Source organism: Benincasa hispida, chromosome 1 (genome assembly GCF_027475165.1).
Source record: "Benincasa hispida cultivar pf3 chromosome 1, pf3_genome.v1.1, whole genome shotgun sequence".
In the NCBI taxonomy this organism is placed as follows: Eukaryota; Viridiplantae; Streptophyta; class Magnoliopsida; order Cucurbitales; family Cucurbitaceae; genus Benincasa; species Benincasa hispida.
In genome coordinates this window covers 18,032,580-18,104,668 of record NC_143478.1, presented here as the reverse complement: position 1 = coordinate 18,104,668, position 72,089 = coordinate 18,032,580, and the positions used below count along the sequence as shown (strand labels likewise).

The following is a 72,089-nucleotide window of genomic DNA, read 5'->3' as shown; positions in this document are numbered from 1 at the left end:
GCAAGTGGTTAGGAGTATAGCCAACGCATGTGGAGGGCTTAGGCACCTTGAACGCAAGGCCAAAGAGTATGAAAAAGGTTGGCTTCATGTTGTACTAAACTTTGGAAGCAAGAAGGCTTGGGCAATGGCCGTGGACTTGCATGCAACTAACGCAAGGGCATGCACAAGGCATACGAACGTGGGCAAGGCATGCATTGGAAGCATGCGTCGAGCAGGCCAAGCGCTGCCAAACTGCCCAGCCTTGCGTCGATGGAAGCGCCCAGCCTATGCGTCGAACACTGCCGAGTAGCCATGCATCGATGCCTTGCACCAAGCGCACAACCCATGCGTCGAGTGGCCGAGCCTATGAGTCGAAGCGCCCTGTCACCGAGCAAGCCTTGTGACCGATGGCCAGTGCTTATGCCAAGCGCCATGCGTCCATGCCAAGCAAGTCGTGCGATCATACCTAGTGAGCCATGCATCAAAAGTGAGCGGTCACCTTATGCGTTGGTGATGGCTGGCTCATGCGATGGCTAAGTTGGATTGCGATGGTAGTGAGTTGGTTTGCTATGCGTTATGAACAAAAGGAAGGCTAATTGATGGGGAAAAGAAACCCCAAGGGGAGATGCCAATATTTATGAAATGCGTCCACAACCCTAACAAATTTGATAGATGAACATGTTTAAGTATTTAAGTGATTGAGGTGGCAAAAGGAGGATCACACAAAGCAATCCTATCACTCTAAGCAGGAGGTGGACAAAGGAGATTATATGCAAAAGTGGTCCTATCACCCTAAATAGGAGGTGAATGAAGGAGGTTGCATGCAAAATGGGAATTTTGGCTGGCAAATTAAGGTGAGAACAACTCAAGGCTGTGCTGGAATAGGCTAAGTGTTGGCAACTTTAAAAAGGGACAAATGGGAGTTGAGTTGTCGAGTTGTCGCAAGGGAGTGAGCTTGGGGTGGCTATAAATAGAGAGGTTGGGCGAGAAGAATTCATTCATGCCATCACCAAAATCTCTGTGTTGAGAGCTTATTTAGAGTGTTAAGTTTGAGTAATTAGGCTGCCAAATTAATTGGGGTCTGATGGAGCTAAGGTTGCGTTGGTAAAACATTGAAGCCAGTCCGGACGCATACACCCAGCCAACCAACGCATCCAGCACACAGCGTGCACGCCTTGCGCCTTGTAGCGATACATCTGTCCATCGCAAGTAGTGCGCCTCACACCAATGCATCACGCACACTAGCTTAAATACAGCAGCCCACCATGCGATGTATCACGCACACCTTGCACATGGTTGAACGCCCAGCTGCCTGCCAGACTCCATTGCACACACACAGTCCAAATAACCTCTAAAGGGGCTGATTTTAGGATTTTAGAGTGGGGTAAGCTGGTACTTTTATTATATAATGGTATTTTGGCTATGTTAGCATTATTTATTGATATAACAAGTGTTAATTGAGGAATTTTCATTGATATGGAGGAAATCTCAGGAAAATATTCTCAAAGTGATTTAGTAGGAAATCTTGCTTAAGGTGAGTGGTTATTTAGTTTTATGCATTGTTATATGAATAAATGCATAGGTAAGTACAAATGCATGCTTGTAATGTTATGTTACTTGCCATGATATTGTCTATGTGATTTCTATGGAAACTAAGATTATACCCGAAATACATAAGTTAGCATGCTTAACAATGGTACTTGGCGGGAAAATATAGTCGGCCTTGGTCGGCGAGAAATGATAGTTGGTGACGACCGCGGGAAATATAGTCAAGATACCTAAGCATGACTAGCGGGAAATAGAGGTCGATGTGTACATTGGCGGGGAAAGCGGGTTATAGAAAAGTTGCCATAAAAAGTCGTGATTATTAATATATGCATGATGTGAACATGCCAAGTATAGCATGTAATGGAGGATAATGATTGAATTACATGTGATCGTGCATAAATTATAATGAAATTGTGATTATGTATTTGACTTCCCAAAAATATGTTTTGTTAAGCTATTGTTATTTTAAAAGGCACCACTCACTGGGCTTATTAGCTCACATTTTTCCAAATGTTTTCTGATATCCCCCCCCCCCTCCAGGTTGCAAAGTGGAGCGTTCAGAAAGGAGTTTACAACCACCCAAAACACCAGGACTTGGTAATTTCTCAGGGGATGGCTCGGATCATGTAATAGAAGAGTATAGGAAAAATTTAGCTACATGTATGAAATGTTAGATGGTTATTGTAAACATGTTAAAGCTTTTAATAGATAAAGGGGGAAATGTTAAATCAAAATATTATTATAGGATGGTACTAGTATATTTCCATGCTCTCTTCCAAGTCTTGGGCTAAGACTAGGGAGGGGGTGTGACAAGATTACTCTCAACTGCTTGGGTCAAGGAGCTTACCCTGACCATTGGAACTTCTCGCAATTGTTGGGCACATGTAGCCGTCATGTGCTTAGAACTGCCTTCAGCTCATGCGACTGATTGCCCTTCTACCTTGGGGTCAATACTGGGTTTCGGCGCATCGTCTACACTTCAATATTGTTTGCAACCTTGTTGCACAAGCTGCAATACTCCCAAGATAAAAAGGTTGGCTGAAAAGACACAAAACTCAACAAACAATTAGCTGCGAAGTCCCCGGCAACGGCGCCAAAAACTTGATGACGGGAAATTAGATGTCAATTACTCAACAACTAAAATTTCGTAGATGCAATATGTGATGCATGTTCTTAAGGTATGCGTTGATTTTCATGCGTTGATGGTCATGCGTTGGAATGACTATGCGCTAACGAATGTATGCGTGACCATACGTCCTGTCACAAGTTTTCTTGCGCTCACGCCAAGTATAACGCAAACACAAGTTTCTCGGGTAATCCGAGGTCGAACTCAAGGACTTGTAGTTGGATGAATATGGTAATGTGCATGCGGCGATTGAATAAAAGAATGGATGTGGAGGTTTCTAAGCTAACACTACTCCTACTTCTAGCTAACAGACAACGCAATGAGAATAAGAAAAAGAGGTAGATACAAGACAACTCATGACATGAAATAAATGAATGGGAAAATAGATAAAATGTGGAGATTATTTCATTGCAACCCTTAAGAGTGACCGCAAGGGCAATCTTAGTCAACGCAAGCCATGCGATCATGCTACACACACTAAAAGCCTAAATCTAGGACGTATGCGGTGGTTATGCATTAGTGTTGAGATGACCGCATACAACCACCATATCCTACTTCCTGGACGCATGCAATATCCTATCCGTAGGGTGCATATGCTATGTGAAAGAAAACAGAGCTTATCTCTAAGTTCCCCATTCTTGCCTATGTGTTCCAATTCGCTCTCTCGAGTCTTAGATTTGGATTTTAGACTACTCTCTCAAGTAAGCCTAAATGATGAATGATGCGCTCATAAGACAAGGTAACCGCATGAACTTGGCTGACATAAGATTATTCCTATCTCTAGTGGACAATAGCTTACATTGCTTAATGCGACCAACCACTTACCCTCTCGGGCAGTTAGTTGTTGCTGACTTTACTCATAGACAAGCGTTGCGTCCGCCTATAGACAGGCGTTGCTACAGCTTCTCACTATGTAAATAAGGTTTTCTCACACACTCACGCAACGCACACCTCTCGATGGTTTTCTACATGCTTCATATCTCTAATCCACATGACTAAGTATGTGATACTCTAACAATCTCACTAAGTGATGCAATGAAAGTTAAGAATGCTAAGCAAAGAAGATAGAGACGGAATCGAAGGACACATAGAAATGTATTGAACACAAAATGTATTAATTTCTTAATCACAAAATTTAATACAATACAATATAAGAAAAGAAGAGAAAATGATATGACCGGCTGGAAGCAATGACTTACTTCCAGCGGATGTGCGTCAAGGCTGCCGGTGGTGCCATGGATGGGCGGAAGAGCTGACTCTTTTGAGATCTAGCTCTGGTCGAAGGCTCTGGTCGTCACTCGGAATGGAGGAAGGAGGTGAAGAACTCTCAAACTCTTCTCACGCATTTATCTGGATCGCAGGGATGAACCTGGGTTGCAGGGATAATCCCCGAACAAGTTGAAATTCTGTTCATCAACTTCTTTATATAGAGCCTGAATCGTCGACAATATTAATGGACTACTCTAAATCTGACATTCGCGGTGCGTTTAGTCCTTTCCAAATCTCTGCTGCTAACGGCGTGGTAAATGAAATGTCAACATCATATTTTGCTTTTCCCAAGGTAGATGCATTGATGCGTTCAGTCTACCAACCTTGCGTTGATCCCTTTATCATGCGTTATCATATAGCCTTAATCATTCAGTGACCGCATTCGCTTAATACCGCAACTTCTACACGATGACCGCAATTACTTGACGAGCACAACTCCCATGCAATGGAGGCATGCGGCTGATTACCTCAATACCCATGCGTTGATCGAATGTGTTCGCCTTTGCGATGGAGAGTTTCTCCATATGCGGTAGTCTGAATTCTGCGTTTGCGTCCACTTCCTGTGTTAGCAAAAATAAACAATTGAACGCATAATAACACATAATAATGGGTTAGCTGAGATTCTTAATGTTGAACGCCGCAAGCTCAATTTCTTATGAATTCCTAACATAATTGCCGCATATTCTGTTTAACAGCCCTCATAATTCTAAGTGAAAGGCCTAAGATGACATGTATTTCCACATGTCATCAACGACCTTACATAAAGGCGGTGGCCTAATGTAATAAAATGTGATGGGACGTAAAGCCGATAATGGTCAAATCAGAAATTCAGTTGACGGTCGTTGAAGACCATACCATTGCAAATACATTGAACTTCCAATGACTATCAGACGGCGCAACAGGGTATGGAAATTAATGCTGTCCATCCACGCAATCATTAGTGAGAAAAACTGTTTTGTTTGGAAGTCTATAAATACCCAATTCTACCAAACCATGAGAACGTCGAAGAGAGATTAAGCTAAGGGAAGGGAATTCTTGAGAAGAAATTAATTTTCGGAGAGGTCAAGAGACTGCCATAAACAACATGATGGAGAGACACCAAAACCTTGCGAGAGCAAGAGTTTACAACATGGGAAAGAATTGAAGTGATAAGAGTAGTGTAAACGCCAGAGGAAGCAAGACATTCCTTACCTGGCTTGATACTTACACCATTTATCATTTTGTACTTAGACACTTTATTTGCAAGAATGGGAACTTCATTTCAATTTATGTTCAGTCTCTTCACACCATACATGAGTAGTTAAATTTGTGAATGGGTTGAGAAGTACTTAGCTAGCATGACTTAAGCTATGCACTTTATGCGATCATCTTGTCTTATGTATGCTTCACTCATCATTTGGAGTACTTGAGAGAGTAGTTTAAAGACAGAATCTAGGCTTGAGAGAGTCAGATTAGATTGCATAATTAAGAATAGAGACTTAGAAATAAGTTCTATCTGCTGCATTCCATACACATCGCATACATCCTAGACATAGAAAATGTGTCATTATGCATTGAGAAATGTAGTGCTTAATATTTGTGTATAGCATGATCGCATGACTTGTATAATATCTTAAGAAATGCTAGCAAAACCTCTTCTCAACCCCTTTATCACATATTTGTTACAACACCACTCTTTCATCGTTGTGCATTTAATTCCATCACATTAGAAAATCAAAGTTAAATCACCATCGCAATAAGATCAAAGAGTCTATTGCATATCTGTTTGAGTAATCCCGCGTTTGACCCTGGACTTACCAGGACCCTAAGAAGGCTTATACTTGGGCTTTATTATGAAAACTTGCATGATCATCGCATCCACACATTCTTTCATCGCATGATAAATCAACGCATCAGCTATCATAGATGAGAAAAGTCAGGTTAGTTTTATTCAAGAATCTATTCTGAAGAGCTTCTTACAGTTCTGCATAAATGTGATGATGAACCAGATAGAATATAACTTGAACACTCTTCTTAATGAGCTACATCCCTCTTGAAAACTAAGGGACAGGAAGCAGAGGTAAATGTTACCACTGTAGATAAAAGAGGACCGACCTCTAAGATAAAGTCTGGCTCTTCTTCTTCTTCCAAGAACAAAAATGTTCAGATGAAAAATAATAGGGGAAAAAAGTTAAAGTTGTAGACAAAAGAAAGTGTTTCAACTACAATGAAGACGAACACTAGAAGAGAAACTGCCCGAAGTACCTTGCAGAAAAGAAAGCGAAAAAAGCAAAACAAAGAAATTAGTTTCTGAAGAATGCTTGCAGAAGAAGAGATAACTCTCAGGGTTGTGAACAGGGGAGGCTATCTTAGAAAAATTAGTGGGAGTTCCTAAAGTTGTTTTCAAAAGATAGATCCATTATATTAGATAATGTACTTCTTAATGTAATAAAAAATCTTGAATCTATCTTTTGTGAGAACATTTGTATAAAAGTATCATTTTGACATAAATGAAGTGTTCATTAGCAAAAGAAGTACTTTTATATGTTCTACTATAAAACAACTTCTATGTTAAAACCGACCAAAGCAAAGGTCATTTCAAATATTTAAATATTTAAAACGGCTGAAAAATAAAAGGCAAAGGTTTCTTCAAGCATTTATCTGCAAAGGTTTCTTCAAGTATTTATCTTTGGCAATTAAAGAGTTGATCACATAAATCTTAATAGGATTAAGAATGGTTAAAAGTAGTCATCTAAATTAGTTAGAAGACAACTTTTTAACATTATGTGAGTCTTGTCTTGAAGATAAAACGATCTTCTATAAGAAAATGTCTTAAGAACCAAAAAACCCTTAGAGCTCGCACATTCATACTTCTACAGTCCGCTGAATGTCAAGGCAAGAAGAGTGTATAAATATTTCATCGATTTATTGATGATTATTCAAAGTACAGTTATATTTACCTAACTTGAACATAAGTCTAAGACACTTGAAAAGTTCAAGGTGTATGAAAACTTGTTAGGTAAAACAATTAAGACACTTCAATTAGATCGAGGTGGAGAGTACAAAAATCTGAGATTTTTCGAACTATTTGATAGAACATGGAGTCCAATCACAACTCTCTACACTTAGCGCCTCAACAGAACGGTGTATCGGGAAGAAAAACAGAACCCTGTTGGACATGGTTCGGTTGAAAGATGAGTTATGCTCAATTGCCTAAATTGTTTTGGGAATATACAGTAGTGATTGTTATATACTTTTTTAACATCATTCCATTAAAAGGTTTTCTAAAACTCCATATGAGATGTGGAGAGGTCATAAAAGATGTTTATGACAAGTAAAGCATGTTTACATATTTCAAAATTTTGGTAAAGTTGGCACATGTGTTGGTGCTGAACCTTAAGAAATTGGAACATCATTCAAAACAGTATTACACTTCTTCAATCCAGAAGAAAATCAAGTATTTGTATAAAAAAAAAAAGGTTACTTTACTTGAAGAAGTATACATGAGAGATCATAAATTATTGTATCAAGTTTCCATAGTAGTTATAGAAAATCAACAAGAGTTATTGGTTAAACTGACTCTGAAACAAGAGTTGTTAAGACTGGTCAGATGCATCTTTCTCAAAGAGTTGAGTGTCTTAATGTAATGGAAGGGTTGTGTGATAGCCTAGCCATTGTTGGGGATGATGCTCTAAACTCTCATTGGGTTCTGTAGTTTGTAAATACAGTTTTGAGCAAATGCTTGTGATGTAATAATATATAATATTTTTCTTCACTATTGTCTATGGAAAATTGGATGTTTTATTTGCTTTACCACAAACCAATAAACTAAGATCCCTGGTTGTCATTTGTAACTTAAGCATGTATGTGGAGACATACAGGTGGATCATGCCTTAAGTGATAACCAAAATGGTCTATAGTATATGGGTATAGGAGGGAAACCTTATCCTGGCAATGCTAGGATGCGACCCGCTTTGTAGAATAGTTATAAGTGTTGTGACTTGCTACAGATGGTCTGATCCTGATCATTCATATGGAGACATGCGAGCGAGGGCATCCTATACAAAAGAGTTTGTATAAGACCGTACCACGAAGTGTTATAGTCTTGGTATATAACGTCGTTCATAACAGAGACTTCACTTTACTAGGATGACCATAAATAATATGACCTCAATCCTGAGTGAGTTGGGAACTCCTACTTTTGAGGGTGGTCCTTTGATTTGCATGGGTGTGAGTGGCCAGATCACCGACTCAAACCTACCATTTTGGGGATTCGTTTGATTTGGGAGCTGGGAACTCAGCTACATAAGATGGAATTCACTCTTTCCCCGAAGTAGAGGTAAGTAGGTAGATTGCTCCCTTAAGAGCTGATTCCAGGGCTTGAACGATGTGATGTCACACACCTTCTCATGGCTCGAGAGGTGTCCACACATAGTAGGACTATGTTGTATTGTTCGCTAAAGGGATCACTGGTACTTAAGAATTTAGATGTAACTACATGGGAAAACAGTAAATTGACCTAGCTGTACTTATGAGCATCTGCGAAGGGTTATCATACTATTGATTGGTTATATCCAATGGTCACAGAAATATATCTGTGGTGAGAAGAGTGCAGCTGTCAGTCTTTAATGGAATGTCTGGCAGTTAATGAATGGTGGATCTCATAGCTAAAGAGTTTAGTCAGCTATTCACGTACTGTTGGAGCTTCGAGCTATAGGTCTATAAGATTCCCTTGGTAGCTCAATGGATTCAAGTTGAGAATCAGTTTTTAGGTCAGTTTGAAGTATTCAAATTGACAAGAGGAAATTCGATTATATATGATATGATTGAACTGGTCAATTATATATGATATAGTTGACATGATGTATGAGATACATTAATTGGAGGAAAATTATATAAATATGATTTATATCTAGTGGAGGAGAAAAGAACTATGGTTCATATGTTGCATTTGATGTGATATTAAACCATAGGTTATAAATATAATATGATTATATTTATTTTTTAATTTAACAATTATGGGATAATTGTGGCAGTTTTTTTTCTTCGTAATCGAATGAGATAGTGGAAGGTTGCATTCAGTTTTCGTAACTGAAGGATAAAATGAAAATGGTTTTCATTTTGCAAAGAGATCAGATATTCGCTCACCGATTGAGTACACTGCCTATCGCATAGCAAACCGAGAACATACACGACAACTCAAAGTTTACTAAATGATTGTGTACACGCGCGCATTTCCTTAACGATCGCTTAGAATTACCTGATGATCTTACTTAAACGATCGTCTAGCTCTTTCTAAGCGATCGCGCGCCCGAGCGTTTTACTAAACGATCGTTTATAAGATCAAGCCCCTTTTATTACACGATCGTTTACCTCTACCTAAATGATCAAGCATCTGTCTATACAATAGACTCCCGATTTCTCCCACTTACTTGGTCGTGGTAAAAGATCGTTCCTTCCTCCTTCCCTCTACCAAATCCAATAGAGCCCACACCTCCTAGACTCTCACTTCGAGAATACCGAAGGTTCCGAGTGGTGGTGTCTTCTCCACTGATTTGTTCGTGAGGAGTTCTTTGTGAGTAGACGAGAGCGAGATTTGGTGGACGATTGGTTTGGCTTGCATAGTAAGAGCGAGAAATGCAGTCCATTAATGAGAGCAAGATTGTAAAGCGAAGAAGAGTTCTTCAACTGGTAAGTCTCTCATCCCTTTATTGTTTAAAAGTCAAAGCATGTCGTAATTTGTTGTGCATAACTAGTATGTTTGATTGTGAATGCAGTATTTCTGACAAAATGAGTTTGGAACGATCTTGCTTCTGCTCAGAGGTTTTCTTTGACAAGAGTTTTTTTAGCCATAACATGGGTTCAATAGAAATTCCAATCACCAATACTTGGTAATGGCATCGAGAATCAAGAAGTTGAGGGTATAAGATGCATTCCCTGTTTGTTAATAATTAGAAGTATATTGTATACTGATGTGTTTACAAGGGTTCTCTCAGCTAAAGTGTATGAGGTTCACCTAGTGAGTCTTGGACTATGGGTTTTATATTCTAGGGCAAGTGAAAGAAAACCCCGTAGGTATATGATACCCAAGGTATATGATACCTAGTAAAGACAAACTATAGGTATATGATGCCCTAGTTTATTGTATTTCTCTTTAAAAACTCAAAAACTCAACATTATGTGTACAAATATGTATAACCACTGGAGTTTTAGTCCAAGTGGGAGTTTGTTGGGTTTTATATCCTAAAACTCGTGGTTTGTAAACAATGAACTTATTTTGTTGATCAATATAGATGTTATTGAAGTTTGATTCAACAAAGTTGTTTTTGAATGTTTGAATTGCTTATTTCGTTTTAGAAATAACCTAAATCCAATAAACTAAGATCCATGACTATTACATGAGTACTTGAATTTTATGCACAAACATGAGAGTGGATCAAGTTCAAGTAAATAACCAAAATGGTCTATAAGATACGGATAAGGTTGGGTACCTTATTATGGGGACACTATTAGATGTGATCCACTTTATAGATGTTACAATTGTTGTAAAGTGCTACAAACGAAGTGATCCTGATTTGTTCATGTGGAGACATGCGAGTGAGGCACCCTAAGTAAAGAGTTTGTATAAGATCGGACCAAGAAATAAGTCAATCTTAATTTATAACGTTGTTTACTATTATTTCAAAGCGATGATCTAGGTAACTTGACCTTAATCTTGAGCTACTATGAACTATTGTTTATTTGGAATCATCCTTAGATTTGCATGGGTGATGGTTGGCTCAACAACAATTGCACAATAAGCCTTCCATTTCAGAGGTAAGATTGGGTAGATAACTAGAGAAAATAGGATGCAAGATAGAATTCCCTCCTACCCGCTTTTAAAAATAGTAGAGAGGTTGTTCCCTTAAGTGCTGACTCAGGGTCTTGAACAAAGAGTCTCACCCTCTCATTGGTTTGAAAGGGACTCGATTTATTGATTGGATCACAAACCAATTATTCATTAGAGGATCAGTAGGACTTAAGGAACAATATGTAATCTCGGGGAGTAAAACAGCTTTTGACCTAGCCGTTATTATGAACAACCTGTGAAGGGTAGACTCACTGATCATGGTTATATCGAATGGACACAATATATCTATAGTGAGGGGAGTGCAACTACTGGGCTTTAGTGGAATGACCCGGTAGTTAACGAATGTTGGTTAATTCGGGTTAAAGAGTTTAGTCGGTTAATCTCGAATTGTTGGAGCTGATGATTTATAGGTCCATTAGGTTCCCTACTAGCTCACAAACAGATTAAACCTTAGATTGAGTTATGAGTAAATTTGAAGTGTTCAAATTTGATTTAAGGGGATTAGTAATTATATACGATATAATTACATGTTTAATTATCGAATTAAACGAAATTGGAGAATTGGATAATATTTAAATTTGATTTAGATATTAAATACATGAACAGGGATTCATGATAGTGGAATTAGTCTTTTATTAATAAATTATTTTAATTAAATAAATAAATTTTATTTAAATTTAGAAATTTGAATTTTGTGAAAATAGATTTTTCAAATTCAATTTTTCTTTAATTTGATTTTTTTAAAATCAAGATTAAAGGAAATTGAATTTTAAAAGAATTTTTTAAAAGTCCAATTTTAGTAGGTTTTTTTTCCACTTTCAAACTCACAATTCCACCCAAATTCACTAAAATGTTCAAGTAGGAGTTGTCCATTTCTTATGCAATCTGATTGCATAGAAGAGGTGAACAATACTAGTGTAGTTGAGCTGAGATTCTATCCATGCAAATAGAATTTTTCTAGTTTTTCATTGTTGAAGAAGTGTTCTTCAACATTGAAGAAGAACCAACCCTTCTCTTAAAATTCTCTTCAATTAATCAACTCATTTTGAATCCCACAATTCAATCTAAGGTTCAAGAGAATAGTAGGGAAGATCAACTGGTGGTCCACACCTTGTTGCTAACGAGATTGAAGCTGAATTTCGAAGTTGAAAAAGGTTTTCAAAGGTAACTTCTCAAAACCCTCTTTTTATCTTGTAAACATGTTTTCTTAATTTCTAAAATTGATGGATTAGAGTATTCAATGATTCTATTTGCTTCCACTTAACTCCAACACAACTCTCTATTCTTGAAAAAAAAATTGATTGTTTCTACTCTTTTTTTTTCTAGTGCTATCTATGGAAGCTGGTGCTATAAGTTTGTCGCTATTGGTGGTTTTAGGAGTTTGCATTTCGAATGATTCCATTGGTCAATTTCATTCCAATCTATGGAGGAATGACTTGAACCAATTGGAAAAAAAATCTCTAAGAAGTTAAGATTTAGGTCAAAGTAAGTTAAGATTTCAAAAATTAAATCTTGGAATTGGAATCTAATCGGTTAATATATGTGTGTATGTTTAGTATAATATATGCCGGTAATGCCTCTCTTTTTCCATTCCTTAAAGTCGAACATATTCATCCTATAAGTCCACCCACATGCATTGGGATCAAATTTTCTTGCAAGATGAGGATTGGAGAAGTTAAGATATTTGTCAAAACGGTGAAAGTTCTCACCACACGTTTCTACTGCATAAATAACTTTGCCATGATCCCCATAATCCAGTCAAGTCTTTCTGGACAACAATGTCATTGTCCAAAAGAAGAATCTTTTCCAACTTGGGATATACCTGAGGAAGATAGAACCTTAAGTGATTATGCATAGAAAGATACATTACAAGAATTTGGTTGAATCCCGACGGTCGAGGACGTCGGGAGAAGTAACAATTACCGTCGGGCGAACCTCTCCCGACGACAAAGAAGTTGTCATGTGTCAACAACACCATAAGGGTACCATCGTCAGAGAAACTTTTCCTGACGGTTGGGAAGCCCTGCCATAGGGAAAAGGAATTATCTCGACAGATAAGAATCATGCGTTTTCCCGACCCTAAAAGAAGATGTCAGGAAATAGGAACAAAGCCCGATGGTTGGTCGTCGAAATTGGTAGGTTAACCCGATGCCCATCCATCGGGATTTAAGCTTTCGCTCGACGGTCGAGTGTTGGCTTTTATGATCAGCCTGACGGTCTTCTAAACCGTCGGGGTTAGATTTTATCTCGATGGGTTTTGTTGCCGTCGGGATTTTAAAACTATCCCGACGGTGATGTAGACCACCGAGAGAGCTATAAAGCCTGACAGTTAGGGACCATCAGGTGATATCTTTATCTCAACAATCTCTATTCACCGTCGGGATAGTTTTAAATCCAGACGGTATGTATGTAGTCACCGTCAGAAGTTCGTTGCCCGACTTCTTGCTGTCGAGAGTTCTTGAAATAAATAAATAAATAGATTTAAATGCCTCTTTAAATCTGTTTTTTTATTTTTCCAAATGTCATACCTGTTTGAATCTTATAAATATCAATCAACTAAATTAAGATTGCCAAAATGAAGTACATATCCATAATAGATTAATAATATATTGAAAACTTTAATCCACAAGTTCTATAACATCCACAATTACATCAACAATTACATCCACAATGAAAATATAAAACCTAACTACGCTTCTTGCCTAGAGATGTATCTTCAACAAAAATCTCCAGACACCTACAAAATACAAATTTAAACAAGTTTAATGCTCAATAATATATCAATCTCAACTAAAAAAACCAAGTTACCTCAATCATAAAGAAACCTACAAACCAAGAACCTATATGTTATTGAGCTTAATTTAAACAAGTTTAATGCTCAAAATACCTTCAATCATAACTTAAACTTAATATACTTGTACTTAAATATAGATATGCAATCAACTGAAACAAACTAACTTACACAATCTAACTAAAACCCTCTCCCCACCCCCAAAATTATTCTCAATGGTGATAAACAAACTAACTTGCACAATCAATTGAAACAAACTAACTAAAACAAATTAACTAACACAATCAAACTAACTTACACAATCAACTGAAACACCCACTCCCACTCCCCCTCCCCCTCCCCCTCCCCCTCCTCCCACCCCCTAACTTATTCTCAATTGTAATATGCAAACCATCTGAAACACCTATATGTTTATGTTGTTACCATAACTGCAGGATAACAACATACACAATCTTACAATTGAGTTTACTACGAAAGTCAAAGAGCTCATTCCTAGTTCGATCTATCTTTCATGAGCTGTAAGAGGATAGCTTTCATATCCTCCATCTCGGCTTGTCTTTTGGCATCCTGTTCATCCAATCTAGCCAATCTAGCCTTAAGGAGTCTATCTCTTGTTGTTGCTCCTATATAATTCTTGATGAAGATGTACTGGACGATGATCCCCTAGATTTTTTCACTTTCTTACCCTTCGGTGTCCTATCCCGATGGTTCCTGTCACACCGTCGGCCAATGGTTCCGCAATTCCCATAAAAAAATTTAAATATTTATTTTAGAACTTAGAATCTCGACGGTTGCATTGTGTCATCGGGCTTTATAAAGAACAGCCGACGCTTTCGTGCTTACCGTCGGAGAGCTTAAAAATCACAATAGATTCTCCACACCACGCCCAACGGTCAAGTAGTAACCGTCGGGTTTGCTTAGAATGCCCAACGGTGATTTGCTTACCGTCGGGAGAGATCACAAAGCCCGACGGTCTTCTCGTGGACCGTCGGGCAAATTCAAAATCCCGACGGTTTTTTCGCGAAACGTCGGGAGTGAATTTTTATCCTGACACCTTGTCTGGACTGTCGGGATTGGTAGAAACCACCAATGGTTTTTTGGTGGTCGGGATTAATGTCGTCGGGAATTACATAAATTCTTGTAGTGATACTTTGGTTTTGTGTACGCCAAATGAAAGAGTGGTAGGATGTCCAGCCTTGAAATAGTATTCTTTCATTGTAGCAGATTCAAGTTGACGTAATACTGGAAAAAGTAAGACGAATCTAACGACTTAAATATTCATCAACGTTTTCAACATGGATTGTGGCTTTTCCAGGAGGATTTGACAGGAACCACATGTTCATGGCACCAAAATTAAGCTTATCTGTAACAAGATGGAATATATGTTTCGAAGGATCCTCAGCATTCACAATGGTTGAGTTGACAACGACTGAGGCAGCCTAGACAATATCTGAAAAGAGGGCATAATGATAAAGATTTGGATTTTCTAAATTTTCACTTCCAGGAAATTTTCTTTTCTCTAGAGGAAGAAGATGGTAGTCTATAGTTAGACGCAAGGATAAGCAGTGAATTCCATTAGGTATGGTCTTGGCAGCCAACTGACTGAGAAATGTGCTTTGCTTTTTCAAGTCAAAGTAAGTAAAGATTTCAAAAATTAAAACATGGCATTGGAATCTAATCGGTTAAAAAAATTTATATCTATTTGGTCATTTTTTTTCTTAAACTAACAAACTTTTGGGATAAAATATTGGCGAAAAAAAAAAGTCTTTTCCGATTGATTTTCATATTGAAATTTACGAATTAGTAAATAGATATATATACATATTTAGTTGGGACTTAATCTTCAAATAAAAAAAAGAGTTTAAATTTGAAGATTTTGGATTCAATTAAATAGAATGTTCTGGGGTGTTAGTCCGGCGAAAGAAAAATATTTTATTTGTTTTTAAAGTCAAAATTCGTTACTTAGTTGGAAATTGATGGTTCCATTTTGGACCAAATTGAAAGTATAGTCTAAAATTAACTTTTAAATATTAATTGGTTGAATGAATTTCAATTTCCATCAAATTTTGAAACTCAACGCAAAACCAAATTATGAACCAAATTCATGTTTTGATAAAACAAACTGAATTCATTGCTCAAAATATGAAATGTTTTCAAAATTCATCAATCACAAAATATCACGTGTCTTCCATCTGACCATTTGATCGCAATATTGGTCTTATCAACTTCAAAGGCTGGAGGACTGATTGGGTTTTGAATCATAAATTGAATCGGGTTGAGTCCAAAATCCGACTCAATTCAAGCAATTCAAGGCCACCGTAGAAAATTTGGGAAGAAAAGAGATTGGATCTAAGCCTCTATTTATAGAAGTCTTGTCCTTTCATTTGGGGAGGTTGGAAAATTTGCAAGAAAGTGTTAAAGCTCTAGATATCAAGAATGAGATTTTGAAGTTTTGATTAATCTCGAGATTGTTGCTTGTTGATGATTGAAGACTTGGAAGATTAAAACTTCATTGAATTCTATAAGATTGAAATTCAGAGCAACTCCATGAAGATTGAAGATTTAGAAATTTTAAACTTTATCCCTTGTGTTAGATCAAACATTGGAGGTTGTATCCATCTAAACATTTAAAATAAATGGCTGACCTGCCCAAATATCTTACTATTAACATTATATAAGAATGAATTACGGTGTAATTCTTCAAGAATCTCTAGAGATTTTGAAGTTTTGATTAATCTCGAGATTGTTGCTTGTTGATGATTGAAGACTTGGAAGATTAAAACTTCATTGAATTCTATTAGATTGAAATTCAGAGCAACTCCATGAAAATTGAAGATTTAGAAATTTTAAACTTTATCCCTTGTGTTAGATCAAACATTGGAGGTTGTATCCATCTAAACATTTAAAATAAATGGCTGACATGCCCAAATATCTTACTATTAACATTATATATGAATGAATTACGGAGTAATTCTTCAAGATTAAAACACAAAAATCCAATTCGAACTTTAAAATTGAAGAAATTATCCATTGCAAATTGAGTTTGATTAGCACAAAAATAAAATAAAATTCTCCATGGCAAATTAAGATCGAATGGCAGAAAAAAAAATTACAGTACAAATTTTAGGGATCTTGTTTTTTCTCTGCAATGTTTGAGATTGAGCTCCGCACACAACAAAAGTTGATGAAAAGGAAGGTGAGATCTGCTACAGCACAACAAAAGTTGGAGGATGGGATGGTTTCGTGAGAAAAACAAGAGGGGAAAAGAAACTAAAAAATAAGAGGGAAAAGAAACTCACTAAAAGAAGTTCGACCTTGGCGTGAAAGTGGAGCTAGAGAGAGATCGGAAGAAATGGATTTTAAAACCGATATGAGATTAAAATAAAGAAAAAAAATGAAACAAGAAGAGGTGAGATTTGATTTTTACATGAAATATGTGATTTTAAAAGTTTTTTTAATAAGATTTAAAAAAAAAAATTAGATTCCAAACATTGAGGGCCGCTTCAAATTTTTTAATATCAATATTTATGACATCAAGATTAAATATAATGTTGAAGCCATTTTATGTTAAAAGAAAGTCATCATCACGTGCAAATGAGTTTTTGGGTTCTTTTACCACAATTCTGAAGTTCTTTTTACTAAATTCACAAATGGAACATAAAAAGATGTTATGGAGTCCAATTTAATTTTTCTTTTCTAAAATAAACATCTATTAGATGGTATTACACTGTAATTGATGATGGTTTGAAGTTTGAAAATTATGTGATGTTCATTAGTTAATTACATTATAATTTTAATATGTTGTATTTTTTGAAAATTGAAAATTGTGTGATGTAGTTAATTATATTGTAATTTTAAAATGTTGTTGAAGAAAAATTAGTGAACAACAAAATAAAGAAGTAGATAGTGACTACTTGGATACTTGATAATTTTGTAAAATAAAGGATCGAAATTTCTATAAAAAAAATTATTCGTTAATTATTTCTCTTTTTCATCATCTTTTGATTTTGAATTCACAATCTCTAATTTGCCTCGTCAAACCCCCATTGCGTTATGTCCTGCCGATGAGCTTGTCTAGAAAGGCCTATTACTTCCTCTAAATCTCTCAATGGTCAAGTCGACGAGTTCAATATGTAATACGGTACCCATACAACTGAAGAATCACAACAACTCCAATCCTAATTTACAGAAGTCGATTAAGAAACGCAAATACTTCTCACTATGGAGATTTTCTGTTTAAAAAGAAAAAGAATTGGTAAAGAATAATTCGAAATCTGAAAATATATCACGACTGCACTACAAGAATCCAAGAAAATCGGCTCCTTCACAAAGAATTCAAGAAGCATTTAGGCAATAACTTGGGAAAGAAACCAGATTATGAGTATTATTGCATTAATGTTTCAGTAATTTGAGATATCTAAGAAGAAGAAAAAAATAAATGTATAAAAGAGGGGATAAAATGAAATAATATCAATGATATAAGATTTGAAATTAAAAAAATAAATAAATAAAGAAGAAAAATCAGAACAATATGGATAATATGAGATTTGGAGAAAAAAATACAAAAGAAAAAGAAAAGATAACACAAGTTTGAGATAAAAATTGAGATTTAAAAAAGAAAGAAAGATTTGATCCTGTCTCAAAATTAAACAAATAGGGGAGATTTTGTAAACTACAATATATGAAGACCAAAATATAATTGCCATTTAATACGATTTTGTAAGCTATAATAGAAGAAGACCAAAATATAATTATCATTTAATACAAGATATCGTTCAAGGTGGGAGACATTTTGCTATAATTCAAAACAATTTCATATTTTGCTATTTTTCCAAATGAGAGTGTAATTAGTGCTAGGTTTGAATCTCGAAAATAAACCCTAGTGAACATTGTCCCCAACCCCACAAATTGTACCTCCTTCACTATTTACAACCTCTCCCCTTTTTTCTCCCTCGTCTCTTCCATCTCTTTTCTTCTCCGATCGAAAGAAATGTTCATATCCAAGATGTTCTTCCTTCTCTCTTTACTTTTTCGTCCATTCCACTCCTATTATAACTTTTTTGTTCTATCTTCTATGTCGATTCCACTCCTCATATGTGATTTTCGCCTTTTTTAGGGTTGTTGGTGTTGTCTTCAGATATGGTTTCACGTTTCTTCATCTCCATTAATTCCATCGTTGTCGGAACCAGATATGGATCCTTAGCCCATAACTTTATTTCGTCTAACCCTTCAGATCTATAGATCTACGTTTATGGTGGTACTTTTCTTGCATGTTTTTCTCTGGACCCTTCATAGATTTATAAATATATAGATTTTGATCGCGTCTCTTCATCTCCGTCGATTGGGGTTTTGTCTGACTTCCTCCTTCTCATTGCCGTTCTAAACGTGTCTGCTCATTTTTTCCCTCGCCGCTCCAAACGAATACTATCCCTTTCTGGTCCAAGCCTTTGATTCTCTTTGCTGCATCATTCGATTTTCTTACTCTGTCGTTTCAGCCTAATTCAATTTTCTAACATGCACTCCAAATACAGACTAAAATACTCTGCACCCTAAATACAGACTAAAATATTTTGCATCCTAAACATAGACTATTATAAATCAGACTATAATAGTCTTGCACCCCAAACACAAAGTATAATAACACATCGTTTATTATAACTCAACTAGAAAACGTTCTCTCTCGTGCAACTCATGCAATTAGTCTTTTCATTTTTCTTTTATTTTTTAAATAAATTTTTTATCACAATCTTTTCAATTTAGTAATAGATTAGATTTAGTATTTTATGTTTTCAAAATCTTGTGAATAGATTATATTCACATGTTTTATTTTAATATTTCGTGTTTTTATTTGAATTTCGTGTATAATTGACAAATACTAACACATGAAAAATCATGTTATAATATAAGATTTAGAACTTAGATTAGATTTACCATTTAAAATTATTTTTTTTATTTTTAAGTATGAATTATAGAATATCTAATTTCAAAAATAGTTTTAATTTCATATAAAAAATATGATATGATGTTGAGTTGTATGTTCTAAAACTCATAGTTTGTAAAGTTAAACCTATTCTATTATCAAAGATGTTATTCGACATTACTTCAATAAAGTTGTTATTGAAATCTATAATTTGTACTTATAAAGTCTAAATCTAATAAACTAAGATCCATGACTATTATATGAATACTTGAACTTTATGTCAAGACATAAAAGTGTATCAGATTCGAGTAAATAGTTAAATTGATCTATAGTATAAAAACAAGGTTAGGTGCCATATTTTGGTAACACTATTGGATGCGACTCACTTTATAGTTGTTACAATTTGTGGTAAAGTGCTACAAACGAAGTGATCCTGATTCAAACTAAGAAATAAGTCACTCCTACTTTATAACGTTGTTTACTGTTTAAGACTGACTATTTCGCCTAGATTAGGTAACTCAGTCTTAATCCTAAGCTAACTATGAACTCCTGTTTATTCAAGATTATCCTTAGATTTGCATAGATGAGAGTTGGCTTAACAGCGCTAGCTTAATAAGCTTCCCATTTCAGGAATAAAACCGGGTAGATAGTTGGGGGACATAGGGTGCAATAAGAAATTCATGCCTATCCGATTTAGAGATAGGAGAAAGTTGTTCTCTCTGAATCCAAGTTTTGAACAAAGGGCCTTACCCTCTCATTGGCCCGAGAGGGATCCGGTTTAGTGATTAGATCACAAACCAATTGATCGATCAGTGGAACTTAAGGAACAAGATGTAATATCAGAGGTAAAACAACATATTGACCCAGCCGTTATTACGAATAACCTGTGAAGGGTCAACTTACTGTAAATCAATTGGATACAAATATATCTACAGTGAGGTGAGTGCAACTATTGAGCTATAGTGGTGCGACTTGATAGTTAACGAATACTGCGAGTTAATCTTAAATCGTTGAAGTTCATGATTTGTAGGTCCATAAGGTACATCTACTAGCTTGTAAAACATGAACACCTTGAATTAATAAATTAAGTGAATTTGGAATGATATCAGTTTGAAATGTTCAATTAAAATTAAAGTTTGAATTTGAATAGTTCAAATTCAAATTAGGGTTTGTACACTTATATTCAATATAATTAATCAACGTTTAATTTATCAAAATTAAACGAAATTGAAGAGTTTATAATATTTAAATATTGATTTCAATATTAATTACATGAATAGGATTCATGTTTTGAATTAGGTGTGTGATTAATTTAATATTTGATATAATTATTTAATTAGTTAAATTTGTTTAATTAATTAAAATCCAAAATTGATTTTCATTTTGATTTCAAATTGAGAATTTGAAATGATTATTTAATTTTAGTTAATTGATAATTAGTTAAAATTAATTAAAGAATAAAATGAAAATTATTTGAAAGTGGGAATTTCCCACTTCTTGGTTGAAGTATAGGTGCTCCTACCTATTATCTGGATATACCAAGAAAGATGTACGGTTTAATGAGGCTACTACGAAATATTTACTCATGGATGAGGCAAGTTCTTCTATTCTGGTTTATGGTTTCTCTTGGCTATATGGTTCAAGTGTCAAGGTTGCTGAACTTGAGTACCTGCATGTGGGTAATGAATAAATACTCTCAGATTTTGAAGGAGAGCAAAAATGACAAAAATAAGTTTTGGATTGTTGTTCATTTTCACTCCAATCTCTCAAATTCAAGGCTAAAAATAGTAGAGGTGATTCATTGTTGAATTGGAGCTGAATCACACTAAGAACTGCTAGGAATTGGGAGAATTCATTAAATGTATATTGTTAAGAAACCATCTTCTTAAATTTCTGTTTAAGCATACTTTTAGAACTCAAATTAAATGTAATTAGAGTGTTTATTGATTCTGTTTGCTTCCGTTGCATAGTAGTTGATCCTGCACAGGAATTATGAAAAATTGAAAATCCAAAAATTAAAAAATAGTTATTGAAGTTAAAACATTTAATCGATGACTGATACTCGATGGTAGGTAAGAAGTCCCTTGAATTTAATAAAGTGAGAATGATAGGAAAGTAATTAATGACGTTAAGTTTTATTCAGTTACATCACTTCCATCGTCAAGGGGTAAAAGAACAAGATTTTTCAGAAGTGTTTAATTGTCCAAAAATTAAGTTGAAGGTGGGTAAAAAATGTCAATTTCCCAAAATCATGCACATAGCAGAGATCAATTCACGGATTGCAGCCATGGGAGACTTGGAGGCCACACCAAGCAAATCAATTTTGACTCCTCCAAAATGATAATTCCTCGCACCTTCTTCTTCCATTTCTCCTCTCTATAAAATCCCCCACTGAAATTTCCACCAACATAACAGCCAAAACACATCACGGCCATGGAACTCACTCTCCGCCCACTAGATCTCACCGACGTCGACGATTTCATGGGCTGGGCAGCGGACGAGAAAGCCGCTCGATTCTGCTCCTGGGAGCCCTACCAGGACAAATCGGAAGCCATTAAGTTCATCAACGACCAAGTCCTGTCGCACCCCTGGTACCGGGCCATCTGCGTCGACGGTAGGCCGGTCGGCGCGATTTCGGTGATGGCGAATACGGCGGTGAGGGATCGGTGCAGGGGAGAGCTAGGGTACGTTTTGGGGTCCAAGTTTTGGGGGAAAGGGATCGGGACGGCGGCTGTGAAATTGGTGGCGGAGAGGATTTTTGTGGAGTGGCCGGAATTGGAGAGGCTGGAGGCGCTGGTTGATGTGGAGAATTTGGCGTCTCAGAGAGTGCTGGAGAAGGCGGGATTTCAGAGAGAAGGCGTTCTAAGGAAATATGGAGTGACGAAAGGGAAAACTAGGGATTTTGTTATGTTTAGTTTTCTTTCTACTGATCTTCAATCGTAAAATTTATGAATTGCAGATGAATTTAGATTTCAAATTCGGTTGGTTTTGTAGATTTTGTATCTTTGGTTCTTTGTGCAGCCTTTGCAAGAGCTGCCATTGGTGTGTAATGTGTATTTCTCCTCTAAATTTAAACTGGATTGTGATTTTTTTTAAAAATATTATAGAAAACAGTATTTTTAATAATTTTACTAATATTCTAAGTAAACAAATACCTTAATGGTTAGTTTTTGAAAGAAACCCCGAGTACTTTTAAAAATATTTTTCAACCCTTGCAATTTATTATCTAGAGGTATTGAATTGTAATAAAGATGAAAGAAAACTCACATCGAAGTAAAACACACTCTACAAGACGAGACAAAAAGGACAACAAAACATAATAAGGAAAAATCAAACAACACAATTTAAGAAAATAAGTCCCAATAAAAAAAGTTGTGAATTATTTCAATAGAAGGCACTCAAAAGAACAAAAGAAAAGAGTTGACCACACAACCTCACTAATCAAGTGGAATAGTGAGGAATAGGGAGTTATGAAGTTCAGGAGTTGTGAACTCCAAAGACCTATATGAGTTAATAAGATATAAAATTGATGTCTTTTAGTAGTGAGACTCATAAACTTCTTGGATTAAAGAGTCGAGTTCACAAATCCCTACTTACTTGCTCCTACTTCCCAACTCTTCGGGCTAAACACACCCTCGAGTTTTATTAATATCTTTAACTTAAAAAAAATATAAAAATCAGTAAAAAAAAATTTAATTTAGGTTAAAAATCATTTTGGTCTATAAATTTTTAAGTAAGTAACATTTTAGTTTTATTCATACTTTTAAAATTATAATAATTTAGTCCATAAACTTCAATAAGTAACAATTTAGTACCTATATTTTGAAAACTGTAACAATTTTGCCTCAATTATGAAAAACCTCTCTAAAATTAAATGTTAAATTTTATTACGTAACAACTAGTCTTTACCATTTATTAAAAAAAACCCTTTCAATTAATTTAACAATTTACATGGACAAGAAATTTCATTAAATCTTAAGAATATTATTCATAATAAGGACTAATTCATTACTACATGGATCAAATTGTTAATTATTAAAGTTCAAGGACTAAATCGTTACTAATTTGAAAATATATGCATTAAATCATTACTAATAAAAGTTTAGGCACTAGATTATTACTCTAATGAAAGTTGAAGGACAAAAAGTGAATTTTAACCTTTAGTTTAATTATTTCAAAAAATTGAATAAGTCTATGTTGAAAATGAGCTTAGTTTGGTAATTGGTATTAGAGGTGATAGTCGGTTCGGTTTTGTCGGTTTTGAGGCCAACCAAGAACCAAACCAAACCAATCGATTTTACAAAAAAAGAGATCGAAACCAATGTCCAACAAAGAACAAAACCATCATATCAATTTTAATTGATACAGTTTATTATCGATTTGGTTCTCGATTTTTGACATTTTCCTTTTTTCCCCCATTTTTATCTGTATTACCACTTTGTTTTGAATTGGTCATTTTTGCCAAATTAAAATTAAAATTAGGTCTATTTCTTTTTTCATAAATTGAAATTTGACAATTTTTTCTTGACACTTTTCTATATAAAAAACATTCAGGCTCCATAATAATTAATCTTTTTTTAACAACAAATATACATATACCATAATAATAAAAGTACTAAAATATGGTTTATTTTCAAGGGTATATATATACACCATTGGATTGGTTTGGTTCTGATTAGTTTTTTTTTAATAAAAATTCGATCTGAACCAATACTTTTTTATTTTCTCCAAATACAAACCAAGATGTCCAATTTTACGGTAAAAAATCAAACCAAACCATTGAATTGGTTTGGATTGGTTTAGTTTTTTGATTTTTTGGTTTTTTGTTGTACTAGCTCCTTTGAGATTGGAGGTTCGACAATCTATTATTGTACAAAAAAAAATTAATTAAAATATTAATAGAAAATGATAAAATGAACAATAAAAGTTTATACTAAATAGTTAAATGTAATATAAAATATCAATTGTAAACGTATTAATATATGTATTAATTCTAAATAATATAATGACATTTAATTCCAGAAAATAGTTTCTCACGTGTCCTTTCGGTTTTTACTGGGCCGAGACCAAAGGCCCAATAGCAATTATCTCTACTCTTTATCACGATGCAATTTCTCCGTTGAAACCCTATTAAAAATCCAAATTTACGAAACTAGCCTTGAAGTTGAACAAGAACAACAACTCCTTTTCTTCCCCAATTCACTCTGACCAAAAAACTAAATACTACTCCACTGGAAATGGATCCTCTCTCAGCTCTCAGAGACTTCACCATTCGAGGCGAGCTCGACAAAATCGTCCGAGTCAACGACGAGTTCCGTTTTGCCTCCGATTATTCCTTCCCCTGCTCCGTCGAAACCGCTTACCGCTCCAAACAAGGCAATCTCTACACACTCGAAACCCTCGTCTATTACATAAAAAATCACCATGTCAAGCACACTGAGTACCTTCAGAATGCTCGCACTCAGGGAATTACTTCGGTCACTTTCCCTGACCGGAAGCCTCTGCTTGATTATCTTACCGGCAAGGTCTCCTCCTCCGACGCCATCGAGTTTCTTGTCCCTCAAAACCCCAAGTTCCCCGAATTGCCTTCTGTGGATGAGTATCGCCCTGAAGATCCGGTGATTGTTGGAGCAGCCATGGATGCGGTTGATGAGGACGACGGTTTTAAGGATTCTACTAACGTTGATTATATGACAATGATTAGGGCTATTGAGAGACCGTTGAAGGACAGAGAATCGTTGTTGGAATGTAAGAATAAGAATTTCTATAACGTGCTTGTGACGTCGACGAAGCGTGAGGAGGAGAGGCAGCGTCTTGAATCGCAACAGAGGAAGGACGGTTTGGTTGCTAAGAGTAGGTTAATGGGTTCTGATGACAGGGGTTTGGTGGGATATGGTGATGATTTGGGTTATGATGCGAATCCGAAACCGAAAATGCATTTGAAGGGAGGAAAGATTGGAGAAGGTGTGCCTATAATTCTGGTTCCGAGTGCTTTTCAGACTCTGATCACAATATATAATGTGAAAGAGTTTTTGGAAGATGGTATTTTTATACCCACGGACGTGAAGGTTAAGCAGATGAAAGGGGCGAGGCCTGATTGTGTTACCGTGCAGAAGAAGTTCAGTAGGGATAGAGATAGAGTGGTGACCGCGTATGAGGTTAGGGACAAGCCCTCGGCTCTGAAATCAGAGGACTGGGACCGTGTTGTAGCTGTTTTCGTGCTGGGAAAGGAATGGCAGTTTAAAGATTGGCCTTTCAAGGATCATGTTGAGATTTTCAATAAAAGTAAGTGAACTATTGTTCTCAATTGGGTTGATTTTGTTCCTTGATATTCTAATTTTGATTGGATAATAAGTTAGTGTGTGATGTTACTAGAGAACTGTTTTTGCTCATCTAGTCGTACAGAATTTGCTTCTAAGAAAAGGATTTTGCCCATCAGAACTATTCTTAGTATGTCGTGTTAAATACGGTTTGGATCTGAAAAGGATTAATATGGGTATTGAATATCTTGCAGTTATTGGATTTTATATGCGTTTTGAAGACGACAGTTTGGAATCAGCTAAGAATGTGAAGCAGTGGAATGTTAAAATTATTTCGGTAATCTTCTATTTCCCTATTCCCTTCTTCTCTAACCTGTTGCATTGTCCTAAATCTTGATCTGGCTGTTCTTTTAATTTTGAATATTGAAATCCCCCTTACCTCGCTGTGCCTATTTCTGTTTGCTTAGCCACCCCTTGTTAAATCTTCCCTATTGTTCGTTTGCGTTGTTGTATAGTTATTCAAAAGTTTCCCTTTGCAGATTAGCAAGAACAAGCGGCACCAAGACAGAGCTGCAGCATTGGAGGTGTGGGATAGGCTAGAAGAATTTGTAAGGTCACGGTCTCATTCTTGATGTGAATTCCATGGTGCGCCATTTTTTCCCATTTTCCCTGTTACTTATTGGGGAAGGCCTTTGCTTGATGTCCTGATACTCTTACTGAGTCTCGCTCCAGTTGTAAAATAACACTTCTAGGAATTTTTAATGAGAATTACTGAATTAGTTTATGATCACACAAGTTGAATTCTTATCTGTTTCTGGACCTTTTTGGTTCTGTATACTGCTGTAACTCTTTTTTATTGGAAAATACACTAACATACATTTCCTATCAGAAATTAAGTATATAGTATTACTAAATAAACAGTATTAGCACTATGACAATTGACCTATCCATTAACTATCATTCTAAAGAATTCACTTTTTTCTTTTTTCTTTTTTTGGTTGAAGTAAGGTAGCCACTTCTTTTGTGTGGCATTCATTTTAAAGATTGATGATGGCAATAAAAAAAAAAAAAAAAAACTCCGTATGGTGGTAAAACTCATGTATTTTCCTTCTTCTTCTTCTTCTTCTTTTTCCCATCTTCCTGTTTTGTTCTTTTTTTTTTTAGCTAATGTTAATTCCAATATTGTTCTTTATTCTGCTCATTGAAAATTTATTATTTAATGAACATTTGGTTCACGATTTTAATAAATGTTGGGTTGGGTAGAACTTGAGGTCATGTTGTTTGTGTAAGTTTGAGGATTGTGATTTGCATAAGTATGAGTGGCCTAAGAGGTGACCAATTAGATTCTATGGAAGAATGAGTTAGAAACTTAGGGAAGTCTGAGTTTATAAATCACATGTTGGTGGTGGGACTGTATTTGTAGAAGTAAATGTATATCTTGAGAATTGAGTTTTACAACTCAGAAGTTTATATGTAGGCCGAAGCTTCTGCAATTTGGAAATTCATAGGTGTAAACCCAAATATCATCCGGCTTGACTTCACAACATTAAACTATACAAACGACTGTTTTCAAGGCGCACTTCTTGACCGCGGTGACTGTTGATCCCTTCAGGGCCATTAAGAGATAGTAGCTTCGCTAAGGTTTTTCCTTTCCCCTCCATTTTCATTTTTTCCTCTACGGTGACACAAGCAATGACTGCAGGAAGGTATGCGTATTAGGCTGACCATTTCCATCTTACTTCTTGGGTCTTTGCTTCTGCTTCAACCATCGATTTCATCCTAGCAATTTGTTTCTTCTTCCTTTTCCGGCTTCAGCCTTATATTTTAACCCAACTGCCATGGGATTGACGGCGAGGGTCACGAAGGCATGATGAGTTGGCTCCATCAAGTATCAATTGATTGGAAGTAGTTGTGTTACATGAGCTGGCTTATTATATCAATGATTATTGGAAAATGAAGATAATTTGTAACTGCATTCAATTTCATTTGTAGATCTCTTTTCTTTTCTTAATGTTTTATATACCTTGTGTTTGTAATCAATGGTGGAAGTGAGTTTATTCATATTTTAGACATTCATTTTATTTATTCATATTACTTAAGGAGCGGCCAGTATAGCATTCACAAGCACACAATCATGTATTTTATTCAAAAGAATCTTTGATGCAATACAAAGTTCTTGGAAACAAATGCCAGATGAGAAGATTATGAAGATAAAAAAAAAAACAACCTAAACAAAAGGGATGCTTAAAATAATGCACTCTAAAAAATATCTAAATGCAATAAATGACCAACAATAAACCAGACTTGTAGAAAATAGGCTACTGCAGAGGATCAGTACAACTTGAAAGCTGAAGCATATGTAGAAGCCAACAAGATGGAGAATAGTAGAGGTTTTGATAACTGGATGGAGCTTCCATCTGATGCGTCATTGTCTGTTGATGGAACAGTCTTAGATCCAGTTCCTGTACAAGCAGTTAAGTACGTTAATTGGCCGTGTGAACGAACTGACAGACCATGCAGTTAAAAGCATTTCTTATGTTTATACCTGAAGGAACATTGTTTGACGAGTCTGGTGCTCCTGCTGGAGAGCTGGTGGGAGAATCAACTGACAATTTTCAGGTATTACAAGTTAGCAATTTAGATAGAGATTGATATTACTTCATATCCTCATTATCTATTAATAAATAACATGATGCTCATCATTTCTGTGCAGTGGTGTCCAGGAATTTTGCATGTGTATGCGTAGTTGCTTACCATTGCAGCTGCTGATAGAAGGAGTCTGAACATTGCAAGCTCGGGGCAGAGCCAGGGCCTGTGTTTGGTTGATATTTACCCCAAGCGACGAGCCACCACCATTCAGGACCTGGCACAAGCACTGTGGTTGTGAGCGGACAACACTAGCAAGCTGTGTGCAGCATGTTTGCGATGGGGTAGAGGAATTCCCAGTAATGTAATTCAGGCATGGCGACAAGCTGATCAGCACATTTGTGCAGTCCGACTGTGCAGCTACTCCTGCCCAGTGCACGGCGACAAAAACCACAACTAGACCCATCACCATCCTTGTGTGTTCCATTCTGCTATGGAGGACTATTACAAAAACAACTTCTTGGAATGGTAAGAGAGTTTACTTGATGAGAACTCAGAAGGTAAGAGAGTTTGATTTGTGAAGTTTTGGAGCAGAACTGTGTGGTTTTTGTAGGGAATGGAAGGAAGAAAGGGACAAATTGGAAATAAGTTTGATTTGGTGAACTACTCTTCCTACTTTCTTAACAGTTTTCTTTGTTGGAGCTATGGGGGTTAAGCTGTTCAAACATTGGAGGTCGGTTATAATGGCCACCAACTTCTTCATTAGGAAAGAACTCAGAAACTTGGGAGGCGTTAAGACTGTAGACTTAGGTGACTATACTTTAATGGCGTGAAGGAAGCGTAATCCTACTTTTATCTTTCAACTGTTTTTGGCTTCGACTTTTAATAACTTTCTGCGTTTGGTCAATGGTCATCCCAACCCTTGGAGAAATTTTTGCTGTGTTTAGACAAATAATTGGTATTAATTTCAAAAAGTATGATGCGAATGTGAAAGTAAAAAGAATAGACGCCTTGTCCACGTTATGTCCTTCCGGTTTCGATTTCAGCCCCCTCAACTTCAATTTGCAATAATTTACCATGAAAAATATCCTTAAGATTTAATGAAATTTGTTTACCTTCGTAGATCGATAAATTGATTAGGAACAAAATGTCTTTATAAAGTAGAAAGAGTAACTTAGTATATACTGAAAATTAAATCTTTATAATTACAATCCTTGATAATAAAAGGTTAACTTTATGAAAGTTAAGCGACCAAAGACATTTTAAGCCTACATCAAAGTCATACTTTTTATTAAACAAACTATTGTCAAGATATTTCAAACTTCTTAACATAAAGTTCTTTTAGATTTGGTGATGTACAAGTGTGCATCGTTTTGATGTTTATTATTATTGTTTGTTATTATTATTATTATTATTATTGTTATTATTATAGAGTTGTTGCTTTATCAAAATTGAACCGACCAAAATTAATAAATCTATCTTAACCTAATCAAATTAGTTTTCTATATTGAATATTTTAGTAAATTGAACAAAGTAACCTAACAACCGACTTGATCAGAGACTTCTCACATCAGGTAGAATGAGTTGGAAATTTGAGGTGAAAAGAGTTGCATCCTTTCAGATGGGTTTGTTTGGGAGGTGAGCTAATTAACATAGTCCTAAATGGCCCAAGGGTAGTTCAGAAATGAATTGAAAATTTTTCATGCTCTCTATATTAAAAACGAAACTTATTCTTGTAGTATCAAAACACCATTGTAATCAGGATATTTATGCTAACAATTAGAGAAATAATTAGGAGTTTAGTTCAACAATAATTAACATATACCCTTTCCCTTCAAATTGGAAGTTCAAATCTCTATACCTCACTCTAAGTTTCAGTTGAATTTGAACTCTGAAGTTACAGCCATAATTAATTTGAGCTCTACTGAAGCCTAACTTTCAGCATTTTATCATCTGGAAATGGTTGCTGAAGTAGTTGAACTTCAAAACCAAACTCATGGCTCACTTTAACGGTTTAAACCTCTTCTATAAATTCCTTCATCTTTTCCTCTTCACTGCAACAAACTTCCAAATCCAAAACAACCAAACATTATCATACACTCCCACTAGAACCATCCCAATGGCGCCATTTGTTCCCCTAGCCCGAACAATCCCGCTGCTCGCTCTAGCTTTTGCAGTAGTAATTCTTCCAGTTTCGGGTCAGATCAATACACCCTGCAGGCCTTCCATGATCGCCCGCTTCACTCCTTGTATGAACTTGCTCACAAACAGCACATCAAATGGCACTTCACCAACTGCAGACTGTTGTGATTATCTAAGGTCGCTCACTGGCTCAGGAATGGACTGTCTCTGTCTCATTGTCACTGCGAGCATTCCCTTCCAACTACCCATCAACCGATCCTTGGCGATTTCTCTTCCTCGAGCCTGTAACATGCCCGGCGTTCCCGTCCAATGCAGAGGTACAACTCCAAACTTTCTTGAAAGTTGTTCATTTTGATCTATTTCTTGACTAGCAAGTCGATAACTTGATGTTTGTTTTGGTTCCTTTTGCAGCCTCTGTTGCTCCCATTCCAGCTCCAGGTAAATGCTTTTCTTCAAAGAGTGACAAGACTGATGTTTTTATGGAGTGAAGGATAATGACAGTTTTTCTTCTTTTTTTTTCCTTGTTTTTTTTTTGGGTATGTTTTGATAGGTCCTATCCCACTTGGTCCAGCTCTTTCTCCTGAAGCTTCACCAACTCCACAAGGTACTGTGGTATATTTTATTCTTGGTTTTGAGTTTGAAAATTGTGTTGATGTTCAAATGCTATGCTTTCTCGATTAGGTTCTGGCATCCCTCAACCCGTCACACCTACACAGTCACCGGAAGCAGACACTACAGGGTTTCTAACTCCACCTTCAACTGGGGGAGGAGCTGAAAATCCAACCTCAACCACCGATGCCGGCAATGGGATTTTGCCTGACTTGACTCCATCGTCCGGGACCATACCGTCTTACAACTTCTATCTTCTAGTGTTGGCATTGAGCTGTGTGATTTTGAAGCTATACTAGATTGCTTGTCCAGTATCTGTCAATTTATTGGGTCTGCCCCCGCAAAAAAAAAAAAACGATTTATTTGTAAATTATGGGAGTTATTCTTTTGAGTGGAATAGTTTGATGAGATTTTTGGACTTTGAGTTGGTTGAGAAGAGTGATTGTTTGTATAATAATATATATATTAAAAGCAGAGATACACACAGAGTTGTTCGTTATTTTTTCCTTTTTGTTTTTTGTTTTTTTTAATATGATAATAATTTAGAGTCCTCGTTTTTCATTTCATTTTTTCCCCATAAATTAAAATAATTTTAGAGTCTATTTGATAAAAAGTTAAACCTCAAGGGCTAGCTAGCTTAACAAGTCGTTATGAAGAAAAAGTCAGATTAGATACTTTATTTACCACCTCCCAAATGTGCCATTTGATTTCTATTACGATTACCCATCACATCAAGACATCTTAGTAAACTTTGATTAAAAGATAGGAAGCAGAATTAGAGACCAAATTAACATAATAGTTAAAAGCATAAGAGTAAAAATTATAGATACCAATATATTAGGAGTGGAAACTACAAACTAGGATGCTAATTTGACCTTCTATTGAAAGATAAAGATAGACAAAACAGAGTACTCTATTTAGACTTGCCCTATACGAGTTCAAGCAATGAGAAAAGCAGATTCTTTCGACAATGAAGCTGGTTTGTTATGATCTGCATTTCTCAAATGTCGCACTTTTCAGATTCAAAATAACAAAGAAAAACTACCAACAAATTCTTGCAAGGCCAACTTAATTATGAATCTATTCATAAGTAGCACCTTTGAACTTAAGCACAGCAGATGATATATCAATCTATAGTTCAGATTGTGTTCGTTTGCTCATGTATTCAGGAATAAGAGACATTAACCACAACATCCCCCTATCAAAACGTCTGAAACTAGGGCACCTACAAGGGTAAAATACACCCCTGCTCATCGCCCATACAAAGATAAGAAGACAAAGAAAAGCAAACCTCTGCCATATAACATTTAAATCTTAAGCTGAAGGAACACTAACTCCATCCTTGATGGATTCACGCCAAGCAACCTCCCTAGCTCCATTTTTGTCTACAATTTTGATAACGAAGTTCGGAGGGGCCACAACAAGCCTGGACCTGATCTCTAGTATGCATTTATCAACCAAATCAATGGCTTCTTCTTCTGTCATGCCACTGTGGTAGTGTCTGTCCATCATGGCGAGTGAAAAGTAAGATCCATAACCAAAAGCTCCCTTGTCAACCTTGTGAAGGGTGGCAATATAGTCAATGTAATAGAGGGATGGGCCAGTCTCCTTGTCATATCCCGCCAGAAGAATGTTCACGGAATATGGATTCTGAAATCAAAAGCTCAATTGAAATCAGGTTGTCCTTCCAAATTACAGCCTACCCAATAATTCCATTTCCCATGACAGCAAAGTGCAACGATGCAAGGAATCTCGAGACTTATTAACCCACAGTTACGGCTCATTCACAGATACAGCTAGATGCAGGATTATAAGTGGAACAGTGGATTACTTATTATCATGCTCTAAGAAACAAAAACCAAATTTGTGAAACTCCTCTTTTATGTGCTCATTATTTGAACAGGTTCTACATCTAGCCTATCAAGACTTGTGCTCGAGTGGCTAGAAACTTAGTTGTGGTGAAACATGATAATTGGTACTTTGACTAGCACACAACTCAGAAGAGACACTGGAAAAAGAGAGTTTGATTTCTCATAAAAAAAGAAAAGAAAGGAAAAACTAGAAAAAGTGACCACCCTTATGCACGCTAAGGAAGCAAGGTCAAAGAAGAGTTCCATAGAACTAAAAATAGAATGTACGTTTGTAAACAAGAACCAGTTTTCATGAAAGTAATATTAGTATTCTATGCAGTTGTTACCACATCATATGCTTTACTATTTTAGAACCAATCTAATCTCACCCATCAACACATCAAATTACATTTGAACACATATCTAGCATAAGTTAGTGAAATTAAATGAAGTTACAAAGCATAGAATCCATAGGAAATCCCTAGAGGCCAGAGCAAGTGGTGGTCTATAATACACAAGTTCATTGTTAACTTTCTGATTTAACAAATGCCTTCCCATAATGATAAGAAATGAACCACTCGAATGACACCAGCAAGACTGAAACATGATATAAGAGAACTACACAAACTTTGGCCTGCCTACACTCACACAGCTGGATACAAGAACAAAAGCACAAGTCACAAAGTGTTTTAAGATACAAAATTGGAGATGGCTATCAGTCTAATTTTCTGTCATTGTAATGCATTGTTAAAGATGACAGAAATCAAGGGTTTTCCTGAACAAATCAATACAATATTCTCTCGCTCTGTATATACATTTAAACAGTTTTAAGCTCCACGAAGTAGTAAAGTTAGATTGAAGACAAAACTATTCCTATTCTACCATCACAAACAAATGATTAGAAACACTTAAAACCACTCCGATGTAAAGTTAAAGCCCAGGATCCACAATTCCCAAAAAACGAAGGCTGAAATTATAATCAAATAAAAGTTATTATAACAAGAAATGATAACCTTTCGCAAGGCGGTAGCGAGTTCACCACGAGTGAAGTTAGCAGCAGCAGCAGTGGTCAAAGGAATACCATTGCGAAACTGATACAAAGCCACATTCTTCTGTATATACTCCGTGAACTGAACCCTATTCAATCACAGGAAGAAAGAACGTAATTGACAAAAAGCAAACGACAAGAGAAAAAAACAACAAGATTTGTATGAATAGAAATCTTCAACCTGTCGCCAGGTTCGCCGCTAGCTGCGACGAGCTTGTGGGAATCGAGGACCATGATCTTGTCCTCGTTGGATTTATGAACCAAAATACTGTGCACCGCCGATGTATCGGCGGCCACTATGACGAATCCGTTGCCAACAAGTCCAAATACGCTCTCCATCTCTTCTTCTTCCTTCTTCTTCTTGAAGTCGATCTGGGTTTTGAAAGGTTCTGTGAAATTTGGGAGTCCTCCCTTCAACAATTATGCTTTACAGAAACGACTTGAAGAACAAGTTCTCTCTATCGGGCACTTTTTTTTTTTTTTAAAAAAAAACATTTTTATTTTGCAAAATTTAGATTTAAATAATTTATTTTCCCAAATTCCCTTCCCTTATGTTCATTTTACATTTATTTTGGACTAAATATATGTTTTAGATTTGAGGGCAACTTGGAAAAACTATACATAGACAAGTGTTAAAATTACACCCACGAATAATACCTTATAATTACACACACAAACTTTTAATTATAAAAATTAAACCCCCGAACTTATACAACTGTCAAAATTATACTATAATGGTAAAAAGTTGAACATTAAAATGATGAAAATTGAACTCTCAAATTTATATTATTGTTATAATGTCTAGGATTATGTAGTTTTGAGAGTCTAATTTTAGCATTGATATAAGTTTGATGGCTCGACTTTTACAATTTAAAATTTAAGGATATAATTGTAACCATCACATAGGATGATTTTTAAAATTTGTCCTTAATTTAATTATGGATTTTTTGTTTTGGGCTTTTCTTCGCACAACCCATTTTAAGAGATCTAAATAAAATCCGACTCAATTATTAAAAAGTGTGTTTTGTTCACTTTTTTATTACGTTATATGAGTGGAAAATTATTAAAATAGAACATTGTGCATGCGGGTTGAATCCCGTTCTCTCCACTCTCGTTCTTTAGGATTTAGGTTTTCTCACTCTTTCTCGCTCTCTCAACTTTCTTTTACAACTCTATTAATACTCTGTTTGGCGTTAAGATTTGGACAGAAATGATTTCAAATTTCATAATTTTAAAAGTAAGAAATGATTTCCAACCACTATTTGTGTTTCGAACCAAAATGACTTGAAATCATTTAAATTAAATTTTCTTGTTTGCATACCCATGAAAAAGGAAAAAAAAAGTATGTCAATTTACTCTTTTACCCTTGTAATATTGTTAGAATCAATATATATATAAAATATCAGTGTTAGATGCCCATGCTTAGTGTCCAATGCCAAATGTCATTTTTCCATTACTACATATGTTGCCCATGTGTTATTCGACCACTTATGCATAGTGTCCAAAGTGTACCACATCCTACTTGCCCCTTTACCTTTAAATAGTGACATTTGGTGGATCTTGAAATAATACACATTGGTGAGAAATCAATTTCAAAATTCCACTCAATTTTTCATATTATCCAATTTTCATAATTTTAGTTATTTTATTTTATTTATTATTATATTTATACATTATTATATTATATTTTCTCCATATTCGTGTTTCAGTTGTACTCCGTTGTGCTCCTCAATTTCACAACACATTATCAACACGAGTTCTTGTCACTTCCCTTGTTGAAGGTAGGTTCTAAAGATAGGTCGATTTTTTTCTCTTTATTATAATCAATAAATTAAAATTTTAAAATTTTGCATATTTAGTACATATTAAATTTCTAGTATAAATACAATGTTTTGTGATAGTATTGCCATGACAAACCTTACGAAATCAGAATTCAGAGGCTTTGACATTAATGACAATAATTATTTGTCATGGGTGCTCGATGCCAAAATCCACCTAGATGCTATGAACTTAGGAGAAACAATTAAAGAAGAAAATACGACATGCAATCAAGATAAAGCAAAAACTATGATTTTCCTTCATCATCATCTCTATAAGGTTTTGAAAATGGAGTATCTTACAATAAAAGATCCCCATATCTTGTGAAAAAATTTGAAAGAAATGTATGATCATAAAAAAACAGTGATTCTTCCTAAAGCTCATTATGAGTGGATGCATTTAAGGCTACAAGATTTTTAATCAGTAAGTGATTAAAATTCGACATTATTTAAAATTTGTTCAAAATTGTTGTTATGCGGAGAGAAAATTACTGATGTTGATATGTTAGAGAAGTCACTTTTACATTTCATGTCTCGAATATGCTCCAGCAGCAGCAATATCGAGAGAAAGGTTTTAAACAATATTATAAACTAATTTCATGTCTTCTCGTGTCTGAACAAAATAACGAGTTATTGATGAAAAATCACAAATCTCGACCAACTGGAATCACACCATTCTCTGAAGTGAACGTTGTGAATGTTAATAATCGTGGTCGAGGTCGTGGTTATGGTCGAGGTCATGACCTTAGCAGAGGAAGAAATAATTATTATTTTTGTGGTGATCGTTCTAATCATTCAAATTTCAAAGGAACCATACAAAATGATGATCACAAAGGAAAAACTCCACGAGATAAGAGTTCAAAGTGTTGAAAATAAATGCTTCCGATGCGGAATGACTAGGCATTGATCACGTACTTGTCATACGTCAAAACACTTAGTTGATCTCTATCAAGCATCACTGAAGGAAAAAGGGAGGAAATGTGGAAGCAAATTCTACATACCAAAATAATGATATATTTGACCCATCTCATATGACAAATTTGGATGTGGTAGACTTCTTTGAATCTCCTGAAGAGAAAATTGGCAGAATTGATGGAACATCAAGTGTTTCATTTGAAAATTTATAGACTTAATGTTGTTTTTTTTTATTTATCTCCATGTTTTTTTCCTCTTAGTAGATATTAACCTTTGTATATTCCAAATGTTTTTTTTTTCTTAATGTAAGTTTGAAAATTTATAGACTTAATATTGAAAATTATCGAGGAAGTTTCTTGAGAAGAATTCTGCCCAAGTTACTAGTCGTTGAAGTTGGGGGAAGTCCTCGTCTTCTTCCTTAACAGACTTAGGCTTCCATGTCATCTTTTTCCTTTTCTTTTTCTGAATCTTATTCCTTTCTATAAAACTTTGATAGGAGCGCAACTCTTTTTGGGGTGAACTTGACTTTCTTCTTTTCCGACTAGTCATAAGTATCCATCCTTTGTTGTCATATTCAATAGGCTCGTCTTTCTTTTAAGAGTATGTCGTTAGAATATCTTTTTGGAATGGAACAACTATAGGCTCGAAGGTCCCAAATTGGATCAGGCTTTCTCTTTTATCATACTACGCAATCTAAATTGGAACACTTGAAGTCGTCGTTACTACAACGTGATTTGTCTGAGCTACTTCATCAAGATTCAACTCAATCTTCTTTTCATGAGCTAACTTTAAGACCAGCTTCTTCAACACAAAACATTTTTTAACTAGGTGATTGACAACTCGGTAATATTTACAATAGTTGGGGTCATTTACTTTCCATAACTGCTCCAGTCACTTGCACTCTGGCAATTAAATGAGTTGTTTCTCTAGTAGTTGCTCTAACATGTCTGCAACATCAGAATCAGAGAATGAATAAACTTTTTCCTGCCTTTCTTTAAGGGTTGGGTGATAACTTCTTGCCCTCATTGATAACTCTAAAAAAGAGCTATAATTCTTAACTTAATTTACGCTCGTTAATGGGTTTTAATATCAAATATCCAGGTATCGAGCAACCGAGAGGTAGAATTGACCAATTGATGAGAAATGGGGTTAATTTGAAGCAATTTGGAGGTAATTTGATCATTCAAACTTCAAATGAGTAGAAATGACCAAACTGCCCTTGTTAGAGCATCATGCATGCATAGCTCCAATGCCCACGCAACGCTAAATGGCAAAAGTTGAAGATGTAGGGTAGCATCGCAACACTACCCTTAGCGTTGCAACACTGCGATGATTAATGAAATACCAAGCGTCCGCGTGTGCATGCCTATAGCAAAGGAGAGTCACAACATTGTTGCAACGCATGCCCAATGCTTGAAGGTTGGGTCGACAAGAGCATTTCAATGCTTCGACTAGTGTTGCAACGCTAGTCCTGATTTCTGTATAACGTCTTTTCGGTTTTAGGTTAAAAACTATGCTAATTTTTATAAAGGCCGAGGAGAGGCCTAGTTTTCTTCTTGTTGGGTTTTATGTCCTAAAACTTGTAGATAGTAAACATTATTGATTGACTGTCATCAATAAAGAGTTATCGATGTTAATACAATAAAGGTTATTATTTGTGTTATTTATCTATTTTGTCTTATTAACCCTAAATCCAATAAACTAACATCTAAGGTTGTCCTATGAGTCTTGAACTGTATATGGAGATATACATGAATCAATGTTCAAGATACAGTCTAAAGAGTCTATAGTGTATGATTGTATCAACAACAACGAAAGCATAAGGATCATCTAAGCACTCAAATTCACTAATCTTGGCAAAATATAAAGCATGCTTTTGCAGAAACAAGTGAGTTTCAAGATATACCTCTTGTAGAACTTCTTAAAGCTCCTTCACCAGCTGCTATCTACTCCAAATCTTATTGTAGACCACCTCAAGATCTTTCCCCTATTCTTTTGGTGCTCTAGATTGAGTTATAGGACTTAAAACAAGCTTGAATCAAAGGTAGAAGGAGAAATGCTCAATGTAGAAAACTAGCTGAAGAACTCTTTCTTCAAACCAATTTTTCTCTCAAAATCTCTATAGATTGCATGCCCGATTTTCACTCCAATCTTTTCATTATATTGCAAATCAGCATGCAAAGAAAAGAGTTGCATGAGTTGCAGCTCATGCTTGGAGAAGATAAAGCCAAAGCAAATGTTTCATGTGTGAGCAACTACAAAGAGGATAATGGAAAACTTTTTTTTTTTTTCCATTTATTGTTTTTTTTTCTTTTTTCTTTTCAATTTTATCATAAAATCAAATTTTGATTCTAAAAAAATAAAAAAATAATTAATTTCATAAATTAATTATTAAATAATACTTAATCAATTTAATATCAAATATTAAATTAATTTTAACACATATCCATCTTTATATATTTAAATCATATTTAAATATATAAATTCTCCTATTCCGTTTAATTCTAAAATTAAACATGTAATTATATCTCATATAATTACTAATTTCCTTAATCTTAATTTGAACGATTCAAATTAACTTATCACACTATTCTAGAGCTAGTCCGTTACGAGCTAGCAGGGCGACCTCATGGACCTACAGATCGTGGGCTCCAACGATCCGAGATTAATTAGCTAAACTCATTAGACACAATTAATCTCCATGCGTTAACTAATGGGTCACTTCATTAAAGCCCATAGTTACACTCCCCTCACTGTAGATATATTATGTCCACATGATTTAACCATAATTAGCAAGTCAACCCTTCACAGATTGTTCGTAATAACGGTTGGGTCAAATATCTGTTTTAACCCCGAGATTACGTCTTATTCCTCAAGTCCCTACTGATCCTCTAATGAACAAATGGTTTGTGATCCAATCACTAAACCAAACTCTCTCAGCCCAGTGAGAGAGTGGGACCCCTTGTTCAAGACCTGGATTCAGTATTTGAGAGAACAACCTTTCTCCTATCCCTAAATCAGGTAGGCGTGAACTCTGTCTTGCATTCTATATCCCCAACTATCTATCCAGTCTTACCCTTGAAATGTGAGTCTTATTGAGCTGACACTGTTGAGCCAACCCTCAACTATGCAAATCTAAGAGCAATCTCGAATAAACAGAAGTTCATAGTTAACTCAGGATTAAGATCGAGTTACCTAGGTCATCTAGGTGAAATAGTCAGTCTTAAACAGTAAACAACGTTATAAAGTAAGAGTGACATATTTCTTGGTCCTGATCTTATGCAAACTCATTACATAGGACGCCCCTACTCCTCATGTCATAACATGTATGAATTAGGATCACATCGTATGTAGCACTTTACAACTCTTTGTAACAACTACAGAGTAGGTCGTATCCAATGGTGTTACCAGAATAAGGTAACCAACCTCATTTATGTACCACAGATCATTTTGACTATTTACTCGAACCTGATCCACTCTTATGTCTCCACATAAAGTTCAATTACTCATACAATAGTCATGGGTCTTAGTTTATTAGATTTAGACTTTCATACAATTTGTGAGATCAATAATAAGAATATTGATAATAAAAAATGTTTATTATTCTACAAACTGTGAGTTTTTAGGACATAAAACCCAACATATAGTATAGGGATAAGGCTGGGCACCTTATCCTAGTAACACTAAGGATACGATCCACTTTGTATTTGATGCAAACGCAATGATCCAACACATTCGTCAATATTTTGTTCAAAGCCATAAGATTTGATCGCAACGTCAAATCTCATATTCTAGGATCTAGAAACTTGTTTTAATTCATAAATGGATCGATTAAGATTGCGAACTTTTTGCTCTTGACCCCACTGTATGAACTCTTCAAGATAACCATTCAGAAAAGTTGTCTTGACATCCATTTGCCATATTTCATAATCATAAAATGTGGCTATGGACAAGAGTATTCTAATAGACTTTATCATGGCAGCTGGAGATAAAGTTTCTTCAAAATCTAACCTTTCTCTTTAGGTAAACTCTTTTGCCACAAGTCTAGCTTTGTAGGTCTGTACCTTACCAGCTTGGTCTCGTTTTCTTTTGTAGATCCACTTGCAACAGATGGGTTTTACCCCTTCAGGTTGATCTACAAGATTCCAGACAAAATTGAAATACATAGATTCCATTTCAAGGTCCATGGATTTAATCCATGTGTCTTTGTCCACATCGTCCATTGCTTGATTAAAAGACAATGTAATCTCTAAACCATCATCTGATATGATGACTTGAGTTTCAGCTAAACCCATGTATCGGTCAGGCTGTTGCACAATCCTCCCACTACGACGAAGCATTCTCAACTCTTGAGAAGGATGTGAAGTATTAGTTTCATCAATAACTCTTGTTGACGGACCTACTCTATCAACAACTCTTGTTGATGTATTTGTCGTTTCTCTGGACATTTCTTCTATTACTAGCTTAATGCGAGGTTGATGATTATTTACATAGTCTTCCTCCAGAAAGGTTGCATTTGTCGATACAAACACTTTATCTTCCTGAGGATCATAAAAGAGACCACCTCTTGCCTCTTTTGGGTAGCCTACAAATAGGCATACTTTTGAATCGTGTTCCAACTTTCTAGGATTTTGTACCAACACATGTGCTGGACAACCCTAAATCCTAAAGTAATATAGAATTCCTCTACGTCCTCTCCAGAGCTCGTAAGGTGTTTCAGAAACACTTTTCGAGGGAACCATGTTTAAAATATACACTACAGTCTCAACTGCATGTCCCCCAAAAGAATTTGGTAACTGAGCGTAACTCATCATGGAACGAACCATGTCCAACAAGGTTCTGTTTCTTCTTTCTGCCACACCATTCTGCTGAGGTGTGTTAGGGGTTGTGAGTTGAGACTGAATTCCATTTTCTATCAAATAGTTCTGAAATTCTATGTTCATATACTCACCACCTCGATCTGATCGAAGTGTTTTAATCTTTTTACCTAATTGGTTCTCAACCTCAACCTTATACTCTTTGAACTTTTCAAAAATTTCAGACTTTTGGCGCATTGGTAAACATGCCCATACCTGGAATAATCATCTATAAAACTGATGAAATATTCATACCCTCATCTTGCTTTAACATTTAGAGGCCCACAAAGGTCTGAATGAATCAACTCTAGGGGTTCTTTGGCTTTAAGAACTTTTTTCAGAAAAAGATCTTTTTGTCATTTTACCCTCAAGACAGGACTCACATGGTGGTAATGAACTGTCTTCCAACTTATTTAGATGACCGTTCTTAACCAATCTCTTAATTATGTTGAGATTTATGTGACCCAGTAGTTTGAGAAATCTTCTTCTTCTTATGAGTCCCAACAGTTTTAAACATTTCTATGTTCAAAACAGCTTTAACCTTAGTTGGTTTTAACATGTACAAGTTATTTTCTAATTTTGCAGAACAAATCTGATTATTTTCTATTTTGATGAACACTTCACTATTTTCGAAATAAACTTTATAATTTTGTTTTAGCAAACAAGAGACAGAAATTAGATTCCTTTTCATAGAAGGAATATAATATATATTTTTCAAATAAATGTACTTATCTCCTATAAATATTTCATATCTCCCACTGATTTGGCTGAAACAATCTCCCCGGTCCATACCTTAAAGATTGTTTCACCTTCTGTCAACTATCTCTAGGAACTTATTTCCTGTGAGATAGTACATACATGTTTAGCAGCACCTGAATCAACTATCCAAATTTTATTGTTTTCCACTAAACATGCTTCGATAACAAGTAAATCACATTTATCTTGTTGTTCAAATTCAATATTCTCATCTACATAATTCATAATTTTAGATGAGTTGGGAGATAGAGGACAATCCTCTGTTAAAACTCTGTTGGTGTAATCAACTGCTAGTAATTTGTTTGTTGATTTGATTTTACTGTTAATAATATCGGAAGTGAGTATTCTAGAATTCGACATGCTGATAAAATTCAAACAAATTCTAATTAAAACCCTATTCATTTTACTGTTAAAACTCTGTTGGTGTAAACAACTTAGTAATTCTTGTAAGTGTGACCCGCCATTTTCGGATCTTATAGAATGGTATGAACTTGCCTCCAAAATAAAAGACAATATCCAAGACAGAACTATAAAACCCTATTCATTTTATTGAAGCCTAGGTTATTCCGAATCCTATGTTACAACCCTCCGTGGGGATAGCTGTCACTAAACGACTAGCAAAGGGCCGCTTAAAGCTAACTAGCAGGTGCAACATAGGAATCTCACGGTTCAGACTAATGGAGAAGACCGTAGGATATATTGACACATATCCTTCACCCACTTCCTATGAACTACTTCCTCCATTTACTTTGATATTGACTCATACAAAACACTCTCCGAAGGGAGGTCACTCCCAGGGTGACACGAAGCGTCATATGAATCTCACAGTGTAAACTATGTGGAGATGTGGTAGTTGAAATCTATTTATCGTATAATAGACTTATATTTGAACAACTTCCTCTTATTCACCAAAATCTTGATTTAAACTAAAAAATACTTTCCGAAGGGAGGTCACTCCTAGGGTGACACAAAATATCGCTTAAATCTAGATTGTGAACTCTTAGAGACGTAAGAGCTAAAAAATAACGTATCATATATGTTATTAATCTCCCACTGAAGTTTTCTAATAACTTTATCATATAGAAGTTATTAATCTGCTACTGAAGTGTTCTATTCAGGTAGATTTATACTTAGATTCTTTTCGACTAATAAAACAACCCTAAGCCTATTTGGTTTATCCAAGTATAACTCTTATAATTGGATTTTAACCTACGATGTCTAGGTTTTTGGGGTTTGTGCCCTAAAGTCTCATGTTCAGTAATTTGTAACCAAATTTGTACGAATACTTGTGATGTATAATATAAATGATATTTACTTCACTACTTGACTTTACACATTTAGATGTTTTTCATTTTACCACAAACCAATAAACTTAAGATCCCTGGTTATCTGTATGTAACTTAAGCATGTATGTGGTGACATACAAGTGGATCATGTCTTGAGTGATAACCAAAATGGTCTGTAGTATATAGATATAGAAGGGAAACCTTATCCTAGTAATGCTACAGATGCGGCCTGCTTTGTGGAATGGTTACAAGTGTTGTGACTTGTCACAGATGATCTGATCCTAATCATACGTGTAGGGGACATGCGGACGGGGGGCGTTCTATACAAAGAGTTTGTATAAGACCTGACCATGAAGTGTTAACATCTCGTTATATAACACCGTTCATAACTGAAACTTCACTTCACTAGGATAACCATAGGTAACATGACCTCAATCCTGAGTGAGTTGGGAAATCCTGCCATTGATGACGGTTCTTTGATTTGCATGAGTGCGAGTGGCCAGAATGCCGACTCAAACCTACCATTTTGGGGATTCGTCTGATTTGGGAGCTGGGAACTCAGCTACACAAGATGGAATTCACTCCTTCCCCGAGGCAGGGGCAAGTAGATAGATAGCTCCCTTAAGGGCTGATTCCAGGACTTGAACGATGTGGCGCTACGCACCTTCTCATGGCTCGAGAGGTGTTCACACATAGTAGAACTATGTTGTATTGTTCATTATAGGGAGCAGTGGTACTGTAATTACAGGGGCATACGGTAAATTGGCCTGCTGTAATTACGAGCATCTGTGAAGTGTCATCGTACTGATGATTGGTTATATCCAATGGACATAAAAATATATCTATGGCAAGAAGAGTTCAACTGTCGATCTTTAGTGGAATGCCTGACAGTTAATGGATGGTGGATATCGTGACTAAAGAGTTTAGTTAACTATTCACGTACCGTTGGAGCTTCGAGCCATAGGTCCATAAGGTCCCCTTGGTAGCTTGGATACAAGTTGAAAGTCAGTTTTTGGGTCAATTTGAAATGTTCAAATTGACAAGAGGGAGTTCGATTATATATGATATAATTGAACAAGTTAATTAAATATGATATAATTAACTTTATTTATGAGATACATTAATTTGGAGGAAATTGGATATAAATATGATTTATATCTAGTAGAGAAAAAAAATATTATAATTAATATTTGATATTAATTTATAAGTTATGAATGTGATAAGATCATATTAATTGGACGGTTATAAAGGAAATGGGAAGGCGCCTCTTCGTTTAAAATAACGGATGAATGCATTATAAATAGCAGATGGTATGTTGATCTCGGTGTGCGCGGATATTGTGAAGAAGATAATGTCACTGTTTAGAAAATCAGTGTCTATATAATAAGACTGCACAATTGCTTACATATACGATATTGCTAAGCAATCATATACCAATTACACCGTCGCACGTTTTTATCTAAACGATCATTTACCTTTCTACTAAGCGATCGTTTAGCTCTCGGTATTTACTAAACGATCATATAGACGATCGCTTAGTTTTTCCTATGCAATCGTATTGGACAATCGCTCACCCTTTTCCTACACGATCGTATAGACAATCGTTTACCTTTTCCTACACGATCGTTTAGAAGATCGCTTACTTTTACTACACGATCATACACTTTACCTAAACGATCAAGCATATTGTCTATATGATAGACGATCGCATCTCCCACTTGCTTGATCGTTGTGTACGGTCACTCTTCCTCCTTCCCTCTACCAAATCCGAACAAAGCCCACACTTTGAATTCTCACTCCAAGAATACTGAGGGCTTTAAGTGGTGTTGTCTTTTCCGATTCCTTCTGTCCGAGTGGTGGCTGTTCGAGGTAGACGGTTGGGCTTTAGACTCACTGTGAAGAAGAAATCTTCATCCGGTATGATTTCTTGATCCCTTTTGCATCATGAAAGTACGTTTGAATGTGTATGTAGTAATTCTGTCATAATGAATTAGAAAGATCTGTTTCCGCTTGTAGTTACTCTCGAATAAGAGATCCTTCATAGGTGATAAACCATTTTTATTACCTCACATCACCCACGTATACTCATAAAACCGGTTACCACCGCTCAATAATTCGGCTATAATCCTCAGGTAGGAGGTGTTTTGTAAGCCGTCAACTTAAGTATCCCCAGCCTTAGACACGATCATATACCGTTTGAGTTTGTAACCTAGGTTTTATAAGTTTTAACTATTAAAACAGGTGGTCAACCTACGTGAGCATGCAACTGTTGATTATGGATTTTAAATGTCTAACCCAATTTTATAACAACTTATAAAACTTTAGACATGCTAAACATCCATAACATACATGGAACATTCAACATTTAATATAACATTTTTATTAAATACAAGAAATCCTAACATGCATACTATATATGATAACAATTATAACATACTTTAAATGCATGTAACATGCTTCCTATGATGGGATTTTAAATCTGAATGGCATACTATATGCACATACAAGATTTATTTAATTATAACATATATCAAATGCACAAATAATTAAACGCAGACTAATATGGTTTTAGTTTTGGCAAAAAAAAAAAAAAAAAAAAGCAAACAAAACCTAAGCATTACAAAACAACTTCTAAACTACTCTAAAAAAAAACTCAAGTAGCTTGAACCGGATCCACACCGTCTGAATCGAACCAGCCAAGAACCATTCGAAGCTGAACCGGACCAGACCACAAGAGAACCGGTCAAACCGGTAGCCTTTGCTCATGTTCAACATCTCGCTAAGTCTCATCGTTAAGCAATGACGACCATCGTCTTGCATTTTGCCTAATTGTTTAGTAAATGCTTGATCATTTAGAAAAGTTACACTATGCGATAGAAGGAAAATACTACACGATCGCTTAGTGTCTCACACTATCGCACAGGTCCATTGTTTAGCACGGACAATTTACTACACGATCGCTTAGCTCCATCATCTAACGTATGAAGCTGATCGTTTCGCACGTGCAAAAGTTAAACGATCATTTAATGCCATCACATAGAATTCAACGCATCGCCTAGCTGCCGCACAAAGGTAAGCAATCGCGTAGTGCTATTTCTTAGCAACTCGACGCATCGTTTAGCTGCCGCATTGAGGTAAACGACCGTGTAGTGCTATCACATAGCAACTCAACTCATTGTTTAGCATCTGATCAAACAAGCGATCGCTCAGGGCTATCATATAGCTCTTCATCGCATCGCTTAGCTCCCACCCAAAGCTACACGGTCGTGTAGTGCCATCGTATAGCAATACAACGCATCGCTTAGCTCTAGCAGGTACACGATCGTCTAGAGCAGGATACCTCAACAATCAACACCCAAAGCTATATGATCGCTTAGCTTTTCTTTACATCGTCTAACGCATGAAGCTAAACAATCATTTAGCTACTGAAGCTCAACGACGATAAGAATAGAGGCTGATTTTTTAGAACTGCAACTCGGCCTTTTCGTTTGTTTATTTGATTTACAGCTTAATTTCAACTCTAATGACTCCAAATAAATTACAGACTCTTGGGAACACATTAAAGCTCATGAAGAAAGAGCCAATTACAAATTTAAATGAGAAATTAAATAGAATTAAACAACCAAACTCAAAAAACCATATCAGTGCATCAATTTCATATTTCTCATATAAAACACCCACCAAACCAAAATTAAACCAAATTGAATGCTTATTTGATGCTCTGATACCAATTGTAGGATTGTATCAACAACAGCAGAAGTACAAAGATCATCTAAGCACTCAAATTCACTAATTTTGGCAAAATATAAAGCATGCTTTTGCAAAAACAAATGAGTTTTAAGACATACCTCTTGTAGAATTTCTTCAAAGCTCCTTCACCAGCTGTTATCTTCTCCAAATCTTGTTGTACACCACATCAAGATCTTTTCCTCTATTCTCTTGGTGCTTTAGATTGAGTTGTGGGACTCAAAACAAGCTTGAATCAAGGGTAGAAGGAGAAATGCTCACTGCAGAAAACTAGCTGAAGAATTCTTTCTTCAAACCAAATTTTCTCTCAAAATCTCTATAGATTGCATGCCTGATTTTCACTCCAATCTTTTCATTATATTGTAGATCAATATGCAAAGAAAAAAGTTGTATAGGTTGCAGCTCATGCTTGGAGAAGATAAAGCCAAAGCAAATGTTTCATGTGTGAACAACTACAAAGATGGATAATGGAAAAACTCTTTTTCCCATTTAGTGTTTTGTTGTTGTTTTTTTTTCTTTTTTCTTTTCATTTTTATCATAAAATCAAAATTTGATTTTAAAAATTCTATTTTGATTCTAAAAAAAGAAAAAAATAATTAATTTCATAAATTAATTATTAAATAAAACTTAATCAATTTAATATCAAATATTAAATTAATTTTAACACATATCCATCTTTATATATTTAAATCATATTTAAATATATAAATTCTCCTATTCCGTTTAATTCTAAAATTAAATATGTAATTATATCTCATATAATTACTAATCCCCTTAATTCTAATTTCAACGATTCAAATTAACTTATCACGCTATTCCAGAGCTAGTCTGTTACAAATTAGTAGGGGAACCTCGCGAACCTACAGATCATGGGCTCCAACGATCCGAGATTAATTGGCTAAATTCATTAGACCAAATTAATCTCCATACGTTAACTAATGGGTCACTCCACTAAAGCCCATAGTTGCACTCCCTTAACTGTAGATATATTATGTCCACATGATTTAACCATAATCAACAAGTCGACCCTTCACAAGTTGTTCGTAATAACGGTTGGGTCAAATATTTGTTTTACCCCCGAGATTATGTCTTATTCCTCAAGTCCCTACCGATCTTCTAATGAACAATTGGTTTGTGATCTAATCACTAAACCAAACTCTCTCAGCCTAGTGAGAGGATGAGGCCCTTTGTTCAAGACCTGGATTCAGTACTTGAGAGAACAATCTTTCTCCTATCCCTAAATCAGGTAGGCATGAAATCCGTCTTACACCTTATGTCCCCAGCTATCTATCCGGTCTTACCCGTGAAATGGGAGTCTTATTGAGCAAGCGCTGTCAAGCCAACCCTTAACTATGCAAATCTAAGGGCAATCCCGAATAAATAAAAGTTCATAGTTAGCTCAGGATTAAGATCAAGTTACCTAGGTCATCTAGGTGAAATAGTCAGTTTTAAATAGTAAACAACGTTATAACGTAAGAGTGACTTCTTTCTTGGTCCTGATCTTATACAAACTCATTGCATAGGATATGAATTAGGATCACATCGTATGTAACATGTTCGTGTAGATGACACACGATGGGTATCCCATGCAATGAGTTTGCATAAGATTCGACCACGAAATAGTAACCACTAGATGTAACACCGTTAACTAGTTAGGTTCCTATTTCAATTGGATAACCTGCGCAACTTAGTCTTAATCCCGAGTATACTATGAAATCATGTTCACGAGGGATTGTCCTTTGACTTCTATGGGTGAGGATGGCCAGATTGCCGACCAAATATGCCAAACATCTTGGGGATAAGACCGAGTGGGGAGCTAGAAACATAATGATACAAGATGGAATTCATTCATTCTCACCTTAAGGGTAAGTAGATGAGTGTTCCCTTACGTGGTGTCTCGGGGACTTGGACAAAGGGCCCTACGTCATACCCTATCCCAGACTACCCTTTGAGCCTAGGAAAGGACATGACTGCAGCATTTATCAACCTTTTTGTTGACACTTACTGCCTAATAATTCTTGCGGAAATAACTCTGATACCAATGTACAAATTCAACAATCAACTGATTAAGTCAAGGAGGCAAATAACAATTGATTAAGTAGGCCCATTTTATTACAACAATGTAAAGTTTATATAACTCCAAGACTTAACAACAAAGTTTACAACAACAACTGTAAAACCCTTCGGAAGTGGAATTGTGGCATGTGGCAGACCTTGATCTTAGCAGCACCCTGAAACTCCTCACCTTTCACTACTTGGGAAGAAAAACTTGAAATAACAGAATGAGCTTCACAAAGCTCAATGAATGATAAACAACTTCTAGAGTCTATTTCAACTCATGAAACAAACATATCATAAATACGATTACATTCAAACCTCAGCCTTGAATGAGTCTGTTCTCAACTCTATCTATGCGCATGGTAGATAGCTAAACTAATAACTACTTAGAATGAGTATGTTGTCTACCTACACACACGGTAGATAGTTAACTGTTACTAATACAACACTTACTCTTTTGTGCATCCTCTGTTCTCTATGTCTCCTATGTGCACATAGCTCCTCGTGCATGGGGTCAGAAACTAGGCCCGTTGGCCCTCTGACCATCCCAAACAAGGATCCTCCCATAGGCTCAGGAACTCGACCTCTCGGTCCCCTGACCATCCCGTGAGGTTTTGCGTTCGGGCTCAGGAACTAGGTTTATTGACCCCCTGACCATCCCGATCACATAATCTCATTCTCATGCTAGGTACTCATTCATAACATAAGCATATAAAATTTACTTAAAAATATATGCTTTAAGACTTAAAGGAAAGTACCACTCACCTTGGTCATATAGGAACCTTTCTCTCTAGAAGTTCTTTGATCTTCCCGGGCTCCTCTTTTGAACTCAAAATACCATATTCAACTTAAAGCTCAGACTACTCATAGTTCTAGGCTTTATCTCGAGTTACTTCCTTCTACAAATATTCTCTAAAAATGTCTTAGGAAGCTTACCTCAAAATCTTAGCTCAAAACTTCTCGTGGTTTGGCCGAAAATATCAAAACATCAAGATTGGCCTAGCTTACCCAATAACTCGATCCCTCTGTCTTATCCTTATTTTCCATCCCAATTCCTTGGAGCTTCTTCTCCGGCAGCCCTACCCTAAAAACTAGACTCTCCTAGCTTTCAAGATCCTTTGGAATCACTTCAATGCACGAGTATTCTGGGAGAACGCCTTGTCCCAAGTTGATGCTACTTCAAGACCTTCCTGTCCGACAGCATCTTCCCCTCTTGAAACCTCTTGACCAACGCATAGTCTCCTCCCAATACACTCTTCTTTATGTCCTTTGAAGAGAATTTGAGTTCCCATCTGAAGTCCTTGGCCCTATTTATAGGCGTCCAAGATTGCTTTAAGGCCGACACCTTCTACTTGGCCGCATGTCCAAGTGTCTCTTCCTTACACTATTACCGCAATCTTGCATCAGCGTAACCCAAGGTGTCTTGCTCCCCTTTTATCAACGCATAGCCCTCAACTTTGCATGTCTTCTTATGCATCCACTTCATTTACTTAAGGCTTAAGATTTCTTTCCAACAAGCCACATATCCGGATGACGTCCTTGAATGCGTCCATCCTTCATATGCATTCATCCTTTATATGCGTCCATCCAACTTCATATGTGTTCAACTAGGATAATGACCAACACCTTTTCAACGCATACTACTAGCCTTATCCTATGCACCCATATACCCTCGGATGTCCAACGCATAGCACATCACCAACGCATAGCAACCTTTGGGTCGACTTGGTTCCTAACTTAACACCTCAAGGGATAGCTCACCATCACCTAGGTTCTTGCTAATGCATCCTTTATGACCAACGCAACCCACCTCATGAACCTTGTTACTGCAAGCCTTAGAAATGCAAGGACAAATCACCATGCGTCCACCTTAGCTCGTTCCATCGCCTAGCTCATTCCTTAGCAAGGCTGCCGCATCCATCGTATCCATCGCATCCATCACTGCATACCATCGCATCCATCGTGCAGCACCACCGCATACCACTGTCGCATCCATCGTATCCATTGCATCCATCGCTGCATGCCATTGCATACTACCAACGCATTCCTTTGGCTGCATATGCATATACCATCAGCTGTATACCATAGGCCGCATCACAGCATGCCCTCGGCAGCTCACTCTCGCGTACCAAGGCTGGCGCACATGCTAAGTTCATGAACAATGTTGGATTGCGTTGATGAAATATGTTAAATTACGTCCATTAAGCATAAAATCTATAATATTGCAGTCGCATGCGTCCAGCACATTAGAACAGTTGATTTTTATATTTTCGTGCAGGATATGCGTTAACACAATGCAAAGATGGCGATCATAGGAATTCACTGGTCGAGCGCAGCTTCACCACAATACTTTGCGTTGATCGTGCTGGCAAACATTCGTCCAAGAAGAATCACCGCAACTTGGTCAGCGCAACATGGTGGGCGCATCCAGGTGAAAGGATAATTAAGAGCGATGGGATAGAAAGCTGATGACAGTCGAATCTAAAGTTGACAGCTGATAACAGTCACGAAGTACATTCAGCTTTATCGGTGATAATTATTCGACACGTCAATCAAGAATTAAAGTTGTTCCATCTGTACAATCGGGAGAGAGAAGCCGCCTTTCACCATAGTGCTAGCATATACCATCGATGCATACTCTCACATCCAACGCATCCTTCGCACCGCATGCGCATGTAGTACTGCCGCAACCATCGTGTCCATCGCAACCGTCGCACCGCATGCGTTGTTCTAACCTCTCAAAACGGTGGCTGCCGCATGCGTTTTTCTTGGCCATACTTTAACCTTTCTCCATGCCCAAGTAACCTCTTAAAACTTCATGGCCAACGTATGACACCTCATCAATGCATAGTCCAACACTTAGTCATTTTCTCCTTAACTTCCACCGCATGGTTACTCTTGGCAATGCCTCTTGCCAATACTTCGGCCAATCATGCGTCCAACCTCACAAACGCATGGTTGCCTTTTCAACTTATGCGTTAATGTCTCCTAACTCTTAATGCATGGGTCCTTTTGGCCTTACATTCAACCAAATTTCATCGATTAGAGCTTAACTCAAAACTACTCAAGGAAAATCTATTCAACACTTAGAAATTTCCTTCACTTCAACACAGGATTTAACTTTCACTTAGTTGATTTTCTTAACCACCTGCTTAAGTAGAGAGAATGGAAATCTGGGTTTCACACCCTACCCTCTCATTGGCCTAAGAGGGGTTTTTGTTTATTGGTTGGACTATAAATATCTTACTCATTAGAGGAACATTGGTACATAAGGACTCAGAGGTAACCCATGGGTAAAATGGTAATTTGACCTAGTTGATGTTACGAACACTCGTGAAGGATTACTTGCTGGTATTTGTCTATATCTGTTGACACAAAAATATATATGTAGTGAGAAAACTGCAGCTATAGGTCTTTAGTGGAGTGTACCCACAGTTAACGAATATTGATTAATTTGATTAATGAGTTTAGCCAATTAATCTTATATCGTTGGAGTTTTTGATCTATAGGTCCACTAGGTCCTCTCGTTAGCTCACTAGATAATACTTAAAAGGGATCATCTGAATTGTTCAAATTGATTTGAGGAAACTATATATTAATGTGATTAATATATAATTAATTATGGATATGATCTATAATTAAATTGGAAAGTAATATTTGAATAAGATTCAAAATAATCAATTCAAGTGAATTAGATTCATAAAGAATTAATTAATAGAGAGGCATTGCACATATATATGCGATGTATATGATAATTAAATATATACATTAAATTCGGTTTAATGTATAATTAGTTATTTAATTGTTGTGCAAATTAAAATTAAATAAATGCTATTTAATTGGGCTAATTAATTAAATAAGTGTTATTTAATTAATTATAAAAAAGAAAAATATATTAGGGAAAGACTTTGAACCTTTCCTATATAAAGACCTCCCATTGGCCCTTTGCAAAACACACAATATAGTCTCATTGTAGAGAAACTCTGACAATACACAACTTCCTAATATTATTGTGCAGAATTTTCTCTGAGACTCTCTGCTCTCCAAAAACACTATTCTCCTCTCTCTCTCTCAATAGTTGGATACCACCTATCCTCTATCAGAATCCTAAGAGAATAACGAGATTTCTCTAGTGGTAATGTTCGAGATCGTTCAAGAGTGATCAAGGCCATTTGGAGATCCGTTCGTTGGAATCTTGGAGATTGTTCATGGCATTAGGAAATCTAAAAGGGTAAGAATCGTTCTAATCCTTTCCTAAAAGCATGCTAATTTATATGTTTATTTTATTTTGTTTCATGTAACGATTCTATTTAATGTAAAATCGAATCGCGGGATGCAAGGCATTCCTCATCAAAACGCTTCTGCTGCGGGATCCGATCCCCACAATTGGTATCAGAGAAAATTTCTTGTATCTTCATTCTTCATATTTTTTCGAAACAAAATCGTTTAAAGGTGGGTATTATATTCTGCATTATGAATTTTTGTATATTGGTTTGCAAATGTTTTCGATTTTGGCACTAGCTTTTTAATTTGATTAAATTGTAAGGGCCCGTTGTATTTTTGGGAAATTTATTTCTTGGTTTGAGTTTATAAGCCTGTGTCGTTCATGGCAAAAAGTTGTGAAAAAAACTTGAGAAAACAAAGGCGAAAGAAGAGAAAATGGAAAGAAAAAGTGCAGTTCGGTTTTTCAGGGACAACTTTTACTAATTTATCGATTGTTGGACTTCTATCCATTAGATTATGCTAAAATTTGGTCAGTATGTGAAGGACACCTACGGTCTTGAACAGTTGGATCATCGTTTTGAGCTTTGATTTATCTGTTGTCTCCGCTGAACTTAAGTAGTTTTTTCTTCCCTTATTTCCTTATTTTAAATTTTATTTATTAATTAATTAAATTAATATAGTAGTTATATTAATTTAATCAATTAATTTTGCATTAGGGCGCCAAAAATAGGTCTAATTTTTGCTGTTTAATTTAATTATTCATGAGGTGATGAGATGGATGTTTTAAATTATTTTTTAAAATTCATATTACATATGTGTCATATAGATTTAAAATACCCACCTTAAGATAAACATGTGTATGCATCATAATTAAATATAAAGGATTATATTTTAGATGCATGATTAAATTAGCATGCTCATGTATCATAATATAAGTGTTATGTTAGTGATGTATGATTAACCTAAGCATGTTCATGCATCATACTATATATTAAAATTGTTATAAATAATAGTTGAATGATGTATGTGAATGCTTGATGGTTACATAGGTTTTAATAATTCATTAAATTATAAAGAGTTATACTTTTAATGAGATAGATTAAAATCTATAAACAAGATACATAGGTCCAAATTAATTTTAAATTATTTAAAATTGATTCTTGTTATTTCTAATGGGATAAGAATGGGTTATTCTTTTTAATTTGTTTTAATAGGATTAAAACGTTTTTAAATAAAAGATTAGATTTATAAAATAATTTCCCATAAGAGACCTTTATCTAAGGAAGGTTCTGTCTAGGAGGAGGCATTTAAGCTGACGGAAACGAAACACCTCCACTTGGGAACCGACCTGGAAGGTGAATTGGGCAAATATTTTATAAGCATTCAATAAATGATTGATTTTATTAGAAGAGTTTAATAAATGAAATCAAGTATTGTTAAATTATCAATATAAATGTTATATTGAGCAAATCTAAAGGACGTAGATAAATTTATAGTCGGGTTTTAACTAAGTATAATAAAATCCTAATAAAATAATAGAATACTTTAGTGGGAGGAAGTTGGTATATATGATATATCAAATTTCAGCTCTCACGTCCCAAGAGTTCAGACTGTGAGATCCATGCTCAAATTCGTGTCGGCCTGGGAGCAACCTCCCTTTGGAGAGTGTTTGCATGGGGTCAATAATAAGGTGAATGGGGAAAGTATTCATAGTAAGTGGGAGAGGGACGCGTGTCAATGTATCCCATGGTCTCCTCCATTAGGTTGCACCGTGAGATTCCTATGGTCTGCCTGCCTGCATGCATTCGGAGGGCCTCATCATAGTGGTTGGGACAACGCAAACTCCAGTAATGGATAGGGTTTCTTAGGTTAATCTTCAACAGTTGTCTTTCCCTTCGATAACCTGTTGAAGCATATCTCTGGGTCGAAAATGTGAGGGTCACACTTACAGGATGAAGTAAGTCAGTTAATAAATCCTTGAGTGAAACAACTGTAGCTAAAAACTATAAGAATAAGAGTTATTATAGATTTAGTAATTGATTGAGATTGTCTTAATTCAAAGGAGTGGTTGATCACCCTTTGGTGGCTATTGCCTTAAATCTCTGAAGTATCGTTGCAAAAACTGAAATCAATAATTTAATTAGGGTTCTTTGATTAAATATGTTTTTGTTAAATTGATTGGATAATTAAGTAATGGGTTATGACAAAGATAACTAATAAGGTAAATTGATTGTTATATGTTTCAGAATGTCTTCCACAATCATATCTTTGCTTAAAAATGAGAAATTAACCAGTGAAAACTATGCGATGTGGAAATCTAACCTAAATACAATTCTGGTTATCGATGATCTGCGATTTGTCTTGATGAAGGAATGTCCTTTAGTCCCCTTGAAAGATGCTTATGACCGTTGGAAGAAGGCCAATGATAAAGCCCGAGTCTACATCTTAGCAAGTCAACCTGACATTTTTACCAAGAAGTATGAGGCAATGATGACTGCACGTTAGATCATGGAGTTCCTCTAGGAGATGTTTGGACAACCATCCTCTCAGACCTAGTACAAGGCCCTCAAGTATATTTATAATGTGCGAATGAAAGAGAGTCAATCAATGAGAGAACATGTTCTTGATCTGATAGTCCACTTCAATGTCACCGAAATGAATAGTGTGGTCATAAATGAGCAGAGTCGGGTATCCTTTATTTTGAAATCTCTTCCAAAGAGTTTTCTTCAATTCTGCAGCAATGCGGTAATGAAAAAAATACAGTACAATCTGACTACCCTTTTGAATGAGTTACAGACTTTTCAGTCCCTTTCCAAAAATTTCTATAAGGGTTCATCCTCTAGGACTAAGCTTGTTCCTTCGACTTCTGGTACTAAGAAGATCCAGGAAAGGAAATAAGGGAAGGGGAAGGTTCCTGTTTCTGGCAAAAGTAAGAGCAAAGCTAAGGCTGACAAGGGAAAATACTTCCACTGTAATGTGGATGGTCAATGGAAATGCAATTATCCCAAGTACCTTGCTGAGAAGAAGAAAGAGAAGGAAGGTAAATATGATTTACTAGTCTTGGAAACTTGTTTAGTGAAAAATGATCATAATGCCTGGATACTTGATTTAGGATCCACTGATCATGTTTGTTTTTCTTTATAGGGAATTAGTTCCTTCCAGCAGCTAATGAAGGGTGAAATGACGCTCAAAGTTGGAACGGGAGACGTCATTTCAGCTTATATAGTAGGAGCTGCCAAGTTTTGTTTTGGAAATAGATTTTTGTTTTCATAAAACTTATACATTGTTCCTAAGATGAAGAGGAACCTTGTTTCCATTTCTTGTTTAATTGAATAATCGTACTAAGTTATTTTTAATTCAAATAAAGCGTTGGTTTTGAAAAATGGTGTGACTATTTATTCAGCTAAACTAGAAGACAACTTATATTTGTTAAGACTAACTGAATCAAAAACACTTTTAGATCATAAGAAGTTTAAAACTACTAATACTCAAACTAAAAGGCGAAAAATTTCTCCAAGTAACAATGATACCTATATTTGGCATTTAAGATTAGGCCTCATAAATCTTGATAGGATTAGGATATTGGTAAAGAATGGACTTATAAGCAAGTTAGAAGATGATTCATTACCTCCATGTGAATCTTGTCTCATAGGAAAATGACTAAAAGATCTTTTAATAGAAAAGGTTATTGACTCAAAGAGCCCTTAGAGTTCATACTTTCAGATCTTTGTGATTTGATGAATGTGAAGACTAGAGGAGGGTATGGATAGTTCATCTCTTTTATAGATGATTATTCAAGGTATAATTACTTATACTTAATGAAACATAAGTTTGAAGCCTTTGAAAAGTTCAAAGAGTATAAGGCTGAAGTTGAAAACCTTTTAGGTAAAACAATTAAACATTTCGATCTGATTTGGGTGGGAAGTACATGGACTTAAAATTCCAGGACTATTTGATAGAACATGGAATTAAATCCTAACTCTTAACACCTAGTACATCTTAGTAGAATGGTGTATCAGAAAAGAGAAATAGAATCTCACTAGATATGGTTTGTTTTATGATGAGCTATACTCAATTGCCTAACTTATGTTGGGGGTATGCAATAAAGACTGTAATCACATCTTGAATAATGTGTCCTCGAAGAGTGTTTATGAAACACCTTTCGAGTTATGAAGGGAGTGTAAACAGAGTTTATGTTACTTTGGAATCTTGGGTTGTCTTGCACATGTATTAGTGACAAATCCTAAGAATTGGAAACTCGTTCAAGATTGTGCCAATTTGTTGGTTACCTTAAGAAAATGAGAGGTGTTATATTCTATGACCTTCAAGAAAATAAAGTGTTTGTATCGACAAACGTTACATTTTTAGAGGAATACCACATGAGAGATCATAAATCACTTAGCAAAGTAGTATTAAGTGAAGCTATTGAAGAATCAACAAGGGTTGTTGATGAAGCTAGTCTTTTTATCAAGAGTTAATGAAGAAGCCGACACTTTAGATTAGTCTTGTCCTTCTCAATCGTCAATAGTGCCTTGACACAGTGAGAGGGTTGTGATACAACCTGATCGTTGCTTGGGTTTAACTGAAACTCGGGTTGTCATACCAGATGATAGTGTTGAGGATCCATTATCCTATAAACAGGCGATGAATGAAGCAGATGAGGATCAACGAGTCAAAGCCATGGACCTTGAAATAGAGTTCATGTACTTTAATTCAGTATGGAAGCTTGTAGATTTACCTGAAGCAGTCAAACCCATAGGGTGTAAATGGATCTATAAGAAAAAAAGAGATGTAGTTGGAAAGGTAGAAACTTTCAAAGCTAGACTTGTAGCAAAGGGTTATAAGCAAAGGGAAGAGATTGACTATGAAGAAAATTTTTTTCCTGTTGCGATGCTTAAGTCTATAAGAATTCTCTTGTCCATAGCCACATACTATTGAAGGAACTTGTTTTACAGAGAACCTATAAGTGGAAACGGATCGTCCAAATCCCATTTCGATCGAAAACAAATCTCTACAGTAAACAGTACAAATTATGCATCATAACATAAATTACAACATGCTTTTGAACAATAAAAAAGAGTTTAAAGATTATGCCTTTGAAGAACTCTTCTTCAAGTAAATCCCTCGTATTGTCACAAACTTCTCGAACAGTCATAAACTCCTTGAACAAACAGCAATGAAACTCGAACTAAAAAGAAGACACAACCACTTGGTTTCCTTAGTATTCTCAGAGTGAGAACCCAGGAGTGGTGGGTTCTGGCTATTTTGGTTAGGAGGGAGTTTAGAAGTTTGGAGGAGGAAGACGATTGAAGGAAGAACACACTCTATCGCATAGAGACCTCTCAATCTTTTAGAGAAAAGCTCTATTGTATAGGCTCTGCGTGAATCGTGTAGATTGTTCATAAATAGTGTAACATTAGTTATGAAAAAATAAAATCTTATTTTATTTATTCCATTAGCAACAAAAACTACTTAACCACCCACTAATTATCCATATAATTAATAATATAAATAAATATGGGACAATTAATTCCTCCAATCAAATAATGTATCAAATACATTAAATCAATTATATCACATATAATTGAATTGATTTAATTATATCATATATAATCAAATTACCTCTTGTTAATTTGAACACCTTAAACTAACCCAAAAACTAATTCTCAACATGAATCCATTAAGCTACCAAGGGGACCTTATGGACCTGTAGCTTGAAGCTTCAACGGTACGTGAATAACTGATTAAACTCTTTAATCATGATATCCACCATCCGTTAACTGCCGGATACTCTACTAAATACCAACAACTGCACTCTCCGCACTACAGATACATTTTTGTGTCCATCAGATATACCCAATCAACAGTATGATGACCCTTCACAAATCACTCATAAGTATAGCTAGGCCAATTTACCGTTTTGCCTCTGTAGTTACATATAACTCCTTAAGTACCACTAATCTCTCTAATGAACAATACATCATAAACCCTTCTTGGGCCAAGAGAAGGTGTGACGCCATATTGTTTAAGCCTCGGAATCAGCCCTTAAGGGAGCAATTTATCTATTTACCCCTGCTTCGAGGAAGGAATGAATTTCGTCTTGTGTAGCTGAGTTCCCAGCTCCCCAATCAGACGAATCCCCAAAGTGGTATGTTTGAGTCGGCAATCTGGCCACTCGCACCCATGTAAGTCAAAAGACCGTCCTCATAGGCAAGAGTTCCCAACTTACTCAGGATTAAGGTCATGTCACCTATGGTCATCCTAGTGAAATGAAAGTCTCTATCATGAACGATGATATATAACGAGACTAAACTTTTTGTGGTCCGGTCTTATACAAACTTCTTTTTATAGAGTATCCCTGCTCGCATGTCTAATACACGAATGATCAGGATCAGACCATTTATAACACTTTACTACCTTTGTAACACCTACAAAATGGGTCACACTCGTAGTGTCATCAGGATAAGGTTTCCCCCTTTTATCCATATACCACAGACCATTTAGGTTATCACTTAAAGCACGATCCACTTGTATGTCTCTACATACATACTTAAGTTACAACGATAACCATGGATCTTATTTATTGGTTTGTGGTTAATGCAACTAAAATATCTCATATTTCATAGACTGAAGTGAATAAAATATCTCATATTATAAATCATCAAACTATTTGTTTATACAAATGTTTACAAACTACAAGACCTACGAGATTTAGGGAATCAACCCCAACCCTAATCACCATTCTTCTTTTTCTACTTTCTAGTGTCAGAGGAAGAAGGTGCAAACTTAGTTCCAGAGATCGAACCTTTATGGAACTTTTTAGATGATGAAGCAACATTTGCTTCACCCTCATTCTCTTTGTTTTTCAGCAAAGATTGGAAAGTCTACAACTTGTTGAGTAGAGTTGTAAGGTTGTAGTCAACCCTGTTCAAAACAGCGCTGCTAACAAAATGAAGAAAACTACCTGGTAAGAATTCCAGAATAATGCTAACTTGGCTGGTCTCAGTGAAGCTAGACCCGTTCATCTCAGCCATGTTGAAGTGGATCATCATATTGAGAACAAGTTCCCGAACAGATGACCTCTCTTGCATTCGTGAGTTGAAGATGTACTTGAGAGCGTCATGCCTGAGTTGTGCGGACGGTTATCCGAACATTCCACTCAGGGACTCCATGATCTTGCGTGCAATGACCATGGGCTCATGCTTCTTGGCCAAAAATTCGTTAAGGATGGCCAAGATGTACGTTCGGGCCTTCTCGTTCACCCTTGTCCATCGCTCATACACTTCTTGAACATTTTGAGGAGCAGTAGAAGCTGGAATAGGAGGTACATTCCTCTGTGAGGAAGAATATGAGATCATCGATGATTAAAATCGCGTTTATTGTATCTTTCTAACTAGTGTAGTTCTCACTAGTTTGTTTTTCAATGGAAAGTAAACTTAAAGTTGTGGTAGCCATAATAAAATTGCTGAAACAAAACTTCCTTAATTTAGTTTACTTACATTAAACCACTTTTACAAAACCAATCAAGTTTTAGCAAAATAGTCTAGTATACCCTAAGTTACATCTATTTTGCAATGATGCTTCAGTGAGACAGGACAAAAGTCATCGTAGGGTGATCAAGTGCCTCTTCACTGAAATGAGACATTCTCAACCATTATACATAAACAACTTCGTGTAACTGAATCTAATAGTCACCATTGTTCGGTCCAAAATTTGTTAACATCCTTAACTATTACATGTAAGTGTAACCCCTCATTTTAAGTCCTAGATGAAGGGAAACTCAACATGAGGAGTTCCTTGAGCGGAAACGGATCGTCCAAATTCCATTATGATTGAACGTATACATTTACAGTCATACAGAACGGATTATGCATCAGAAAATAAATTACAACACGCTTCTGAAATAAAACAAAGGTTGAGAAATTATACCTTTAAAGAACCGTTCTTCAAGTAATCCCTCAATCCAACTTATTCACCAACGCTTCAAACAAGTCACAAACACTCCTTTCGAACAAGCAGTAAACAGCAACTCGATCTTCAAACCAACAGGGACACTACCACTCGGATTCCTTAGTATGCTCAAGATGAGAACTCAAGAGTGGTGGGCTCTGACTATTTTCGTTAAGAGGATATTTGTGAGTTTGAGGAGGAAGAAAATCGAAAAATCATGGTCGCATAGGAACTGCTTCAATCGTTTAGGCTATCGCATAGCAAAAGTCTCCCCATCGTGTAGACTATGGCATAACTTCTCTATTATCGCATAGACAAAGAGTCTATCGTATATGCTCTGTGTTTGTCGTGTAGACTATCGTATAGTCTCTCTTTGCGATCTTGTTGTTCTCTTCTGTGTGTTAGCCTCTCTACTGTAACATGAAAAACTCTTTTTCATTTTATTCCAATTGCCATAAAATTTGCATAACCACCCACTAAGGTAGTTTTTGAGAAAAAAGATTATTATTTAAAATAATAAATAGTATAAATAAATATGATAACTAACTTATCATATTATATTTATACTTATAGTTTTAATATTGCATCACATACAATATAACTATAGTTCTTTTTTCTCTATTTTATGGCATTTAATATAAATCATATTTATATTAAATTAACAACTATTTGAATCTCATACCAATATTTATTCTTCCAAATAATATATCAAATATATTATATCAACTATATCATATATAATTGAATTAATTTAATTACATCATATATAATTAAATTCTCTCTTATTAATTTGAACAATTCAAATTAACCCAAAAACTGATTCTCAACATAATCCTTTTGAGCTACCAAGAGGACCCTATGGACCTGTATCTTGAAGCTCCAACAGTACGTGAATAATTAATTAAATTCTTTAATTACATTATCCACCTTCCGTTAACTATCAGACACTCCACTAAAGACCGACAGTTGCACTCTTCACACTACAAATATATTTCTATGTCTATTAGATATAACTAATCAACAGTGCGATGAACCTTCACAAATTGTTTGTAAGTTACATCTAACTCCTTAAGTACCACTGATTCCTCTAATGAATAATAAGTCATAGTCCCATTATGATTGAATCCTCTCTGGCCAAGAGAGGGTATGGCCACTATGTTCAAGACCTAGAATCAGCCCTTAAAAGAGCAATTTATCTACTTATCCTTGCATCGGGGAAGGAGTGAATTCTGTCTTGTGTAGCTGAGTTCCCAGCCCCCCAATCAGATGAATCTCCATAATGGTAGGCTTGTTGAGTTGGGAATCTGGCCACTCTCACCCATACAAATCAAAGGACTGCTTTAATGAGCCAGAGTTCACAACTCACTTAGAATTTCAGGTCATGTCACCTATGGTCATCCTAATGAAATGTAACTCTCTATTATCAACGGTGTTATATAAAGAGACTAATCATTTTCGTGGTTCGGTCTTATATAAAGTCTTTGTATAGGATACCCCTGCTCGCATGTCTCCATATTAATGATTAGGATCAAATTATTTGTAGCAATTTACAACATTTGTAACACCAACAAAGTAGGTCGTATCCGTAGTGTCACCAGGATAAGGTACCAAATCTTATCCATCTACTACAGACCATTTAGGTTATTATTTAAACAAGATCCACCTATATGTCTCTACATACTTGTTTAAATTTACATAAAATAACCTTGGATCTTAGTTTATTGGATTGAGTATATGCTTATAAAATAACACTTATTTTATTAATAACAATATGTTTATACAGAGTTTACAAACTATGAGATTACAAGGAGATTTAGAACACCATTCCCAATATTAGAGTCCCGCCCTAATGAGTCAACCTTACAAAAAAGCCGATTAGGACAAGAGACTATAGCAACCCTATCCATTTATGGAGATCAAATAAAGAGTTATGCAAAACTTTCATCCTTTAGGGGGACACCCATGATGCCACGAGGCGATGCACAAAAACTTTATCCAATATAATAAGAGAGATCGAGGATATGTTTACATATGTCCCACTCCCACTTACTATGAACGCTCTCTCCATTCACCTTGGTATTGACCTACCCAAATGCCACCCGTAGGGGATACCCTTGGTGCCTTGAGGCCGAGGATAGATCTCACGGTATGAACTTTTAGGGAGAAACGCGTAGAGGTTAAAGTGAAGTATCATATACCCTATTTACCTCCCACTGGGTATTCTACCTAAGGTTCATTAACTTACAAAATCTGGCTACTAATTTTAATTAAGTGATTTGTTTAATTTGCTAAAAAAACACTTGCTTTTGATGATTAAACTCTTTAACAGACTTTCATCAAATATGCACGCATGTACAAATCTATCTAATTCATCTTTCCAGGTAGGTTTCCAAGAAAGGGTGCGACATTTCCATCGACTTAAGTACCCCAGCCTAGCCAGAACCAACCTTAGCCAAAAGGTCCCTTAATGATACATTTGTTACATATTTAATATCTTATTAGGAATCAATTTAATCTTATTAAATCGATTTAAAAGATTAAACTTATATTTCTAATCTTATTAGAAATGTGATCTTAGGTCTATCTCAATCAAATTTTAAAACACTTTTAAAAGATGATTAAAGCCCAAGGTTTGCATGCGACTCTTTATTATTGATTTTAATTCTAAATTCATTAATTATAATACTTATAAAAAAATGGAACAATTAAAAACAACTATTGCAAGAATGACATACATAAGGTATTTATAACATTTATAAATTAACCTAAGGTAGTGTCATGCATCATGCAATGTTCATTCATTAATAATATATAGCTTTTATATAATGAAGTAATGAACTAAGAAATAGCATATATTCCATACATACATACAACCTTATATTATAACATTTATAATATAAATGATGCATGGATATGCTATAATGCATGCATATATTATAACTCTTATATTATATGATGCATGAGTATGCTTTATGTAATTTAATCATGCATACTAATATATTATAACTCTTATAATATAAAAGGATGCATGAAAATAAATGCAGAACCTATGGTGGGTTTTAAAATTATATGACATACATTATGACATATAAGATAAACATACATCACATGCATATTTAAATAAAGTTGATGGACCGAGACAGTAAGTCTCAAAACCGGAAAATAAAGGCTAAACTATTACAAAAGTTGAAGTCCACTGGTTTGGAACAAGTGAATCGGGTCTTGAACCGCTCACCTTGAAGTCTTGCAACTTGATCGTGTAGCAAATCTCCTGATCGTTGAGGAACGAGCGTCGAGTATAAAAAATCGTGAAGAAACGATCGTGTAGCTTTGGACTAGGCGTTGAGCATGAAAGTCCACGCGATAACCAAATTTAAACGATTGTTTAGCTTTAGCTACACAATACGACCATTGTTTTATCTTCTCCATCGAAACACACTGCAACATTTGCATCTGAAGATTCACAAAGAACTCAAAAAACAAAATGAATACAGACTCGATTGTAAGAATTAATGCCCAAAAACGTAGGGGCCCTTACAAATTAACTTTTGTAACTTAAATAGAAAGCCAAAATAGAGATTACTACCCCGAAACGTCCATCAACATACCATCCACATAAATTTAACGATTAAACACAATGCAGAACTTAAAACCACCAAACTATAAACGATTTCAATACAGCAAATGGAATTTGGAATCAGAATTACAACCTGGGTATGGTACCAATTGAAGAAACTCATTTTACAGAGAACCTATGAGCAGAAGCGGATCATCTTATACTGTGACAACAGTAGGGCAGTAGCCATCACTGATCTGTTTACGAAGACTCTCTTTTGGCTAAAGTGTTTAAGAGTCATCTAGAAGAGCCTAGGTCTACAAGAAATGTATATTGTATAATCCAGGGCAAGTGAGAAATGTGTAATAGGTATAGATTGGGAATGTCCTAGAACTTGCAGTTCGTAAATTTTATGTTAAACATTCTATTGATCAATAAAAATTATTGAGCATCTTATTCTGTGTATTCTATTATGAAATTCCAATAAACAAATCCATGGCTATAGTATGAATACTTTAACTTTATGTAGTGACATAAACAGGATCAAGTTATAGTATATAACCTAAATGGTCTATAAGTATATGAATGAAGTTGGGTATTTCATCCTGGTAACACTATTGGATACGACCCATTGTTGTATACTGATACAAATGATGTGATCCACAAATCATTCATGTAAAGACATGTGAGTGAAGGCATCCTATGCAATGAGTTTGCATAAGACTGGACCTCAAATAGTCACTTTTCTTTATAACGACCATTTACTGTTAAAATTGACTATTTCAAACTAAAATGACCAAGGATAACACGATCTTCATCATGAGCTATCTATGAACTCTTGTTCATTTCAGGATTATCCTTTGATCTACATAGGTGAGAGTAGTCCAACAACACTACTCAATAAGCCTCCCATTTTGGGGATAAGATCGGGTAGATAGCTGGGGACATAGCTATGCAAGATGAAATTCACTCCTACCCGACTTAGGGTTAGCAAATAGGTTGTTCTCTTAGGTGTTGATGCCTAGTCTTGAACAACGGGGCCCCGCCCTCTCTTGGTAGAGAGAGATATGATTTATAAATGGTATTACAAATCAATTGTTCAATAGAGGGTCAGTGGGAGCTTAAGGTGCAAGATGTATTTATAGGGGTAAAACGATAATTTTGACCCAATTGTAAATACGAACAATCGATGAAGGATTGACTTACTGATTATGGTCGAAATAGAAAGAGATATATCTACAGTAAAGAGAGTGCCTTTCGAGCTATAGTGCTGTACCTTGATAGTTAACGAATAGTAATTAATTTTGTTTAAAGAGTTTAACTTATTAATTACAAATCGTTGGAGCTCATGATCTGTAAGTTCATTAGGTCCCTCTACTAGCTCATAAATTAGAATAACAAATTGAGTATTAATTGGATGAATTTTGGAATTAGGGTTATGAATTTGAAATGTTCAAATTCAATTTTTAGGGTTTTTCATTTGGTTGTATTTGATACAATTAAAACCGTTTAATTTAGTTGAAATTAAACAAAATTGGAAAATCAATTAATATTTAAATTACGATTTAAATATAAAATTGAATCATATTAGTGAAATTGGTGTTTTATTAATTTAATATTGACATATTAAATTAATATTCTTTTAATTAAAAATTTTAATTAAAATCAAATTAGTTTTATTTAAATTAATTTTATAAAACTAATTTAAAACAAAATGATTTTATGTAAAGTTAATTTTAAGTTAGTGGATTTTCCAATTTAGGAAAAACCACTAACTTTGGAAAAACCACTAACAACATTATAATGGAAATTTACCAAATTCCAATTGATTTTTGCAATTATCACCAAGTAGGTGGTGCCATTCATGTAGCCCTACTATCCTGCACGATTTCAGTGTATATATACATGCTTTATGCAGACAAATTAGATAGAATTTCTGGAAAATTTGTCTAAAGTGCCGCAGAAACAAAAACCTCACAAACCCACCAAAATTTCTCTCCAATTCAGCTAGATTTGGGTGTTTCCACCATATCTTCCTTCTTGAGCTTTGTAGAGAAGATCTTGTAGTGGTCTTGTTGAAGTTTTAAGCTCAATCTTGGAGTATTACTCCTGAATTCGTGTATTAAATCTTCAAAGATAATATTTGCTTCAAACCCTCTATGAATTTCACTTGAATAACATATTTACAACTTAAATTAAGAGTAGTTAGAGTGCTTTGATTCTGATTTGATCCGCTGCATGTTATATTACTCTTTTAATTGGTATCAGAGAATGATTTAAGCACTCAATTATCATTAATTTGAGTTTGATGGGTGAATTTCTAAGCATGTTTAAATATGTGACTGATATGGTTTAAATTCAACTTTGGTAGAATTATCTTTGATTTCCAAGTTAAATTTGTAATTGGCTCTTTTTTTATGAGCTTATTGTGTGCCCTAGAGTCTGTAATTTATTTGGCATCATTAGAGTCCAAATTAGGCTGTTATTTGAAGATTGAAGCAAGCATGTTCGAGCAAAAAATTGGAATTGAGCCTTCTGCCTAGAAGCGTCACGATGTTGATCATCGAGTGTTGCAATGCCACGGGCTCGTTGATTAATAACGTTGCAACGCTGGGATGCAGCGGCACGACGTTGTTCATCCCAAGGGTTTTTGCTTCATGCGCTGCTTGGCCGTTTCGTGGGTTAAAGAAACCAGTTCAACCGATTCTCCTCCAAACCAATCCGGTTCAACTTCCTTTGGTGCCTTGGTCGTCCAGTTTAGGTGGTTCAGGTTCGATTTGGGTCGGTTCGAGCGGTTTTTCATCAAATTAAAGTTGTTCTTGAGCCATTTTTGTAATATTTTAGCTTTTTTGTTTGTTTAGAATGCCAAAGTTGAACCATATTAGTGTTATTTAATTATTTTATGCATTTAAAGTATATTATTTTGAATTAAACATGTTTGTGCATAAAGTATGCCATTTTAGATTTAAAATTCCACCATAGTTAAACATGTTAGATGCATACTATATATTATAACAAATTTACAAAATACAATGAAATTAGATTTTAAAATTCATAACAAAGATACACAACATGCTCACTTAGGTTAACAACTAGTTTTAACTATTAAAATAGATTGTTACCTTATAAAATTTGGTTACAAACTCAAATTGGTTCATAAACCTGTCTAAGGCTGGGGGTACTTAAGTTGAAGGTTTACGTAACACCTCCTATTGGGGATTATGACCGAAAAATTGGGCATTGTTAACTGATTTTATGAGCTTGTGTGAGTGGTGTGAGGTTTAAAACCGGTTTAAACACATAGACATCGTAGGTTAATATCCAAATATAAACGTTATACTTGGATAAAACCACATAAAATTAGGTTCTTCTTAATTAGCCACAATAAAACCTAAGTAAATTAATACCTAAACATTTAGAATACTTCAGTGGGAGATTAACTATATATTCGATATATAGTTAATAGCTCTCACGTCCCCAAGAGTTCACACCGTGAAATCCATGTTCGGCTTCGTGTCCTTTTTACTGCCACTACTCCATAAGGAAAGTGTTTACATAGGTCAATAAAAAGGTGAATGGGGGAAGTAGTTCATAGTAAGCGGGTGAAGGAAATGTGTCAACATTATCCTACGGTTTCCTCCATTAGTTTGAACCATGAGATTCCTATGTTGCACCTGTTGTCGTTTTTATGTGGCACTAGCTAGTCATTAACCACGGTGATCCCCACGGAGGGTTGTAACATATGATTTAGAACAACCCAAGCTTCAGAAATGAATAGGGTCTTATAGTTCCGTCTTGGATATTGTCTTCATCTCGGGGGCATATTCATATTGTTCTATAAAATTTAAAAATGGCAGGTCACACTTACAAGAATTACTAATTGTTAGTAAAGATCTTGACCGAAAATGATAACCAAAAGAACTACAGGAATAAAAAGTTATTCTGATATAGTATTTGGTCAGGATTATCTTGCTTCAATGAAGGAATTTTTTTTACTACCCCACGGTAGTAACTGTTCTAAATCACTAAAGTATCGTTGTAAATAAAATAAAGATTTTTTGGGTACTTTATTATTTTTTGCTAAAATTGGATTTAGATGCATAAGTTTAATAGAATTTGTTTAATTTTTTTTCAACAATTTCAAATTCAATTATACAATTGCTTGCTTCTGATAAGTTTAACGGAGAAGGATATTCAAACTGAAAATCCAACATTAATACAATATTAGTTGTGGGTGATTTGAGGTTTGTGTTAACGGAGGAATGTCCTCCGATTCCCAGTACAACAATGAACCAAAATGTTCAAGACATCTATGATCGATGGGTTAAGGCTAATGAAAAATCCAGGGCTTATATCTTAGCAAGTATATCCGATGTACTTAATAAGAAACATGAGGTAATGCCCACTGCCCGTGAGATAATGGCCTCGCTCCAAGAGATGTTGGCAACCGTCATCTTCTGTTCGACATGAAGCCATTAAGTATGTTTATAGTACTTGCATGAAAGATGGTACCAACGTTAGAAAACATGTTCTCGATATGATGGTCAATTTTAATATTGTTGACGCTTATGGGCGATGATAGATGAAATTTATCAAGTCAGTATGATATTAAAATCTCTCCCGGTGAGCTATCTACCTTTCAGAACCCATGCTGTTATGAAAAAAATTACTTACAATTTGACTACACTATTGAACAAGCTACAGACATATCAGTCTATGATAAAACTTAAAGAAAGTAAAATAAATGTTATTTCATGACCTAAAAAGTTTCTATAGGGTTCTATTTCTGGAACAAAACCCGCTGATAAAAAGAAGTTTGTTCCTTCTTCTTCAAAAGACAAGGCTATATAGATGGAGAAGAAGGGTAAAGGGAATAAGAAAACCACTGCAAAGAATAATAAAAACAAAAACCAAGCTCCCAAAGGGAAGTGTTTCCATTGCAGAGAGGATGGGCACTGGAAGCGTAACTGCCCAAAGTATTTGGCAGAAAAGAAAGCGAAAAAGGTGAACCAAGATAAATTAGATTTACTAGTAGTTGAAATATGTCTAGTGGAGAATACTCACCTAACCTGGATATTAGATTCATGCACCACTAATCTTGTTTTCACTTTTCTATAGAAAACTAGTTCTTGGAGACAACTTTTTGAACAAGAAATGACTTTCAAGGTGGGAACGGGAGAAGTAATTTCGGCTCATGCAGTGGGAGATGTCAAGCTATTTTTTGGAGAATCTTTCATCTTACTTAGAAATGTATATTATATACCTAAGATGAAAAGAAACTTAATCTCCATTTTCTGTCTGCTAGAAAATATGTACATAATATCTTTTGAATCTAAAAAAGTGTTTGTTTTTTCAAGAGGTGTTCATATTTGTTCTGCAAGACTTGAAAATAACTTGTACATATTAAAACCAACTAAAGTAAAGGCCATTATAAATATAGAGATGTTTAAAACGGCTGAGACTCAAAATAAAAGACGGAAAATTTCTCCTAACACCTATATTTGGCACCTCAGACTTGGTCACATTAATCTCAACAGGATTGAGAGAATGGTTAAAAACGGTCATCTAAGTCAGTTAGAAGATAGTTATTTACCACCATGTGAATCATGTCTTGAGGAAAAAATGACAAAAGGATCTTTTTCTAGAAAAAGTCTTCGTGCCAAAGAGCCTCTCAACTTATACATTCAGACCTATGTGGTCCAATGAGTGTAAAAGTACGAGAAGGCTATCTGTATTTTGTCAGTTTTATTGATGATTATTCGAGATATGGTTACATTTACTTAATAAGTCACAAGTTTGAAACTCTTGAAAAGTTCAAAAAATTTAAGACCGAGACAGAAAATTTTCTAAGTAAAAGAATTAAAACACTTCGATCTGATCGAGGTGGTGAGTATATGGATTTACAATTCGAAAACTATCTAGTAGATCATGGAATTCAATCCCAACTCACAACACCTGGAACACCGTAACAAAACGGTATTGTAGAAAAGAGAAATCGAACCTTGTTAGATATGATCCGTTTAATGATGAGTTATGCTCAGTTACCTTAATCCTTTTAGGGGTATGCAATACAGACTGTAACATATATTGAAAATGTTGTTCCTTAAAAAAGTGTTTCAGAAACACCGCATGAGTTATGAAAAGGATGCAAAATTAGTTTATGTCATTTCCATATCTGGGGTTGTCCAGCACACATGTTGGTACAAAATCCTAATAAATTGGAAACACGTTTAAAGTTACGCCTTTTTGTAGGATACCCTAAAGAAATAAAAGAAGGACTATTCTATGATCCTCAATAAGACAAAGTGTTTGTATCAACAAATGCTACATTCTTAGAAGAAGATCATGTTAAAAATCATCAACCTCACAGTAAACTAATATTACAAGAAATGGCCAAAGGTGCTACAGAAAAACCGACAAGAGTTGTTGATCAAACTGGTCCATCAACAACTGTTGTTGCCCCGTCATGTCCTTCTCAAGAGTTGAGTATGCCTTGACGTAGTGGAAGGGTTATTCAGCAACCTGAATGCTATATGGGTTTAACAGAACTCAAAACATCATACATGATGATCGTTTAGATGATCCATTAACCTTAAAAAAGGTAATGGAAGATGTTGATAGTGAATAATGGATAAAAGTCATGGACATTGAAATGGAGTCAATATACTTAATTATGTCTAGGAAATTGTAGATCAACCACATGGGGTCAAACCTATAGGTTGCAAATGGATCTACAAAAGAAAACAAGACAAAACTAGCAGGGTGCAAACCTACAAAGCCAGACTCGTGGCAAAAGGTTTTACCGAAAGAGAAGGGGTTGATTATGAAGAAACTTTTTCTCCTATTGCCATGATAAAATCTATAAAAATATTTCTATCCATTGCCATATATTATCACTATGAAATATGGCAAATGGATATCAAGACAGCTTTTTTGAATGACCATCTTGATGAAAGTATTTTTTATG

General features: G+C 35.5%; 5 protein-coding genes and 1 pseudogene across 6 annotated transcripts; 3 read left to right on the top strand and 3 right to left on the bottom strand.

The window, feature by feature from the left end:
* Positions 1–12,284: 12,284 nt before the first annotated feature.
* LOC150038299 (polygalacturonate 4-alpha-galacturonosyltransferase-like) lies at positions 12,285–21,829 on the bottom strand (annotated as a pseudogene).
* On the top strand, positions 21,547–22,561 carry LOC120086280 (Acyl-CoA N-acyltransferases (NAT) superfamily protein). Its single transcript, XM_039042842.2, has one exon. The coding sequence runs from the start codon at positions 21,896–21,898 to the stop codon at positions 22,403–22,405; it is 510 nt and encodes a 169-aa protein (XP_038898770.1). The 5' UTR covers positions 21,547–21,895; the 3' UTR covers positions 22,406–22,561.
* Positions 22,562–24,272: 1,711 nt separating this feature from the next.
* On the top strand, positions 24,273–27,790 carry PHP (PLANT HOMOLOGOUS TO PARAFIBROMIN). Of its 2 annotated transcripts, XM_039046295.2 has the most exons (4): positions 24,273–25,747; positions 25,977–26,059; positions 26,262–26,367; positions 27,200–27,790. In XM_039046295.2, the coding sequence occupies exons 1-3, from the start codon at positions 24,700–24,702 to the stop codon at positions 26,352–26,354; spliced, it is 1,224 nt and encodes a 407-aa protein (XP_038902223.1). In that variant the 5' UTR covers positions 24,273–24,699; the 3' UTR covers positions 26,355–26,367; positions 27,200–27,790. The 2 variants fall into 2 exon arrangements, with proteins under 2 accessions (XP_038902223.1, XP_038902216.1); XM_039046288.2 differs by lacking the exon at positions 27,200–27,790 and having other exon boundaries at positions 26,262–26,614.
* Positions 27,791–27,834: 44 nt separating this feature from the next.
* On the bottom strand, positions 27,835–29,302 carry LOC120088857 (Bifunctional inhibitor/lipid-transfer protein/seed storage 2S albumin superfamily protein). Its single transcript, XM_039046305.2, has 3 exons — positions 28,477–29,302; positions 28,268–28,327; positions 27,835–28,184 (listed from the first exon to the last, which is right to left on the bottom strand). The coding sequence occupies exons 1-3, from the start codon at positions 28,793–28,795 to the stop codon at positions 28,054–28,056; spliced, it is 510 nt and encodes a 169-aa protein (XP_038902233.1). The 5' UTR covers positions 28,796–29,302; the 3' UTR covers positions 27,835–28,053.
* Positions 29,303–30,159: 857 nt separating this feature from the next.
* Positions 30,160–31,558, top strand: LOC120068079 (non-specific lipid transfer protein GPI-anchored 20-like). Its single transcript, XM_039019768.2, has 4 exons — positions 30,160–30,767; positions 30,862–30,888; positions 31,001–31,054; positions 31,132–31,558. The coding sequence occupies exons 1-4, from the start codon at positions 30,305–30,307 to the stop codon at positions 31,356–31,358; spliced, it is 771 nt and encodes a 256-aa protein (XP_038875696.1). The 5' UTR covers positions 30,160–30,304; the 3' UTR covers positions 31,359–31,558.
* A 556-nt stretch (positions 31,559–32,114) lies between these two features.
* Positions 32,115–34,521, bottom strand: LOC120068083 (proteasome subunit beta type-2-A-like). The gene is made up of 3 exons (XM_039019782.2): positions 34,139–34,521; positions 33,923–34,046; positions 32,115–32,709 (listed from the first exon to the last, which is right to left on the bottom strand). Exons 1-3 carry the CDS (start codon positions 34,294–34,296, stop codon positions 32,374–32,376), a joined length of 618 nt encoding a protein of 205 aa, XP_038875710.1. The 5' UTR covers positions 34,297–34,521; the 3' UTR covers positions 32,115–32,373.
* Between the last annotated feature and the right edge of the window lie 37,568 nt (positions 34,522–72,089).

Bases quoted from the DNA above. Each gene is read 5' to 3' on its own strand.
- LOC120086280 (XM_039042842.2), top strand. From the start codon at position 21,896: ATGGAACTCACTCTCCGCCCACTAGATCTCACCGACGTCGACGATTTC.
- PHP (XM_039046295.2), top strand. From the start codon at position 24,700: ATGGATCCTCTCTCAGCTCTCAGAGACTTCACCATTCGAGGCGAGCTC. The intron at 25,748-25,976 runs GTAAGTGAACTA...AATATCTTGCAG, and splicing joins TGTTGAGATTTTCAATAAAA to TTATTGGATTTTATATGCGT. The intron at 26,060-26,261 runs GTAATCTTCTAT...TTCCCTTTGCAG, and splicing joins GGAATGTTAAAATTATTTCG to ATTAGCAAGAACAAGCGGCA.
- LOC120088857 (XM_039046305.2), bottom strand. From the start codon at position 28,795: ATGGAACACACAAGGATGGTGATGGGTCTAGTTGTGGTTTTTGTCGCC. The intron at 28,328-28,476 runs GTAAGCAACTAC...GAAAATTGTCAG, and splicing joins TTCTATCAGCAGCTGCAATG to TTGATTCTCCCACCAGCTCT. The intron at 28,185-28,267 runs GTATAAACATAA...CTGCTTGTACAG, and splicing joins GTCAAACAATGTTCCTTCAG to GAACTGGATCTAAGACTGTT.
- LOC120068079 (XM_039019768.2), top strand. From the start codon at position 30,305: ATGGCTCACTTTAACGGTTTAAACCTCTTCTATAAATTCCTTCATCTT. The intron at 30,889-31,000 runs GTAAATGCTTTT...ATGTTTTGATAG, and splicing joins TGCTCCCATTCCAGCTCCAG to GTCCTATCCCACTTGGTCCA. The intron at 31,055-31,131 runs GTACTGTGGTAT...TTTCTCGATTAG, and splicing joins AGCTTCACCAACTCCACAAG to GTTCTGGCATCCCTCAACCC.
- LOC120068083 (XM_039019782.2), bottom strand. From the start codon at position 34,296: ATGGAGAGCGTATTTGGACTTGTTGGCAACGGATTCGTCATAGTGGCC. The intron at 34,047-34,138 runs GTTGAAGATTTC...GTGATTGAATAG, and splicing joins AGCGGCGAACCTGGCGACAG to GGTTCAGTTCACGGAGTATA. The intron at 32,710-33,922 runs GTTATCATTTCT...TTTTGATTTCAG, and splicing joins TCGCTACCGCCTTGCGAAAG to AATCCATATTCCGTGAACAT.